We start from the raw sequence: 72089 nt of genomic DNA on the forward strand, positions 1-72089 counted from the left end.
CAAGAGACCAGCATGGCTGAGTTGAGACCTCCTTGTCAAACTAAAGTGCACAAGGAAATGCGCAGGCAGTGGAGGCAGAGACAAGTATAGAGATGCTGCCTGGTTGTGTAGGGATGCGGTCAGAAAGGCCAAGGCATGGCTGGAGCTGAACTTGGCAAGGGATGCAAAGAATAATAAGGGCTTTTACAGGTATGTCAGCCAGAAAAGGAAGGTCAAAGAAAGCTTACCCCCACTTGATGAGCAAGACTGGTAAACTGGTAACAACAGACGAGGAGAAGGCTGAGGTACTCAACAGCTTTTTTGCCTCAGGCTCCACTGGCAACCTCTCGTTCCACACCTATTGAGTGGATGGACTGCAAGATGAGGATGGGGGAACAAAGTCCCTCCCACTGTAAGAGAAGATCAGCTGAGGAACCTGTACATACATAAGTCTATGTGACCTGATGAGATGCATCCCAGAGTCCTGAGGGATGTAGTTGCCAAGCCACTCTCCATGATATTTGAAAAGTCATGGCATTCAGGTGAAGTCCCCAGTGACTGGAAAAAGGGAAACATTGCACCCATTTTTAAAAAGGGTAGAAAGGAGGACCCTGGGAACTACTGACCTGTCAGTCTCACCTCTGTGCCTGGGAAGGTAATGGAACAGATCCTTGTAGAAGCTATGCTAAGGCACATGGAGGACAGGGAGGTGATTTGAGACAGCCAGCACGGCTTCACCAAGGGCAAGTCCTGCCTGACCAGCCTAGTGGCCTTCTATGATGGAGTGACTACATCAGTCAACAAGGGAAGAACTACGGATATCATCTACCCAGAATTCTGTAAGACCTTTGACCTGGTCCCCCACAATATCCTTCTCTCTAAATTGGAGAGATATGGATTTGATGGATGGACTGTTCAGTGGCTGAGGAATTTGTTGGATCGTCACATCCAGAGGGTAGTGGTCAACAGCTTAATGTCCAGATGGAGACTGGTGACAAGTGGTGTCCTTCAGCGGTCCATACTGAGACCAGTACTGTTTAATATCTTCATCAATGACAGAGGCAGCAGGATCGAATGCACCCTCAGCAAGTTTGCAGATAACACCAAGCTGAGTGGTGCAGTTGACATACCTGAGGGACGGGATGTCATACGGAGGGACCTGGACAAGCTTGAGAAGGGGGCCCATGTGAACCTCATGAGGTTCAACAAGGCAAAGTGCAAGGTCCTGCACCGGGGTTGGGGCAAACCCTGGTATCAATACAGGCTGGGAATAAGGGATTGAGAGCAGCCCTGAGGAGAAGGACTTGGGGTACGGGTGGATGAAAAGCTAGACATGAGCCAGCAATGTGTGCTTGCAGCCCAGAAAGCCAACCATAGCCTGGGCTGCATCAAAAGCAGCTGGCCAGCAGGTCACAGGAGGTGATTCTGCCTCTCTACCCTGTTATGATGAGACCTCACCTGGAGTACTGCGTCCAGCTCTGGCACCCTCAGCACAGAAAAGACATGGACGTGTTGGAGCAGGTCCAGAGGAGGGCCACAAAACGATCAGGGGGCTGGAGCAACTCTCCTATGAAGACAGGCTGAGAGAGTTGGGGTTATTGAGGCTGTAGAACAAAATGCTCCAGGGGAGACTTTATCGCAGCCTTTCAGTGCTTAAAGGGGGCTTATAAGAAAGGTGGAGACAAACTTTTGAGTAGGGCGTATAGCGATAGGACAAGGGGTAATGGTTTTAAACTGACAGAGGGTAGATTTACTAGATATAGGAAGAAATTTTTTACAATGAGGGTGGTGAGGCAATGGAACAGGTTGCCCAGAGAGGTGGTAGATGCCCCATCCCTGGAAACATTCAAGGTCAGACTGGATGAGGCACTGAGCAACCTGATCTAGTGGAAGATGTCCTTGCCTATTGCAGGGGGGTTGGACTGGATGACCTTTAAAGGTCCCTCCCAACCCAAACTGCTCTATGATTCTATGATTTTGGGGATTACTGCTACTGCATACCTACCTCCAGGGAAACACCCCACTCCAGGCAGAGACCAAAATATCTAAGACAAGAACCATAAGGAAAGAAACTCTGACACCAGCCCAGATTAGCTCAATAAGAAACACCGTGCCAAAGAGGAGGCAAAAGTGCAAAATCCTCATTTCTGGTAATAAATAAATTTTATTTATTTTTGGGAAACAGACAGGTGAGTGTTTCCAGATTAGAATAGGGAAATACATATTTTTTATTCCTTCAGTAAAGCAGTAGGTTACTAAATATCACCAAAGCAGAAAATTTGGACCATTGGCTGTAGAAGTATTGATTGATGAGATTGTTAAACTGTTGTTTTCAAAGTAGGATAATGGGTAAGTCCTCTGAGATGTGGTGACTGTCCAGAAGATTGAACAGAGAAGACAGGAAACAAATTTTTCAATATTTCCAAAGGAAAATGTGCTGAAAATGTAACTATAGGGCTGTCAATTTAATGCTTACCCAGGGCAAAATCTCAGGAAGGCAAAATAGGAGGCACTTAATAAAGAATTAAGGGTGAACAGCATAATTAATACCAGAGAACATGGTTTCATGAAAGATAAAACTTTAAAGATAAATAAATAGTATTTTTGATGGGATTACTAGTCTGACAAAATGCACATTTGTTGAAATATCGGAGTTATAAAATGCCATATGACTTTCTCATTTAAAAACAAAAGAACTATTCAAACTTCAAAGTCTAGGTAAACAAATCAAAAATTTACTAGAGAGATTTTAAAAGAAAATACTAAATGGGAATGATCTTTCAAAAACAACTTTTCTGGTAGGATTTTCTTATCCAAATGCAGTTTGGGGGAGTGCATGGATTGGGAGGGAAGGCAAGAGCAATTGGTGGTAAAGGCTGTGGTTGGCACTAACTGAATGAAAGATAAAGATAGCTTCCAGAGAGAGGTCCAGACAGCAGGAAAATCTGGGCTTGCCTTCTATTAATTAAAGAGATACATGCAAAGATCAAACAGCTAGGAACAGGGAATGTGGGCTGTAAGTGAAATCAAAAAAGAATTAATGTTAGCAAGAAAAAACCCCCACCCTTTTTTAATGAGAGCAGACTGGAGAGAGTTCAGATGAGATCCTTAGAATGGTTTGGAGTTTGGAAAGCCTTTAATGAGAGACTGAAGAAGCTCAAGTGAATTTTCTCTCATCTTCAAGCTTGCATTTCTACCCAGCCCTAGCCACAGTGAATGATTCCCCTCTACTAACAGTGTCAGCATCTACTGAGTGCCTGCCCATGATTGCTGGGACTGCGGTGACTCCTTTAAGAGCAGGACAAGAGAAAGCATTTATTCCAGATAACATGAGACACTTACAGGTTCCTCCTCCACAGGCAAGGGAGGGAAGTGAGAAGTTCAGACCTCAGATGCACTGAAGGTGGTGTGCAGGGTCCTGCAGAGCTATGCAAAAGAACAAGAACAGAACTGGGGGAAAGCCACCATGGGCAGAGCTCAAGAGGATCAGGACTGGCTGTTGCTAACAAAAAAGGAGAGTGAAGACAAAGGGTCAACTCCAAGATTTAGACAAAAAGAAATAATTTGAGATAGTGATTGAAACTACTTCTTAAAAAAATAATTTTAAAAGTATAAAATTACTGTAAAGCTACAAAATTTTTTTAAAAAGGGGGGGTTGGAAGTAGTTAAAATTAATCGGGGCACAAAAATTTTATGTCTGCAGGGTGAAACAACAACTCTTTCTTGGCTTGTGAGCTGAAAGTGGAAAATGGGGACTGAGGAAAGAAATGAGTATTAACACAAGATGAAAATAGCCATGGACACATTAGGAGATTACCACCGTCAGGTAAGGTTCGCAGGCACCCCTGGAGGTCATGTAGTCCAATCTCCCTGCTCAGAGCAGAGTCCCCTGCAGCAGGTTGTTCAGCACTGTCCAGTTTGGTTTTGAATACCTCCAAGGACGGGGACTCAGCAGCCTCTCTGGGCAACTTGTGCCAGTGCCTGATCACACTCACAGTACAAAAAAAAGGGGGGTTGTGTGTTTAGACAGAATTTTCTGTATTTTAACATGTGCCCATTGCCTCTTGTCCTGTCACTGGGCACCAAGAAGAGCCTGGCTCCATCTCCTTTACTCCCCCTCTTCCAATATTTACCACATGAATTAAGATCCCTCTGAGCCTTACGTTTTCCAGGCTGAACAGTCACAGCTGTCTCAGTCTGTCCTCATATCAAAGATCACAGAATCACAGAATGATTCAGTCCCTTCATCATCTTCTTGGTCCTTTGCTGGACTCACTCCAACATGTCCATGTCTTTCTTGTACTGGAGACCCCAGCACTGGGCTCAGCAATCCAGATGTGTCTCACCAGTGCTGAGTAGAGGGGAAGGATCACCTCCCTTGACCCATTGGCAATATTCTTCCTAATGCAGCACCATACCAAGATGGGAAAGGATGGGATGAGAAGGGGACATAAAGAGGATTCAGGAAAACACATCTGCCTCTCAGAAAGGAGAGGGAGATGATTGCAAAAGAAAGAAGTTAAGGTGAAGCAGGAAATAGCAATAGTATTTTGTTCATTTGTTCTTCTATAAGATATAGCAGAGTCTGCTGATGAAGGAGTCAAGAGTGCTGAAGAAGAATCCGTGGATTATAGGCACCTGATTCAATTCAGCTGGTGAAGTAGAGGGATTTAACAAGAAAGGGGGCATGACTGAAGGGAAAGGAGGAGGAATGCTTAACAGAGGGAGTGAAAGGGATTTCTGTCAGAAAGTCTGTACTCCAGGAGCAGGACTAAAGAAAACAAATATCTGGAAATGTAAAGGAGTGAGTGAACTTGTACTATGTGAGGGAGCCCTTAGGGAAGACTATGATGGGGAGCAGAGTCATAGCATGGGCCACAGCAGGAACATCCAGCTCTTGGGCTAGATAAAGCCACGTGCCTTCTCACTTCACATGAATTTCTATTCTTTTGCATAAAACAGAAGAGCTATCACAGTCTGGGTGCTGAAAACTACCCTAAAGTGCCTGGTGGTTAAGATATTCTCCAAGACAGGAGACAGGGATTTGGATTTCTTGAAGCAGAGGCATGAACTGAACATGGATGACTAACATAAAATGTAAGCTACAGAATAGCTCGCTTTCTAGTAGCTAATAATATTCTGCCGTGGTGTCTAGGTAGTGGGGCACGTACCAAAAAGAAGATACACTTACATTGAATCCTATTGCATCTAAGGCTTTCTGTAAATCGGGGATATTTTTAAGAATAAAAGCTGAACAAGGACTGCAAATTGAATGAAGCTGCCCAAATATGCACATTGAAAAAAATAAGAGTTCCAAGAGCAGAAAACTCTTTCATTTACCAGGCAAGTGGTTAAGAAAATTTGATAACAGATACCTGAAACTTGGCAAGTTTGAACTAGGAGTCAGGCAGATATTTTTAAAAGCAGGGATAGTTAAACCATTGGAACAACTTTTAAGTATATAATGGAGAATCAATCTTGTAAGTCCTTAAATGAACATTGCATTTCTTCATAGGAAGGTAGCTTCTGATTTAGGCAGACCGTAAAATCTAAACATAGGAATCTTGCTGTCAAGTTATATCGGAATTCAAAATAGCTAATCATAATGGTTTAGTCAGTTTGTTAAAATGAATTTGTCTCAGCAATGGAAAAGCAAGGGTGTTTCCTCTTGTATTTTCCAGTCCCATACCACTCTCTGTTGGAAGGTTTGTTTCTGAAAGAAAAAGGAGATCATCAGTGCAGATTATATTGAGACAGCAACAATTTTCAAAACAAAAAAATGAACCTCTATTTACTGTTATACAGTCATAAAATCTGGTTGTATACCACTGCATAATAGATAATTAATTTGGTTGGTGTAAGTTAGAACTGGAGGAACCTTTTTGAGTTTGAAAACCTTTATGAAAGGTTTACTCTAACAGGTAGATAGCAAACACACTCAACTATCAGTTCCTAACTCTAGACAGACATGAAGTCACTTTCCCAGTCTATCGCCAGTTCATTTCATTATAACCCCTTTAAAAAGATGTCATCTCTTTGCTTTCATGCATAAAGTTTTGGCAGGACGTGTGTGTGGGGAGGTGGTAATTCTGAGATACTGGAAGCTTTCCAACAGGATAAGAACAGCATTTTCGAGACATCCTGCTAACATCAATTCATGGATGCATATAACTTCTTATCATCTCCATTGCAGGTCATGGCTCTCAAAGACACTTCCTGGGCCACTGTTCATATAGATTTGTTTATTCTGTTCAGAAAGATAGGAGAGGAAAAATTCAGATACTTCACCATTAAAAAGGGTTGGAATAATTAATGTCTGAAATAGTTTGTAGAGAGCATTTCAAAAAAAGATTGAAATGCTGGATAAGGGAAAGCATTTTGAAGATTGTGATCAAGTTTCATCTTTGAAGACAGCCAAAAGCAAGTAGACAAGCTTAATGGAAGAGGTTACTCAAGGTGATTTGCCATCACTGTTCCTGAATGTGAAAGTAGCAGGTTAATAAAAAGTTCTTCTTCTTTGGATATAGAAACACAGCCACAGAATCACGTGGAATTTTAACTCGGTGACTGTGCTGACTTCCCCTCCCATTCAGCGTTTATCAGTGGGGTCTAGGGGTATCGTATGTCAAGCGCGGAGAGGCTGCAGGTTCACTACTTCAAAAAGACCACCTACAAGTCTTAGACTGATTAGAGTACAATACAAGGATCTGATTAAAGCAAAGACATTTCCTTTAAAATATATGTGCATGCATGTACATATATCCCACTCTGCAAATATCTAGTTCCAGTCCTGATATCTACTAAAGGAGGCTGGGTGAGAAAGTTCTTGGAGGGAGACGTGAATTTAATTTTCAAAGCAGCAGTCCGATAGCACAGCCAAGTACCACTTGCAATACAGTGCCATTGTGTAGGTATGCAAGAGTCTTTGCAAGGAATTTTCCCAGTGTCAGATACTTAAAAAAAGGCTAAACCACAGAGCATTACCAAGATCTCCAGCATTTCCTATTACCATCAGTTAGCTAGAAGTATTAGACATTTGAGTAATTCTTTGAGGCAAAGAGAACCAAGGACAACTGCAGAGAGTCCTGGAAGGGAAAGCAAATGTAGCAACATCCATGGTTCAAAAGAAAACTTCAGGTCATCCATTACGAAGCTTACACATTGCAACGCTGATGGAAAAATATCGTGGCATGCCTGCACACTGAAAGAAACTGCTCAGAAAACCTTTGACTTTGCCTAAGGTGTACTTGTAAATGCCGCAGATATTTTTTCTTGTCTGCATGGTTATCTAACATGTACTGTGGACTTTTCCATTAGAAATATCTTGGTCATGCATCTGACTTTTGGAAAGCATTAAGACGTTGTCTTCTGCAGAAACAGGGAGATATAAATTGAAGTCCATTAGTCTAGAGGGATGAAGAAAAGCAAGAAACTAAAGCTAACCTTGCAGTAGTTTTCCCCACTCATGTAATAGAAGTTGCCAAGTTAGAACAAGTGAAGTTCAAAACTAGTATATCATATCACAAAAGAAGCAGGAGAGATTGAATAAATTTTATTTCTTTCATGTGTTGTATTTTTCTAAGAACATATTTAAAAGATGCTTTCTACAATATGCACATCTGTTTCTTCTTGAGCGTCTGCTGTTAAATACGATAGTAAAACAACTCCACAAAATCCCCACCAAAACAAACCAAAAAAAACCCCCAAATCAGCAACACTTCTCCTTCCTATCCCAAAAGAAACCCCTCTACCAGCTTCTTTAGTTCAAATCTCTGAGACCTTTCTGGCTGGGTACAGAGCAGCAAAAAACCACAGCTTCTGCAGCCATTAATTTCTTCTTTTTCTGAGATCCCAAAGACTGGGATAATTACATTCTGCAAGAGGCAAAACAATTTATGAAAAAAAAAAAATGACACATTCTCTTATTAAAAATTAAATAGGACTTTCATAATCAGATGCTTCAAATATGCGTGAATAATGACAGCTAGAAACCAGTCTCTGCAGATTGCTCATGAAGTGGGTGTGAAGCTGAAGTCAGGGTAGAAAAAAAAAACCAACACAGTGATAAAAGAGTGCTTTCCTGGAGCTTTTACAAGGTCATTTGGCCCAGGCCAGATAAAAGTGAATATTTCTCCAATACCCTGTAACAAGAGGGAGAAAACAGAATTAAAAATTATCTTTTGCAGCAAAAACAAAAATCAAAGTCAACTTCTCTAGGATTAAGTCCACTGGAAAAGAAAGTCTCCCTTTTCTTTTGACAGGTTTTAGCTTTTAATTATGTAAAGCCTTCATGAAGGGATTTCTATCTTTTTGTAAATTTAATTCACAAAATGTCCTAATTATCTGCAGACATATTAATAACTCTTTGAACAATATATTAATGTAGCAAGCTGAAATGTGTTTTCAAAACAACAGTAAAACAAGGCTTAAAAAAGTACACCCATACATCATTCTTGTACCGTTAATATGTAAATATATTACTGGTATTGTAGATATTCTGAAAAACAACACAGAATCCAATGTGTTGAACTCCTTCAGCTGGCCACAGTTTATAAAACCTAATAGAATTGTGGGCTGCAAAAGATGGCCATTTCTTCCCCTGTGGGGAACTGCCTTTATCTACTCATAATTTCTTTAGTGAATTTGAGTTAATTTTTAATAACAATTTTACCTGATAAAACTGAAAAGACAGCTCATGGGAAGCCAAGAATATTATTTAGATACCATTTTCAGAATGCAACCCTGCTGCAAAAATACTAAAATAACTGAATGTTTCGCAAATTATTTTAGCATTTTTGTAAAAATACTAAAATAAGAGAAAATGAGAAAGAAAGCCACAGAAGAATATCTGCATTTGTAGGAGAAGGGTTGAAAGCAAGGGGGTTTTTTAAGTTTGATTTTTTAAAATTCCTCTTTATAAAATCCCGTCTCTCAAAAACCAGAGTTATGTCCAAGCCATCTCCTCAGGCAAGAATAATCTATGTCAGTACCTAAACTTGCTTCAAAAGTCTCCAAGCCTAGAAGTAAAGGCTCTGCACAAATCTTTATATCAGAACTGGGAATTAGGGTAGGAAACCCCTTTCAGAAAAGAACATAGGTGAAATGAGCCTTATGAAAAGGTCATTTGAAAACAGAGGGCCTGATTTCTGTGATTCAGTAGTGGTGTTTTACCAACAGCCTCCACTGCTCCCCTGCTCATGGGAAATAGCAGGAAGAACGCAGCCCACAACAAAGTCATCCTCCTTCAGTTAAGACCACTGAAAGTTTTCAGAGTTGCCTCCTGCATTTCCAGCCACATTCCTCATCTGCCCAGGTTTATCCACTCACTGTCCATGACACAGAGAATGTGGCTGTATTGAGGTTTTAGCTTAAACATCAAGGCACCCCCAGCAGATGTCTTCCATGCCATCAGCACTTCCTCTGATTTTGTTCTGCAGTTTTTTATGAAAGAACATGTTTCAGAATAGGTATGTGCCATTGCATGGCCCCAAACACAGAGCTGGAAGGTATTTAGTTTAAGATCCCCTCTCATATTACTGGAGAATTAAACCACATAAGCTGTCATAATGAAATGTCAAGTATGAAGCTAAATTAACACCAGCATTGGTACTAAAAAGAATGAACAAATTCATTATTTTTACCTTTCTCCTCCTTTATTCTAAGTACTTTGATTCCTGAATTAAAAAAAAAAAAAAAGCATTAGTACAGTTCAATGTACAATGTACAGTACAATCACATATTTATGCAAATAATTATGGTTATGTAGTTATGTGGAACTTTCTTGATTACATAGTGCCCTTTCCTGTCTTTTGAAACTCCACTTAAAATAACAAGTAAACCTTTCTGCAAGATTCTAGTTCTAGCAATAAATATTTCTTCGATTTGAACTCAATATGAATAGCAGGATGTATCAACTCAGGAGATAAACATATCTTGGTTTTGCTGGAAAAAATCAATCTAGAAGTGTTCCAAATGTCTTCAGATGTCTCAATCCTTTCTTGATCTCACACAATTTGAAAGAGTGAAAAGTTTCTTCCATTCCTCCCCAGACTCCCACTATTCTCTTTTAGGATGAGATTTTCAAAGGAAAGAATGATTGAGCTCAAAGTCAAGTCAGGCAGAACACATCTGCATATGCTGTTTGACTGCCTTGTCAGAGGTAAGTCATTAAACTCAGCTACAGCATGCCTGGTTCCTATATTAGTGCTGATACTTCTGCTGAGCAGTTTATTTTCTGCCATCCTTCTGCCAGGAAAGACAAGCACATTACTCTCAATAAACCAACCAACCAACCAACCAACCAACTAGTTTTAGGAAAAAATGTAATAATCTTTCCTACTCAGTTTGTAAATAGACTAATCAGGTTAAAGCTAAGTCAGCAAGTTAAAACAAATGTAAGCATTGTGAATTGCACTTGGAACATTCTTATATAAATATTCTATTCTCAATATTCCCATGTTAAATAAAAGCTTTTTCTTTGTACTAGGAAACCAGCATTTTCAGTGCAACTTTATCCATCTAAAATTTCATGAAAGTCTGCATTAAAGGTTGATTGTGTATAGAAAACTGTGGTATGCCTTGTACTAGCCTTGTACTTCAGGAACCTTTGAGCTATGGTTCTTCTTCACTGTGCAACAGTAAACTTCATGACATGCTCCCTCTCAGATTGGTAGCAAACAGCATAAATCAAATGCTGGTTGAGACTCCAAAGAAACATTCCCATGGATCATGCTGCAAGAATTAAACCAAGTGCTAACCCACAAACCATGTTTATTTAAAATAGTTTTATCCATAAATCGCGTTTTCTCAAAACAGATTTATCCATCATCCATCGAGTTCCTGTTCTGCATATGGGAAAGGAAGAGAATGGGGTTTCCTATTACACTGCACCTGTGTATTCAAGGCATAGTTGCTTCCCACAAGAAATATCTAGAATTATGCAGTCACTGAAAGAGCAAAGTCAGCATCCAAGACAGCGTTTCTTATTCTTGTGCATGATGCTGGGTGTAATGGGGACATGAAACAGGAAGGTGTAATATGTCACGTTGCCTTCTAGAGCCTGGCTTTACTATAGCTAAGAGAGTTTCAACAAGACAACTAGTATTTCATTAAAGAAGGGTAGACATATAAATTTCATACATTCATGATTTGACCTCTCCCCATCAATAAAATAGACAAAAGGGTCCTTGACAGTGCTCTATTTCCATGCAAAAAATAAACAAGCGCTCGGTTACAGGTTTGCCATGCAATAGCACTTGGTGTCTTCAAATCCCTCCATACTTGAACATGGGCAAATCTCGTGAGGGAGTGAATATAAAAATATGCAACTATTTTAAAGTTATTCTTTTGTAAAAATAGAAGTGTTTTAATATTTAAGTAAAACCGATCATTTGTGCCATTAAAATGAACAGATACTGTCTCTGTCAAAGGTCCCAGCTGAGTAAGGACTAAATCTTATTGATTAAACTTTGATGTTGAAATGACAACTGTTAATTTTTACCCTCCTATCCTAAAAGGTTTATCCTTATGTTAGAGTAATGGCAGTGCAAAGAACATGAAAACTTTCTTTATAACATACAACAAGACTTGATGGTCTCTCAAGGGTGCAGTAGCTCACAGACAGAAGTGGAAATTAATTAATTTGTCTTCCTATTCAAAAAGGAAAACCCAACCACCCAGAGAGCACCCTGGCATTTATAACCAAAAAGGGAGAAAAGATTACCTTCATGAAGATCCTCCCTGAAATAACAGCTTATAAATATTCCTTATAAAACACAAGATGTCTGGAGGGCAGATAAATTAATGAAAACTGGTTTCCCATCGATTAGGGGACAATTGGGCAATGCAACTGTTCTTCCCCTGCCCAGACACACACAATAATTTTACCTTGCCCCTCTCCTCTCCATGTTCCCTGTGATATCCATGTCCCCTTTTGTACCCCCTAGCCCCCAGGAAAACAAGGCAGAGCTGCAACTGCCCTGGAGCTGTGCCCATGCTGATCAGCCTGAGAGCTGCAGCCGAATGATGCACAGAGTGCCCAGGTCCGTCCTACCACCCCTCAGAGTGGGGCACTGTTTTGGGGTCTCTCCTCTTCCAGCCGTTGCTTTTCACAAAATGCACAGAATCTTAATTATCTTTGAGATTTATATGGCCTTTCAAATTTAGCTAAGATTGGCCAGCAGGTTGAAAACCTTAGCACATGTAGACAGACAGCACGATCATAGAAACTTAATTTCCTTAGAAAACCAGGCTAATAGAAATAATAGTGAAAAATACAGCAGGTGTATCAACAACATGGTGTAATGTTCAGTTTCTGTTAAGTGTGAAGCCATTGTGACTGTGAAGAATTCAAACAGGAAAAAAAGCAGCAGGAAAGAGAACAAATATTTCTTCTTCACTGCCACTGCACAGATGGAGCAGGCTCAAAAATTACCTGCAGGTCTTAACTTTGGGAACCTTTCTAATTTCTTCTAATCTTAGCATATAGTCTGACCTGCTTCAAGTAGCTCCCTTGTAATGTAAAGCACCACGCTGCAGACTACATGACTTGTAAGCCCCACCTGGAGTTCAATTCTTTTTGCTTAAAATCCCAAGAGAAGGGAGAAGAATCTTGGTATAATCAAAGACACTGAGGTTACAGCCTCCAACCTATCTTTTGAGAGATGTTTTTCTTTCTTGATGTTATTGCCAACACTAATTTTTAGTTCCTTTCCATGATGACATATTCTTTCACAGTTCATTCTTTCCCTGCTTTGTTCAGTCTTCGAAACTCACATCATAGCATAAAGCAAAAATGGATAATCTAGCATTACCCAACAGAAGGCAGGCTCCTTGGGACCCATTAAGTAAACATCAGAGTAGGAAATTTATCATTTTTGCATGTAGGGTTTTATTGCATTTGTGTTGATGCATTCTTTGAATATATATATATATACATAAAATCATAGATTGGCTGTGTACGTCATAGAGTCATCTGTTGTTAAAATTGTGCCTGGGCTGAGTGCACTCGTTTGGTGGTACCAACACCTGCCCCGTGGAAGAGGACATATGGCATCTGGCTAAAGGCAAAAGCCCGCTTCCTCTGCAGACAGTGGCAAGGTTTTCAGTGGTGACAGCAGGCGCGCTGATGGAGATGCTCAAGTTTAGATATTGGGGATATCAGCTCTGTCCCACATTTTCTTTTGAGTTTATCAGAAAACAGTTTACAAATTGGGATAAAGGACACAAAGAGAAATAAAAATAATAATTTCTGCCCTTGCTGCCTTTGATAACCAAGTCACATCCATCGGACTTTACCTTTTGCCCCTTACTAGGTATCAGTCGGCTCTGTCCTCTGAAGTCTCCAATTCTGCTATCTGCAAACATGCCATCCTTCAGGAGATGGTTCAGGCCTGTCATACAGAGTGCTCTCTTACTTGCACCCTTTCACTAGCCTGGACATCTGTAGTTTGGCTTCCAAGAACTCCTGGATTGTCTGGCATGTGACACCGGCCTTGTCAGTAAAGCCTCTAACAACCGGTTCTCCAAGCAGCTGCCCGCAGACCTTATGAGAGGTTGAGATGGCAGGTCCTGCCTCCTCTCAGCAAGACCAAGAGAAGTGCTGTGCACAAAGGTGCCCTCAGTCCAAGGTTCCCGAGTCCTCTGCCACGACCCAGGGCTTGCCCAAAGCTTATAGTAATTAAGACACTCTTTTTCTACTTCTAGTATACAGAAAACTCCAGCAGCAAGAATATCTGCTTCTTAATCATGCCTTGACTTTGTAGATGCTGGAACCTAAGTCTTCCTGGCATTCATCTGCCAACACACACATCCTCACCAGACAGTCCAACTAATCTAATTCAAGCTTTTCTGGTTTCAACTAAACATCTTTCTCTACACTGGCACATTCACTAAATTCTCTTAGACTCTCATATTTTTGCTGCTCAGTCTTTGTAAATCTTCTATTTCTGCCCTTGGGACCTCTCAGCAATGGAATTTCAACCTAATGGAAATTTCCATGATGGGAATTCTACATATTTTTTTTTTTTTTACACTGAAGAGTGCAACTCTAAATAAGTTACATTAATGTCTCATTAGGACAGCTGAAAAAAATAATGGATGCTTAATAGGCTATAGTCAAGATATGTCTTCTTCAAAGATCCTCACAAATACTATGTATTTTAAATCGGATGCAGCCAGGTCTTCTTTGTCATAATTTTATATGGGTGAAAAATGAACAGCTGCACCTTTCATGGGAATTTTTCCCTTCAATTTCAATATCATATTAAAATGTTTAGAGTATTTTCAAATGTTTCATTTAAAGACTTTCAAAAAATCTCTTATGATTTTGCTATCCTTGTTCTGAACTTAAGGAAGTACCTTGGATGCAGTTCCTTGCATGCAAACCCACTGAGTTCTGCTGCAAGAGCAGCTGATTGTCCCTCCTCCCATTTGAACAGCTTATATTTAAGCCAGGGTTTCTTCTTAAAGATATTGTAGGCAGCCAGCCAGGACTGTAAGTTCTGTCAGGCAGGCTAAACACACACAGACACATAATAGTATCTGGGGAAAAAGTTAACTTTTAAACAATATCATTGCTTTCCTGTTCTGTACCCAGAAACTTACCCAGGCATCATTACTGAGGTAGTCCAGACTCTCAGCATGTCCAGGTTGGTCGATGCAATTAGGTTGCATTTTGTTCTGAAGTCGGTCCAGGAAAGCATTATTTACCCTTAAAATACAACAAAAAATGAATAATGATTGAAGGCAACTGAGGAGTTCACAGACTTTTGAAAGTTAACATTCTGTGAGTGGCTTTCCTTATTCTCAGTTCAGTACCCATCTTCCTATGTTTTTCAATCCTGTGCTTCATAACCACGGACAGGCATGAGATAGGGTGGATTTCATTTTCAACTCACTAGGTGCATCCTTATCCTGTGATCACTCCATTGTGATTAAAAGGCATACCTCGGCTGCTGTGAGAAATGCACCAAAATTCCACATAGAAAGATGATCTGCATACCACCGCCTACATTATCAGGGAGATTAGCTACTTTGACAATTCACCTGAGGTAGTCTTTCAGCCTTCTGTACACAAGGAGAGTTTCTAGAAGTACTGATTTCTTAATGGCAATGAAAAAAAACACTTAAGCTTGTTACTAATAGAGACAATTTGTGTAGCTGACAACTTTCCCTACCATCCAGAGTTGAAATCAACTCTAGCATTTTCTTGTACTCATGCACAAATACAAATACACTTTTCCTCAATCTGCTTTAAATATTTGCAAACCTTCTGAAAACTGTTTCTTTTTTCTCCCTATTAATGCTTAGGACTGCCACACATGCTTAGACATGACTGCTGTTTAAATGTTTTACAATGCTGTCGATAAGAATTATGGAAAATGCAAGATACTGGATTATTTCTATCTAGGGACATTAGATGGACTGAATCGAAAATCCTTCATTAACTTCTATGGGTAATTATCTCAATATCTTTGCTAGAGAAAAAAAAGAAATGAAAACAGTATGGAGAATGGTTGCCTACAGAAGCAATTTTTTTAATATTTCCCTAATGATATAAAAAAAGAAACAAATGGTGGTTTTATTTTTGAGCCTGAGCATTCTTTACCAGCAGAAAACAATGTTGAGAATAAAGCTGTGCTTCAAGATAATGGAAAGTCAGTTAAGTGACAGAAGTGCAAGATTAGAACTGCTGAGGACAGAGAGGGCACAGCAGTGGGGCACAGCCTGGGGCATGAAGCAGTGCAGCTGCAGATGGCCTTGCTGCACTGCAGCTTCTATCTGTATCGATATCAAATCCCATGTTGAGCTCTGCCTGTTAACCTCAGTGACAGTCAACCACAAAACGTGGCATGGACAAAGAAACCCATTCTAAAATGAAATTTAAAAAAATAGACAGATAGATAGATAGATAGATAGATACTACTGCACTAGTAGTTACCCATGAAACTACTAATAGTTTCTACCCTATGCTGAATCTTACGCTGATAGGATAAATAAAGTGAAAAAGGCACTCTGGGTCATACTGCATTACAACGAGCAGTTGTAATGATGGATATTAGTGGCTTATTTGAAGGCAAAGTTAAACCAGAGGTGAAGTCAGGGATCTTCATTACAATTGTCTTCTAAAGCATGAACAGCTGCAATTTTGAGACTCTTTCCAGACAGGAATGCAATTAAAGTGTATTCTGCATTTTTGCATCATACCTCCTCTGTGCATTTTGATGTGCTCTTGTTCTGGCTTCCTCTTCCTGCTTTTGTTTAAATTCCATTAATTCAGCCTGGGAATGATAAAAGCAGAAAAAAAAAAAAAAAAAACCACCAGCAAACTTTTAATTAATATACCTATGTTGCAAACCCAATTAATTCCAGATGGTGTTAACTTCAGTTAGAGCCATGTGTCATTCCCAGAAATTCTCTCAACAGCATTTTTTTTAATGTGACAGCACTATGTTAAAAACTGAGCTCATTTTTCTGTACAGCATTGCACTGGATGCATTTTGTTTGTGCCTTAACAAGTGGGATGTTACAGGATTTAGACATTTACAGTCCTGCATTTAAAGGGGTATGCCAGACACCAGTCTGTTTCCCCTTGCCCCAAGCCATGGGTTTGAATTTCCCTGTGGGTCCAAGGGAGAAGACAGCTGAAGTCATCTTGCAGGAGCAGACACAGGGTACAAAGGAGACATGTGCTTTGCCTCCTGCTTCCATGGAGCACGAGGAAAACAGTGGTATGTGGCGTGGTGTGTCACCTCCAGCTTCCTGGGGCTCTCCCAAGGGTGAGGGAAGGGCAAATGGTACCTGCTGGTGTAGTGAAAGCATGTGCAAGCTCCCAGCATTGCAGCAGCCTACCATCCTTACGTTACGTAATATGAAGGTATATAAATGGTATCAAAGGAAATTCTTTTCAGAGGAGAGTGCTTATGAAATTTTAGCCGTGACTGTGAAGGAAACACAGCTTGTATGACTGTTCTGCATGTGTGCTTGTTTGTCAGGCTCTTGCTCTCTGCAATGCACCCAAGAATTGAAGATGCATATTTTTCTGCAAAGAAAATTTGGCTTGCAGGGCGAGGGGGAAGGGATAGGAACAGATCCATCTTTCATATTTTCCATAGCAACTGAGCAGCAGTAGGAATAGGAACTAAAATAAAATGATGCGGTTAGATAAAAGCTTCAATAACTGAATGGAATCACAAAAGTTTTAAAAAAATCAATTTAAATGGAACATTAAATAAAAACTATGCAATAAATGTATGAAGAAAATCAATAACTGCGAATGTGTTGTGTATCAATATTTGTCTAGCCCTAAAAGAAGAAACAGGATTAAGAAATAAAAAAGCCAACCTTAATTTTCACTGTTTTAAATAACTATTCAACCTGAAAATTAAAACTCAGTATCTGACTTTTCAATATGCTGAGTCCTTACTTGGAGTAATGTTCTGAAATATATTGTGTGTATATGATGTGGTGTTCAAAGCGTACTGAAAATTTCTAAATCAAGCAATACATACTAAAACCTATTCTGAAAAAAAAAAGGGAACTGACAATACCTATGCGTTTTATAGCTACACTGTGCTAGGAGGTACGCACAGAACAGAATTCACAATTACTTTAATAAATATTAGTTTGAAGTAGAAATGAGCCAACATATATCTGAGGGACAATTATTGGAGCCTTTAAAATACATATTATTTACGGTAGGTTTGTAAGTAGTGCATTACTCTGCGCAATAGGTAGCAGCAACTGTGAAGGCAAAGAGCACTTGGAACCATGTACCAAGCAAGAGCAGCTTTAGAAGCAGCCAACACCTTCTTAGCAATCTGTGAAAATCAGTCTAAAGCTCTGCATGAGTCCCTTAAACCAAACTCAAAAAGTAGGGGCATGCTAAGTCATATCTGTAGTTATTTTCTCTATTGAAGAATCAATGTAAAGAATACAACAGCTACCAGCCTTGCACCCATCAGGAATGGCTTTCAAATTTTTTTCCTCTCTATAGCTCCTGGGAATAAGCATACATGTCATGGTAAAGCAATTAAAAGCCTCCTTTTTTCCCCACTCTGTTTCCAGCATCCTGGCTGCTAGATTACTATGAAATGAGGACACTTATCCCCAACATTTAAACATATCCATGAGAGGGCCTGAGTCACTTCTCCAGTTCTAGCAGAAACTCACTGCATGGAATTTGTTGCGCTAAGATTCTGCTACAGGGAAAGTAGTTTAACATTAATTTGGATGTTAGTAACAGCAGAGGAATAGTAAGAGGCTCAGTGTTTGCTAATATGTTTTTGAATGATTTGCTAATATGATTTTCAAATGTTGCCCTCCCTATAACTGCACAGTCAGACCTGGAGCCAAGACAGATAACTTAGCACAACACCATCATCCTGTGTGGATGAACTTTACGTGGATATGGTACACAAATCTATGCCAGAGGGACTACAGTGGTTCAGACATACTTCAGGCAATGCATGCCACATATGCAGAATATGGAGTTCAAACTTGTAGTTATGGCATGCCTGCTTTTTAGACAATTCAAAACTCTTCATTTAGGTGGTTAGCAAGGGAACAGAGAAGCATACAGACTTAACAGCAAATATGAGTGCCTCCACATCCCCATTTGGGAAGGCAGGGCACACGGGCCTTGATTCTCTAGAAAGAGATTATTCAGAGTCTGAGATCATCATGAATATCTCAGTAAGATAACTTCTGCTTGAAAGAGAGGATATTGGTTTCCTTAGCCTATGAAATTGGGTGCCATGGTGAAAAAACACTCTGCACAGTTGTTCAAATGGAGTGGTGAACAAGAGCTAGTCATCCAAATGCAAAATCGCCTTGAACCCAGAAGATAACTGTCCAGTCCCTGTCCAAATTTTACATCTTGGCTCATCTCTCTCACAATATTTGAAAACAGTGACTGAATCACTTTTGCTAAAGAGAAACTCTGTGCATAGGCTACAAGTAATCAATGTATTTAATTGGTTTCACAGCATGTAAATATGATACAGTATGGAAACTGTTAATGTATAATTACCTTCCTCCGTTGATCTTGCTTCATTTCCTCTAATCTTCTGTTTTCATCCTCTCGAAGAGCTTGCTTATAAGTATGGCTTCTTGTCTATTGTTCAGCAGAGAATATAAACATATTGGCGGTGGAGGGGGTTAGGGGGACAAAATCCCAGATCTTATTCCCAAATTGTTATACAGGTAATTAACAAAACAGAAACGGTTGAATGATTGCAATTACTTAAAAAACAGATTAGTCTCAAGACTAGAATTTAAACAAGTGGTCTAAAGCCTCTCATTCGGTTTGACTGAATGTCCATCTGAACATCACAACCAGGCAGCCACAGCACATGCTATTCCGTGTCCCAGTGGCAAGCATAAAGATACCCTGAACAGTCAGAAAACACAATCAGGATATATGGTAGTAAGATGGAGTATTTTTGGAAGAAAGAAAAGTACTGAAAGTATTACCAAGATAACAAAGCAGAACAGAGGCCTGCTAACAGAGGGGAACCCAGGATTATCTGTGGAAAAGCATTTGTGGAGGTAGGACAACAGAAGCTGAGAGATCAAATCTGCTATATTATTTGTGGGGCAGCCAAGAGAACTAAAAATCTGAACTACACTTCATGAATAATGTATTCAACCATGTAGTAGGTTTTCATTACAATAACTAGCCCCGGTCTTTCACAACTTGTAGTTGTTAGCAAAGAGCCAGCCTACCATTAGCATCTTACAGGATCCCTAGGATCTTATACATAGCAACTTACACTGTAAAGTCTTTGAGCAGGAACATAGTGTAGCACACTAAAAAATGAGCCAGTATAATTTAATACAAGAGTGTGCAGGTTTGACTTTAGTGTGGAATTTGTTGCAAGTCTACACAATGTTCTTGAAACTTGATATATGCATGCAGAATGATACCATCAAAACAACAGGCACATAATTTGCTAAAAAGACTGAATAGAGAAAGCAATTATTAATAGCTCAATTTTGAGCTGGGAGGAGTTGTTACATGTGTCCAGGGAGACTCATTCTGGGTCCAATATTATTCATTACTCTCTGTAATGGCTTGGAGAATTGTGTGGAGTGTATGTTAATCAAGTTCGAAGACAATAAAAATCTACACAGGATTGGTAACACTTTGAGAGACAAGATTAAATTTAATTATGAGCTTGATTAAATAAGCGGGCCAAAAAAGTCACCAATGACAGAGTCACTTCAAAGAAGTTAAATTTGTTCATGCACATCAAGTAATATTTGACACTGATATTTGAACAAGGTGTGCTAAATTAATATCACTATCAAAGAAATTATGTGAGGGAGAAAATTCGATCAACATTACATTGTATCAAACTTTTTTTAGAACATGAATTTTAAATTTTAAAAAATCATATATATATATATGCCCCCCTCTTAGCATGCATGTCAAGCAGTTCCTAAGCTTATTACACTTCATTATTTCAAATACATTGTTCCTGAATCTTTTAATTACTCCAGACAAAGGACACCAAGTTTATTTAGATAACAACTCATTGGTTATGTGCTTCGGAATCCTCACACAGAGCTCAGAGGCTGTGTGTATGCCTATAGACTGTACCTCATCCAAGTTGATTAGGAAGACATGTTGCTAACTGCATTGCTGCAGTGATGAATCGATTCACAAAGTTACAGAAATGCTGTTATGCAAAAGACATGTATAATATCAGCTAGTATTAAAGAACAGTACAGATAAACTATGTATTTTATCTGCTTGGGTACTAGTGAAGTCAAAGATTAATTATGGTATGTAATTTGGCATAATTTATTAAGAAACCCCTCAAAAACTGGACCAAGAAAGGCACAAAAAGGTAGGTGAAGCAGAAGGCAAAGGCTAGAAGTAGTACCTGTATACCTGAAAGAATTCAGTGTTCCTTCAGGCATCCACCCACTTCTGTATAGATATGAAGACACCACACCAAAATGCTGAAATCCAAGTGAGTCCTGGGGACATGAGCTCACTTGTCTTCTCAGTTCAATGTTCACACCACACAATAAGCTGCAGAGCTGGGTCTTTCCTACCAAAGAATAAGCTCCCCACTGTTTGGAGTGTTGGATGCTTCAAGAGGGATGTAGAAGTGGTTTTAAGACATCTTTTCTCCCTTCCCATAGTCCTTCATCTTGCTTTTCCACCCAGGACTACAAAAGACAGCCTGAAAGCCATTCTCCTGCAATTGAACTGCATTGCTGGGTAGAAGTTGGGTCCTTTAAGCTATATATCTGCCCACATACACTAAAATTTCTTTAGAGTTTTCAGAGACACAAAATGACCTGAGGAATCAAAGGAGAAAGGAACCTATTTTCAATATCACTTTCCCTTTTCATGCAATGAAAACCAGGAAGAGATACTAGAGGCAAGACAGAGCTGTCATATACAGAATGTTTGCAGCAATTTCTATAACGGAAGGGTCTTGCACATTTCTATGGCTTCTGAAGAAATATGGAGGTAAATTGTTCCCTCCATTTACTCAACTGTTGGTGTTCAAGGTTGTATACAACAGAGGGCTGCTCAGATCGGACACTTCCAAATTTCTGCTGACTAAGGACTACTGCTTGTAACAACAGTTTCTGTCCACTTGGTTGCCTGCTGTCTTCCCCCAGTTACAAACCTCCCTAAAGGAGAAATACTTCTGTCTCAGGGTTAATATTCCTCACTGCAAGTTTTTACATCAGTAGGAAAGCTTGGCTTAGACATGAAGAGACTAATCATATGTGAAAAGCCTTTTTGAAGCAATTAGAATAATGAAATTTAAGCAATACTTTATCTATTTCATAATTACATTGATACTTACCAGGCTCATTCAAACTGTGACAAAGTCCACAAGCAGTCTATGGAATCACTTTTAGGATGGAGTGAGATATAAGCTTCTCTTCTGACTAGATTTTCCATGTAGTAAAGCATCCGCCAACATGAACTAGTTGAGATTTCATAAAAGCTTGCCACCAATGGATGCGTACAGAGCACATTTAAGATTCTGATCTGACCTTAGAATATAAATCTGGCTCTCATTTATCAGAGATATCTGTGAGTAATAAAGGCAGTCCCCTACTATGTAGGATATTCTGCCAGTGTGTAAGAGACAATGTAGGCCATCTCATTCACCCAGAAAGACTCCTTGGTACTCACTGAGTTATGTCTTGGCAACTAAGCTCAATTAGAATATTCTAATATTATAGTATTGACAGCACCTGGAAAGCTGACAGAAAATATAGCACATGCCATAGTTTTGCTTACCCATGCCGTAGATTCTGGGCCACCATTAGCAATCTGAGAGGAATCACTCTTTGGCAAACCCAAGTCCAATCTGTTCAATAATTCATTGGTTTTGCTATGAAGAAATCCAATCCAAATAGAATTGTTAGTGCTTCCATAAAAATAAATACAGCTTTTTATTCCACACTTGGATTCTAGCCTAGACATTTTATCATGTGACTGCTGAAAAACATCACAGGTGGAACAAAAGGTTATGGAGACAGACAGAATGAAATGGGACAGAGGATACAGAATCTATACTGTGGATAAGACATTTGCTGGGAGGAATTCTTAAGCACACAATTACTGTCGTTTGCATATTTAGGGTCTACAGTGGCTATGCTTTCTTTCCTCATGTAAAGCTCCTAAAGCACAGACTCACATACTGTTGGACTTCAGCAGGATCCAACTGCTTCACTGAACTGTTGCAAATCCTTCTACCAGGTATATAAATCTCAGATAAGTAATTTAAAAGATTATTTTAAGGAATTTTCTTTCACGATTATAACAATGCAGCCTTAAAACAGATTACTTATTCAAGCAGAAAGGCTTGGAAGCTTTTTGCAGCATTGAAAAAAACCACTTGTCTTCAGCTGAAGCAAAATTGCACAACATTGTCATTCCTTATTCTGGCAAGACTTATTTTGTTTTTCCAATTGCATCCCTTATAAACCAGAAGTAGCATTGCTTTGCTCACAGTTTCAACCAACTACAGTTAAACAAAGTCACAAGCAACAACATAAACAAATGTTAAGAACAGGAGTTTTAGTGTCACAATCACGAATCAGTTTCCTAACCCGCAGTCCCAGGCATATCTATTTAAGTCTTTGCTCACTCAAAGAAACAGAGTGAGAGGAAAGAGGCAATTTTATTTCTGTATACAGCTTTGGAAAGCATGAAAGTACTGAAGTGAGAGCAGAAAGAGTGCTTCGAGAGGCATTCAACACAAAGGTTTAGTCTGCTGACAGGGCAACCAGATAGCTCTATGGGGGAGAAGATGCCACTACCAGAGAAGTGTATTTAACCTTGGAGAAAAAGCCTTGGCTGCCAAAGAGTGATGATGACTAACTGCTGAAACAGACTACCAAGTGTATTTTCATCTTTCACTCCATGATCTGAAATGATGAGTAGATGCATTCTTTGAAAACGTCCTGCTGGTCAGTGGATATATTGAGAAGTGAGGAAAAAGAACAAGAACCCACAAGTTCTCTCTTCTCTGCTACTGTGAACAATACAAACCCATGCTACCACTTCAGGTACAGAGTACTTGCTCAATCTGTAGCAAGCCATGCTTTTAGAGAGTCAGCATTCCCAGTTCATCCCCTTTCTTCCATTACCTGGGCAGTTAACATGGTTCTTAGCCAATACAGAAAGAACCAAATGAAACATAAGATTCCCTGATCTACAAAGCACCTGTATATCAAGGTTAAATAAACTATAGTCTTCTCACCCAAGTGTTAAGCACACACATTTTTTCCATGAAAGATGAGCAGTTGAGCGGTGACATAGCACAGAATAATTTGGGGAATTTGAAGTTTTAAACTGTAGATTTTGTGTTTCTCTACCTATGCTAAAATTGCTGAAATAACAATTTATTTCTACACCAGAAAGACTAAGAACTCCTACAGAAAGACTGGAATGTATTTGAGAAGATTGAAGCTTTGCAAAGAAATATCTGGCAACTTGGGGGTATACCTGGATGTACTAATTCCTTATGGATGGCAAAAGAATGACATGGGGTATGTGGAAGTTCTCATTATTTGCATAAAAATGGGGTGGAGGGTTAAGACACTGCATTGTCTGGATCAGCGCACTGGTAGATGAAAATCTAACTCAGTTTCAGTATTAGAAAATATGATTACAAGAGTGGAAGCAAATAAAGTTTCTCAGCAAGACTGTGTACTGTCTTTGAATACAGAAAACACCCTACTGCACCAAATTAAGTAATAATTAATTAAGTGTCCCTCTCTCAAGAAAGGGACTCAGGTTTCCAAACCTGACTAAAGAAAAACTCAGTCAAGTCAGTCATATATGTTAAATCATTGTGTATCATCTCTATGGAAACTCAGCAATGCATCTGGAGTTGCCAGACTGTCAAAATATTGTCTGAATAGTATTTTTCATAATATTAACCTATAGGCATAACAATGCAGAGCATAGCATAAGCCATGCTGCAGGGAAAGGGGGAAGTCGGAGAGATGACAGTTCAATTAATGTTCCAGAGAGGAAAGCATTATTTCCAGAAGGAAATCAGCATATCAAAGTGTCCATAGGTGTTCCACTTTCAGACAGTTGGAGCAACATCTCACTCACTTGCTAAGATTTCAAGGGCTAATCAAAGGTGCTACTAAAATGTGTTTTTCTAAACTAATTAATATTAAGGAGAGAAGAGCATGAGCTGAGGAAATTCATTTGAATACAGAAGCATCCTGATACCCTTCAAAACTAGCTATGCAAAAGGAGATCCAAAATTTAGATAAAGTAAGATGGCACCCTCCTAACAGGCTGCTAACCTGAGCTCTGACTACCCCTAAGCATCAGGCTGAAGAGAAGAGAGGTGTTGAGAAGCACTGGTTAAGCTGGAGTGATCTTATGAGGGTATTTTGTCTTTCTCAGCAGTGCTGTATCCCATTACACCATTGGGAACAAGCCTTTTGCTCTGCTACTTAAAATAGGCTACTCCCATACTGGTATGTTTAATAGCATCAGGCAATACTCTTAGCATGGGAACTCAATCATTGTGGTAACAGTTCCTGGAATAGTTTTGACCAAATAACACTTTCCCAAATAACTCTTGGCTGCTGTCCGGGAATGAGTATCAACAAGTAGCTCCCAGCAGGCACTTTGCATGCAACCACCCCATTTTGGGAGGTAAAAAAGTTTGCTAGCAATGGAAGCAGGCAGTCTCAGGCCTGTTGGCATCAAAAGTGACAGTGATTGACAGTGTTTAATTTATGACTACAGATGCAGCTGTGGGGGAGTGAAGCACAATACTGGATTCAGGGGCTGAAAAACCCTTAAGAGCTGTCATGGGAAAATACTGACTCTGCTGCCAGAATCATTGAGTAACGTGCTAGGAGGGGACAGTGCGTGACTGTGGACATCAGTCCATGTTGCAGATGCTTTCTGTGGGTCCTCAGATATATGGCTTTACGTTTCACAACCATTCTTCAGGCAGAATCCTTTCTTAAAAGCTGTTACCTAAAACCATATACTTGAAGCTCAACAAGTACATGTAAAAAGCAGAAACATGAATTTGCTAGGTGTTTCACTAAGAATGGTGTAATTTAGGGAATTAGAGTTGGCACCCTGCACTCGCAAACTACTTATAGATCAGGGAATCCACACGCATTTCTTATTGTTTGGGACTAAATGAGTGTGCAACTCATATTCCCACGGGGGTGAGAAAAGGGGGTGGATATAAAAGCCAGAGCGAGCCTAAGTTCCTCTGGCCTAGGTGGCAGTTCTCATGCTCTAACAGGGTCACCAGCCTTGACAGCCAAGAAGCAGAGAGCTCCACAGTTGACCAGCTTACAACTGTGGAAGATCTGAAGACTCGCAACTGATCTTATTGCAGGACCTGAGGTCTAAAATCCTGTGCGGAATAAGGTCTTTAACTTTGTGTGTCATTTGGTCTTAACTCAGACCTACAAGGCAAACAGAAAAGCCAGTCCTGAAAAGGATTCATCCTAAGGGACATGAATAAGGATACAGACTCAGGCCCCAACATCTTCCTCCACCCAAGAGTCACACAGCACTGCTTGCTAAGCTTTTCATATGAGACTGTATTCTTCTCAGAACAAAGATGTAAAGAAAATAATTTTTCTGCCTACACATAAAGTTCTTGGCTTTAAGTCTGTTTTACAGACTAACACTACAAATGCATCAATTAAAAAGGCTTCTTGTAATCTTCATTACTCCTTCCCAATGAAACCAGTGGCAGTTAATTCTTTTGCTTTAATTGATGGATATTTAAATGCCAGGATACAGAAAAATATATTGGCTTTTATGCTGGTGCTTTTGAATAAAAAGCAGCACAATACTTTTGCATATATAATAAATCTATTTATTTCTCTTGACAATTTAAAAAAGATAATGGCCACTCTTATCACTACTGAAAACAAGACAGCTTCTGAACTCCTTGTTTTCTCAAGCTGCGGGATCTCTAGCATTATGATTCTGCTCTAATGAACATCCACAAGTATGCCAAGAGCCATTCAAAAACAGTAATAAAAAATAAAAATAAAGAATCTCAAGCCAGGTGAATCATTATAGCCATTTCAGAGAGGAGACAACATGAATAGTCGTAAGACAACAGAAATAGCATCTAGTGCTGAATGACAGGGACATATCAGCTTCCAGATTCACTGCCAATAAGCAGTGCTAAAGTGCTATTTCACCATTTTCTTCCAACTCAGCTGAAAAACTAAGAACAATGCATAATGCATACATGTTATTTTCACACATCTACCCAGAAGTTTCATGATGGCTTTTAAACAATAGCAGAACTCCCCCTCTCAAAATCAAAACCAAAAAAACAAACTGAATTTCATTCAGGACGCATCTCTTTGCAGCACCAGCAAGCATGTCTATACTTTTCCCCACTTCAAGGTATTTAATTGGCTAAGCATAACAACTTCCTCAACTTTTGCAGAAATTAAGATCAGTTGCTTAATGCTACCAAGGCCTACCCACAAGAAAAGCTGCCCTTCATTTCAGTAATGGTGGGTGTGTTCTTACGGATGTCATTGTTCCTTCCTCAGTGAGGGCTCTGTCTTGAGCAATGCCATATGCATCCTGGTCAGGCACCTGCTAGGACCCATCAGCCAGGCTGGCTGGTACTAGGGACATTGCTGCTCTGCTGTCATGTGGCCTAACAAAATCAAATGCTAAAATAGAAGAAATTCCAAGTTGACACAAAGGTTGATGAGGTTGCTGTCCATTTATGCAGGTTTCCCATAGATTCTATGTTGGGCGATGGAGAAAGAGACTCCAAAGGGAGGTGTAGTTGAGACTTGTACTAACAGAAATCATTTGCTAGAGTGGGAATGAAGCTGGAAGACCAATAATACCATTTGACAAAATAATCCCACCAAAGGTACGTATTTCAAAATTAAACCATTAAGAAAGTTGCAAGTAGCCTGAGTGGGGACTAATGTATACCATCTGTATACCAACTGTATACCAACTATATACCAGCAAAAACCAATGACAGTTATATGTGCCTTCTCTCGCATCCCCTCCTCTTTGCAGAGATTTACCACAGCAAATAGTTTATAAGGTTTAAGTAAGTTCAGAAGGCAACAAGCAACTGCCATGTTTCCCACAGCTGGGCCAAGGCAAGGGGCAAGGTAGTTACAACATTTCCATTTGTCAGCAACAAACACGCCCTCAACTCTACATGGATTCTGGTTCTCCCGTACCTCAACTCTAATCCACACCTGCAGGACAGAGTCCACTTTTGGGTAAGAAGATAAAAACAAACATCATCCATGTGCAAAGTTGTCAACACAAACTAATATCCATTTTTTGGCAGGTGTGTGGGTGGGGGATTCACCTTTTGCTGGAAGCTATAAAGTGAAAGATTACAATGTGAAATAATTAACCCATTAAAATCCTGTACGATGTTGATGGCTCTTTTGCAATGCTCTTTACTGGGAAGAAAGGCCATCCTCTGGGTATTTAGTTCACTTGCTTTCCAGCACAAATCCTTCCAGTAGCCACATACCAAGCTTAATGCAGTATTCACAGACTTCCCTGGGAGTGATGTACAAGCATACTAAGGAGGACTTGGGCAAATCTAATGATAGTGATCAAAACTGTGCTATCTTTGGCTGGTAGGCTTTCTTGTCTGTCAGTTCTTGAGCATGTATTTCTGTTCTTGGGGATAAGAACAAAAAATGTGGCACTAGTTCATTCTAGGTATAAGGCTTCAAGAAAGTATAAAAATAAGGTTTTTTTAAAAAAAGACAACTTTCTCAGCAGAATTATTTTCACCACTTCCCACCCACACCCAAAACTAATCTTTCCATTCAACCCACTTGGTTTTTTTGTTTTCCTGACTGGATGAAATAATACAGCTAGGCTCTTCTTTCCTCCCACCAACTCATCCGATATTCTTGGAAGTTATTTTAGACATCAAGTTTCATTTATTATCTGAAGTAATAAGCATAAATCCAGTTTTAAGGAAAATGCAGTTTTGTATAAGTCTATGGCATAGATCTTCCATTCTGTGTGCTCCATCTGCATGTGCAATCTGCTTCTATATTTTCAGCCAGCTTGCATGGGCAGATTAATGCGTACAATTAGAAAGCAACCTCACAGGCGTTCAATAAACTGCCTTCATTATTACACTCAAGAGAGTCCCTTTGGATGTCTATAAAAGCCTAGTTTTCTGCCTGTTAGCTAAATAATTGACAACGCTTAAAATAATCAGGAACAAATGAACAAAACGAAGACCACTGTGGTGAAAAGAAGCAAACAAAAGATTCTCAAGGCTGCAAACCCTTTTTGTGCGAGCCCTCTTTCATTCTCTCTAGCAACCTATATTAAAAGTCTGGTCAGGTTTACATTTGTACTTCTGCAGGGAAAATTTGTTACCAGCCTGCTGTTTGAACCACACATCATAGGGGACTAAAAACTTGCAAGGACACTAGTATTTATCCTTCAAAAATAGATAAATAAATAAAAATTCTGGGTTTATTCAGGTTTTATTTTCTTGCATTTTATGACTTTTGAGAAAACTGCTTTGGCAGGCAAGTGTATATCAGCTTGGTTTGGTGAACCTCCTGCCTTGTGTTTGGAATATGCACTCAGAGGCACTCTGGCAAATTCTGTTTCCAGCTCCAAATTCTGAGCAGAATATACTGAGTGCACACATGTACCCAAGTGCAGCAGTGCCAGGAATTTTTACAGGAGTACAACCTTCACAAAAACAGAAGCACGAATACGTAACAAAGGGAAGGATGAAGTGATATAGCAGCCATCATGTACTATTAAAAAGTAACCCTATGTTCTAGACTGCTTTTCCCATTACATAAATAGGCAGATGGCTATTAGAAAAGCAGTGGACCACATCCAACACTACAGTTTCTGGAAAGTCGAATCCAAATTAAATAAAAGTACCTTACTAGAGAGCTGGGCTAAAACCATATGGTGAGACACACTACAGTTCAGGCACCGATTCATACAATTTGCACAGCAAGTCATAGAAAAAAGCAAGTCATGAGATAACCATCCCTCATTTCTGTTTAAATGACAATTCTTGTGTCCTAACTAAAGAGGGATGTCCTGAAAAGTCCTGGGCCAGCCATCTAACCTCTTCTTCAATCCCATTTGGAAAGATGGACACTCAGTCCTTTCCTCACAAGGATTAGCAATTGCAAAGTATGGACTATACAAGCATTCATTACCTTTTAATGCAGTCTGACAGAAACACAGTCTCTGCCACAGGTCATGGATGTAAAATGCATCCAAGACATCATTACTCAGAAGGAAGGACTCCATATCACGTGTAAGTAGTTTCTGGTAGAAAAGTGCACATGTACTCCTTATTTTCTCGATCTGGCATCTCCAGAGACAGAACCACAGTGACACTATCACCGATAAATCCCTCAAGTGCTTCTCTCTTACTACAACAGTAGCAATCCTGCTATGCAGGAACTCCCCCAGCCCAAAGTCTGCTCCTGTGTGCTCTTCAGGCTTTTTATACACAGCTACTTTAGGATATACCTTGTGAGTTTTGTACATTTTAGTCACCTAATAGAGCTTGAGTCCACCGGGGTCAGAGGAGCTGCTGATCCTGAAAGAGAGAGGCTTGAAGGCTTTTCCACAGCATTCAGTGTGTGTGTCTAGACCTCATTCTCACAAGACATAAACACATACTGAAGCAACTGTGATAACAGATACAGTTGGCTTTCAAGGGCCTGTTGTACACAGAGAAGTTACCAAGGCTTTCAAAAGATAGGAAATAACTGTATTCTGCAGACTGTGGACAAGGTTGCAGACAATTTTTCCTTTTGGCATTCACTTACTTCACATTACACCCTTTGAAACGGGATTTCAGTTCATGTTTTTAATAGTGACAGGAATTTAATCAGAACAATGAATTTATAGGCAGCATCATACTTTATTGTCAGAATATGTTAGTGACATGAGACTCTTAAGTGCTTTTCCTTATCAAATAGAAGCGGCACTTCATACAGGAGAGGTACTGATTGGGCTCTACCCCATGGAGGCTGATACAGCTAGAGACGGTGATCAATTTTAAAAGGTTTCCCAGCTAATGAGACTGCTGGTAGGCATTGATTTCCTCAGAAAAATTGTGATGTTGCAGCTACAGACGCTTACAGAAGACAGACTAACAAGGCAGCTTATCTTTTGAAATGGCTCCACAGGCCATGGCTTTGCAGAGGTCATTGTTTTATATGCAGTGCATGACCTTCCTTCCCCCCTCTCCCAGCAAGCAGGGAAGGAGATCAAAATACTCTAGCAGAGACAGCGAGGAAAGGGGCACAACCTCATATTTGTCCTCTTCGCCTCTAGACAGGTTCTTAGATGATGGAAGTAATGAGTCACTCATTTTTGCATAGTAAGCAAAAGCACATCTTTAAATACTAAGCACTTTTGTTTGAACATTTCTCTAATAACCGGCAGTACTTCAACGGAGTTACAAGTACCGTATCTTTCCATTATTCCTGGATGTTGTGCTCCATAATGGCAATGTATCTTAGCAATGCATTAGCAATACCCAACCTCAACAACATCCAGTAGTAAAGATCCCTCTTCTTCTGCCCACCAGAGGATTCCTTCAGACCAGGGAAGGCACTAGTGTCACTGTACAGCATGGGAGGTTTTTGCTTAACCAAAACTGCATTCACTGTGGGTAGGTTTTCAGCTCACTTCCTCCAGGTGCAGTATCTACAGGGCCCTCTTGGTGTATGTTCAATACATAGTACATACAAATAATCTTCTGATCGTTGAACATAATCTCCAGCAACGGAGCTCGACCATCCATCTTTACCTTGAGTTGCATCAGTCAGTTTGTTTTTTTAAGATGACACCAGCTGAATACTCACAAAGTTTTCCTAAATCAGTGGAAAGAACATCTGCCAGCCAGTGCCCTTCTTAGTGCCAAGGCAGTCTGAGCTCCTGCACCACCTGAGGACCAACTGACTGCCCACATGAAGGTGTTTCAGATGGTTTGGGTCTGCTTTTGACAGAACCAAGCTTGCTTTTAATGGAAAAAGCGCTGATCAGAAGAATTCATTTCACCCTAAGCAAAAAAAGGAACAGACTGGGAAGGTGAGGGAAAGGAAGAGATATGTCTCTGTTCAAAACTGAATAAGCTTAAGACAAAAAAAACCCAGATTAAATGGGAAGATAAGAACGCTGACAATCCCCTCAGGAAAATGCAAGTCCCTTAACTGAGGACCCTGAACTGAAAAGATCTGATGAAGTTGTTGTTGAGTTAGACTCAAAGAGCCTGAAGGTGTCTAGCCTGTCAGAAACAGGCAGAGATCTAAAGCTGTGCAGTGTCTTCAGAAATCCTGAGGAACCAAGGTGTGTGTGTGGGAAATCCACACTGGGACAAACAGAGGACAAACAGTAGGCAATATACCAATATCTAGAGAGAAATGTTGGCAATGTATTTAAGGAAAGATCTGTATCTAAAGCCAAATGGGAAGAAATAAAAGGAAAAAGACAAGAAAGGCTGAGATCAGTGAGAAAACACTGAAATGTCTATACATTAGAGAACAGAGTCTGGGCAAATGATGAAGGAACTGGAGCTACTAGCATGGGACAAAAGTGACTCCTTTAAAGGTCAAAGAGGTGGAAAGAGCAATCAGTCATGCTAAGAACATAGGTGAGTAATTTCAGGAGCCAAAGATAAAAAAGGTAAAGGTGACTAAACAGCATTGTGTGTTAATTATGTGATAGAATTGGTTTTGATCAGTTAAAAATAAATAAATAGAGTGAACTGGCAAGGCAGGAACTTCACTGCCAATGGAATTAATTATGTCAGGAGTTAAGCCATATCTAAATCTGACATTAGGGAGGTCTTCACAGCAGATCTCTACATTTAAGCTGTAGGACTATGCTAAATATAGGAAATCCTCATTATTTCCATGTGGGTTAGATTTCTTTACTAGTTACTAAAATAAGTAGATGGAGATGTAATCCTGATCATGTTTTGATAATTAGTCTTGGATTGAATGATCACACCAATTCTGTTAGAGAAAGAAAGCACAAAGTCATTCTATAATTCACAGTTTTTATTTCAAAGTGTATGTTTTGAGAAACTAAGAGAAATCTACTGAACCAAATTTCTCACGGAATGAGGTATGGAGGAGGCTTGGAATATTTTGCAGAATCAGAGGGTGGTTGAGGTTGGAAGGTACCTCTGGAGGTCATCTAGTCCAAGCACCTGCTCAAACAGGGCCACCTAGACCCAGTTGCCCAGAACTTTTGAGTATCTCCAAGGATGGAGACTCCACAACCTCCCTGGGCATTCTGTGCCCATGCTCAGCCACCCTCACAGTAAAAAAGTGTTTCCGGATGTTCAGGAAGAACCTCCTGTGTTTTAGTTTGTGTCCATTGCCTCTTTCCCTGAAGTCAAAAGTTTCAAGTTAAAAAGTGAAAAAACAGCAAAGAAGCCAAACCCTTCCTAAGCCCCAAACCAGACAAAAGAAAACAAATTTTTAAAAAAATAATCAACCCCAAAACAGGACAAGCAAATGAGGAATTTTAGGTTGTAAGTTTCAAATTTTACTTACTAATAATGATCTTCAAGGAACATCTGTCTTCTTCGCATTTCTTGTCTTTTTTTAACTTCAAGCCTCTCTGCCTACAGCATTAAAAACAGGAAAACATACTTGGGATTTCCAGTAAGCCAGAAACAAACATTGATTATTTTAATTCAAGTATTTCAATATTCTGTTTTTTAAAACAATTATAGCAGCAGTTGGGTACAGAAGTGACCCAATCTCAAATTTAAAAGTATTCAGATATGACAAAACAGCTCCTAGTGAAGAGACCAGTCTGAAACAGAAAACCTTACTGTGCTCCTGGCAGACCCATATATCCTCACAGAGGGCCTCGTGAGCCTTCACAGTTCTCATGTCATAGAACAGTTGGGACCATCTCTCAGCATAACTGATACAACGTTGGTCCTAGTAAGAAGGTAGAGGATGCGAACCACTGCACTAAAGCAGATTATAGTCTTGTAGCACTGAAAGCACAGTGATACAAGAACATGTAGCTTTGCACACAAACCTATGGCCTTCAGGAGCATTAGGTATTGGGCAGCTGAATACATGCTAAGATGGATGAAAGTGGGCGATGTTTGTACTTAACCAGTGTTATTCGGACTCAGATACCATGCCCAGTGCAAGAGTCAACCAAATCCCTGACACACAAAACTCCCGTGGAAATCTGAATGACACACAACTGACTAAATCTTTTAATTTAAAATTGCTACAGGGAGCTGTAGGTGGTAATGACCCATTTGGTCAGAGCTCCAAATCAAGGAGAAGACATTGTACCTGAGTGGAGGTATTGTGCAGGTAGAACTGGGGGTATAGGGGGTGTGTGTAAGGGGAAAAGGGGTGTTAAGAACAGGGATGTAACCCCTATCCCCATCATTTTCCTCCTGTCTTGCAGTCAATAACATTTCAGAAAAATTACAATTCTGCTGGCAGTTATTCAATTACCTTGCCTTTAGTTATTTCAGGGTGGGTATTTTTTAATTGTATAAAGAACGATTGTCTGAAAGAGATTTGCAAAACAAGCACAAATTCCTCCTCAGCCTGTATTGGATAAAGAAAAAAAAAATCCTGTCAGATGTCTGCAGATAGGAAAAGAGCCACTATGCTGTGTAATGATATAAACTGTTGGAAGGCAAATGACTTAGAAGTTGTTATCTGGAAAATGGCAATGGGAAAATAAACAAAAGGAGAAGACAAATTTCTGAGTAAGAAGTCCCATTGCTCAGTCATTTGGCATGCCGAGACAGTAGTAGAATGTATAAATTACTAATGCAATTAAAAAAAAAATCAAACTAAATTAAGGAATGTCACCCCACGGTATAAGTAAATTTCGATGGTGTTCAAAGGATATCTTGTTTGCTCCTAATCCCTCCACCCAGAGACAGATGATTTTTTAGACAAAATATTTCCACTTATCTGTGCAACTTAACAATTTACAGGGAAAGAAAGAGGAAGAAAGGAAATCTGATGGCATCTATTATTGTCAAAGGTGATGTTGATACCTTCAAAACACCAGTAATAGCTCCCAGGCTTTTGCCCACCACTGCTCAACACTGCAAGCTTATGCCTTCACCTCTGAAAAAGCATTTGACATGGGATCCACCATCATACTGCAAGGCTTCTGAAAGTTCAAATCTGAAGCTCATCAGAGTTGCTGTGGTCTAGCTCCTAGCTAGAGCAACACAGTGATATTGAGTTTGATAAATACAGTCATTCAATATCACACCCATTTCCCACTAAAGAAAAAAAGTGGAAATATCCTACAGCTATTCTACCACCAGAATGGTGCCTGAAGAAATCTCCAGCATATTGAAATAATTTACTTGTGGCTTGTGTGACTATTTTCTATTCTGGAGGTTTACTCTGGGATCTCTGCTTAGGACACGTACAAATGACAGACAACGGGACCAGGACATTCTCTAACTAATGATAATCTATCCATAGACATTGCCAAAGCACTCCACATTTGGCACGGTCTTCAAAAACAAAGCCAAGAGTGGAACAGCTGTGATATTGAAGGTAAACATGTTGAAAAGCATTAGCAGAAGGTCTGTAAAGTGCCTGGTTTTAACAAATTCCCGAAAAAGGCCATTCATGCTGATTAACACAGTCAAATTAAAGTGCACACAATTTGATAAAGAATAAAATGAAATTACAGCTTATTCTAAATAGGACAGTTTCTAAAGATGGCAAGACTGTTACTATATAAGAGCAAAAGAAAGTTGCACACAGTAGAATTACATTGAGCCTTTTCACTTCAAATCTTTTGAATCTGTTAATATTCAGTCAACATTTAGAATATAGAAGGAAAGGCTAAAGGCAGGGTAACAGGAGCAGAGATTGAATGACAGGAAACAGCAGTATCCAGTGCACTGAAGTTATGCTATTTTGTGTCCAGCACAAGTGCAGAAAGCTTAAAAACCAAGAAGACAAATATCAGCCACTTGTTTATTTTCTTGGGAACTCTGACAGTCCTTTCATCCAAAAGACACAAAGAAAGTTATGGTTCAGTCTGGTCAAAATCTGTGATGTGAAAGGCTGCACAAAAGATACCCAACTGCAGATGCCTGCTACTAATAAGCAAATAATAATAATGCTACTTCCCATGTACTCCCACACTTTCTGCAGATCAGACACGGATCTCAGAACTAGGGACAAATACAGCAATAGGGACTCCCCTGATAACGTTACAAAGTCTCTTCAAAATTAATTCAGTGAGCACTCAAGAGATCACTAGAAAAGAATAATATCCAAACTCATGTAGCCCAAGGTTATCCCATGAACAAATTAAAGCAGTCTCAGGACAAGCTGCCTGACATGGAGCACATGGGATCCCAAATCCCATTCACTGCTACACATGGAGACTTGAGTACCAGTTCACACAAACTGGTCCTGTGGAACACAGAATAAGGGGGAAGGATCCACCTTTCTTCTCTCTGGGAGATGAAGAAAGACAAGGTAGATGCTAAGAGCATTGGTATTCCAGCACCTAAACCTCATGTTTAATTAAAGAATGTCAGAGACAGGCAAGTGGACTCCTACAGATGGTAAGGCAGACCTTCCACATTTGGATACTGCTTTGGCAGCACCCAGTTTTCTCTTGGTCACAAAGAAAACGGGAGAGTGGATACTGCTTTTCTCTGCAAAACTGGCATTAAAGAAATAACATAAACAGATCCTATGTTCATAAGCAGCACTGGCTTACAGTACATCATCCTTATAATCAAGGAAGTACTGAGCCAAGCACCAGCACCCGTTCGAGTCATCACATATTAGTCCATAGGGCTTCATCATTCACATTTGTTGACAAAGTAACTCTCCAGCTGTGAAAGTTTCAGGGCCCCTGCTGATAAAGCTGGCTAGCCACTATCTCCTTCAGACTGTCAATTTGATTTTTATTGAATGAATAATAACCTTGAGCAAAAGAAGGACTGGCCAGCAAGAAAAGAAGGCTTGTGAATTTGCAGAAAGATATGCTCTCAGCTGATGCTCTGCAGATGCAGTTATCTACAGATCTATCACTTTAAAGAAAAAGTTCCTCTCCTGCAGTAACTGTGGCCCAATGTTGGTCATACAGTACCAGTTCTTTAGGATCCCTTTCCTGCCATCCGCAGCTCTTGGGACCCTTTCACTTGCAGGCAGGGTGAGATAGCCAAATTGACACCTTTTAGTGGCTTTCCAGCACGCTTTTCTGAAACACGGTTGAATTTTTAATGTATAAACATCTCACAAACAGAAATCTTCATCACCTCAATCACTATTATGGAAGACAACCCAAATAAACATTTCAAATTAAGAGTTCCCTTTTATGCTCCTCCTGTTTTGTTTGTTTGCTTTGTGAGTATAAATTTATTTATTCAAATTAAACAGTCTGTTTGGCAAAGATGTTTGCCATGATGTTGCATTCTCCTTTAGAAGAAGCTGATAGTTACAGTTTTACTATCTACAACATCTATAAAGATTTTATAATCTGTGGGAGTGAAGGTAAGGAAATTAAAGAGCATGAAAACAAAACTGATACATCAATATATTTTCTAGGTGTAACTATAAATTATATCAGTCTTGCAACATTCTTCTTGTCCAATGCTCAAGGCGAAACAACATATATTTAATAGATGAATAAAATATAATTAATCCCCTTTCTACTATTGCTATTATCACTGCTTCTGGAGTTATACATGAGCTGGTAACTGTTAATGACATTTTCACGTGATAATATTTATTGTCCCTGTGAGCTATTCTGCATGGGCTTATCCCCAAAGAGTAATGCTAACCACTGAAAGACCGAGAACACACTAACCCTTACCTAGAGGCAATTATAGCTATTTTTGTTTGTGCATGTCCTTGTACACCATCCAGTAGTGATGGTTTTTTAATTAACTCTCACCATTCAGCTTCTGTGCAGAAGATCATTTTACTGTTGTGGAGACAGAAATCTCCCTTTCTCTCATTATTACTGTGCACATCAGTATCATGCTCCCCCTCTTTTCTATTTCCATTTAAATTCCACGTTACATTCTCAAGCACGTTCTACTTGGTTTCCACCAAGGAGACATGAATGGGCTTTTACAAAGGTTTATGCAGCACACAGGACAAGAAGATGCTTTGTGAGAATAAATAGAAAAAACAAAGAAACACAAAATAAAACTGAAGATTTGAAATGAACTATCATTTGTGTCAATATATGGTTAATATTAGAGAGAAACGTGATCTTCCATATTAACAATACACTTGGGTGTGCAAGCCCCAGAGGGGCTGGAGGGGCATCTGAATTTCAGGGTGCACTCAGCAAAATGCAGATAGACTACACTGACCTTTTCATCATTTGGATGCTTTTTCCATGATGACAGACTGGATTTTCTTGTATTTTCCATGTGTACAGCAGGCAGTTATGGATTTCTAAAAGGTCTTTGTGCCATCTGCCACAATCCAGTCTTGCAGAGAAAGCTCATGCCAAAGTGAACTATATAACCTGCACACACAACTTTAACCCTGACCCTAGTGTTGTCCCTTTCTGGTAACTCTTCAGCATGGATGCCACCAAGAGGCTGGAGTTTCTGAAGAGCCAAAGGAACACTCAAGCCCCAAAGAACACCAGGTTAGGCATCCTTCAGTCAGCCATAAAGACAAGGAGGACTGGATTTCCTAACTCCTTGATGCAATCCAGGGCTACCATTTAATTTAATTAGCCTGTTCCATGTAGTTCATCAAAATCAAGCACAAAGACATGAACTTTGTTATATGGCTCCAATTCTGCGGTAACCATGTTTACCTTTTCTCTCTGAATTGCTTTCTTTTTCAGGATTTCAGCTTCTTCAGCTGCCTTTTTTGCTTTTATATATTCTTCTCTCTTGTGCTGTATGACATAAACATAGAAAATTATTTTACATATGTATGTATACAAAGAATACATAAGGTAACTTGACTTGACTCCTGTACTGCACATCTTTCAGACCTAAAGTGTGTTTGAGGAAAGTTTCCAGAATTTTTTCTTAAAATGAGGCACTGAATAAAGCAGGCTGTGCACCAGCTACTCCAATACTGGCTGTATGAAAGCTGAGAAATCTAGGACTGGTAAATGGGCATCTATGCAAGGAATCACACAGCTGATTGATAACTTACAGGCATTTATACCTTTTATAACAGGAACAACATTTCTACATAAGCACTGGATGGGGTGGTACATTGATCAATTAGTCAAAGCGTAGGCAACATGCTGGAAGATACAGCGAGGCACAGAAGTGTCTTTACAACTGTATTGGTTATCATTTTAGATATGATCTGCGATACAGGCTGCTACATATTTATAGCCAGATTTCTCATTTTCTTTGGTTTGGAACATTTGTTTCTAGTTTTCTGCTGCTTCCTTCAGGTTTCATGACTTTCTTTTGTCAAGCAGCTGTGAGTTCATTTAATAGCCATATGAAACACTGCACGAAAACCTTTTTTTTGAGTTCTTAAAATAAACAAACAAATTTATTCTTCCTGACCTTTTGCTGGTATTTAGATTGCATGAACATCATTTGCTGTTTTTGCCTTGCTTGAGCCTCTGATTCCTTTCCACCTTAAAAAAAAAAAAAAGTATAAATTGCATTTTGCATAAGCATTTTAAGTTCAAATGCCAGTCATTTCAGAACAGAGCAATATAACAGATTGGATGTATGCATATATAGGAAATTTTTCATAATTACAGTAGCTGTCTGACATTAAAGAGAACAGATAGAAGACCTTTTTGATCATTTTATCCATCCGTCAAAAGCACTAGCTTGTTATTTACAGAGCATCCACTGTATCATTCACTCTACCAGCAAATATGTCCTACAGTATATGAACAGTTTACCGAGGAACTATTCCATTTTCACAAAATCAGTCACGGTTTGCAGGTGAATCTTCATTTTCAGATCCAGCTCTCCCCGCCTTTGCTCAGTTTGTCACACACACATACATACAGAGTCAGAAATTTTATTGCCAAAAAGTTTCTCTTTTATCAAATTTAGGAGCTTAGAGTCTGCCAGCTCTAATGGGATGCAATCATTTGAATATCTTCTAAGCAATGTCTTGGGGCTCGAGGAAGAATCGCCTTTCTGAAATGGAAATCAAACCCTTTTCCCACAGACCTCATATTCATATCCAGGTAGCAGAAGGTGCCCTTTCCAAAGGCACAGGCTCTCTTTTGAGAGCATCTAAAGCTCTGGCCATAATGTTCAGCCTTCAATTAAAAAAAAAAAATAACCCTTCACAAAAAAAACCAAACAAAAAAATCAACCACGCAGAGAAAGTGATAATAGGTCTTAAGGGATGGAGGCAGTAGGTTTGATTCTATTATTCTGCTCTACTATTTTCCAAAGTATTTTCTTGCTTTGGGAAAGCCAATAATTCATTCCCTCAGTTATTGCAAAAAAAAAGCAGCCCCCAGCCCATTCTGAAGATGAGGGCTGTATTTTCACCTAGTGTTTTTCTGAGAAGTTCCCCGCTATGTGACTGTTAATTCTACAGAAGCAGCTGGACCGATCTGTGCTACCTGAGGTTCCTGAAATGTAAGAAAGACAACTATACTAGATCTTTCAGGAGGGATCACTCTTCACTAAGTAGCTTTCTCTGCTTACTAATGGAAGGTAACTAATCTTTAGGTGCTTTTGTGAGGTTTAGTGAATGGGAGATCAATTCCCTAAGTGTGGCAACATTTCTATGCACACAAATAACTCCAGAAGATTAAGCTCTCAAGAAAGACTGGCCACACAGTATACAAGCAACAAGCTTACAGTAGCAATAAGCATACAGCTGGCATTGTAGAGTGTCTCCTCTCTAGGAAATAAAATTGCTACTAAACCAGTTTTGAAACCTTCTGGATGCTTGATCTTTCTTTCTTTCTTTCTAGCCTTTCATTGGCAACATTTGACACTTGTGTTCACTGTACTTTTCTGCATGTACTGCTGGACATTGACCCTAAACAAGTATTTTTCTGATCATTATTAGCCATTGCTCATAGCCTTTCAGCCAGGTTTAATTCATTCAAATTGGCTTGGCTGTAATGTGTGAAATGATTCACTGAAGTCAGAGTGTATCATGACTGGCTTTATGTAATATGATCAAAAAGAGGCCATTGCATTTATCAGGCATGATCTGTTGCTCTACTCATTGCTTATGGAAGAGGGTGGAACTTTACATCCTTCACTGTTCTCATACCTCCATGGTACCTGAAAATTTGCCAGTCAAATATTACAGAGTTGAAATCTGGAATACTTCTTTCCCTATGGAAAGCATGAGTTAAGAAACTTCAACTTTAAGAATTCTCTGGGGATTTGGACTAGACGTGTCACTTAAAATCACTCTGAGAAAATAACATAGGATACTTTTTTACCTTAATGAGTACCTACAGTTGTAAAATTAGAGATGCCACTTACATTTTTTTTTCTCTTTCCCTGAGCTTTCTTCTGTTCTAAATTTGTTCCTGTGGGAATTATAAGATCTAATAATTTTTGCACCTTATCTGTTTTCAGAGGCCCTGAACATAGTGCATGTGTCTCAGTCTCCAGGGGTCTTTCTAAGTGGCAGCTAGAGAGTGACTGAAGAGCTCATATAACCTTCTTGAATTCTTTCAGCTTTTTCGTGCTTTATTTTTTTCTTAATTTGCTTCTTTCCCAAGAAAGTTTTTAAATGCAGTGGGATCACAAAAAGTGAAGACTCCCCACACTCAGTCACTGTGAGTTTGCCACCACGTCCCCAGTCATACAGCCAGCCTGCACACATTCTGCATAGACACCACACACCACATTTCTCTTGCCAGCTTTCACTTCCTTCATCAAAAGCTTTGTGGTCCTCTTGGGACAGAAGCATGTCTCCTAGGAACTGCTCACAGGCAAGAAGCAGCTAGTATGTATGAACTCACAAAGAGCATGTCTGGCCACACGACTGCACGCGATGGTGGGAATACAGGGCATTACACCAACTTGAAAAGGTAGGTTCACCACTGCAAACAACTGGGACTTAGGCCCATGTTGGACCAGTATCACCTTGACCACAAAACCAAATGTGTGTTGGAATCAGTTCAAATTCCTCCATCTCCCATCTTGTATCTATTTTTATACACAGTACATCACCCCAAACTTATCTTGTGTAGCATGGCAAGGAAAGAACTTAGTTCCCAGGTCAAGGCAGACAATAGCTTACACTGTGCACCCCAAATTCTCCTCTGACAGTCAAGGGAAGGAAGGGTAGCTCTAGATTACAAAACTAATAAAGGCGTCATTATATCATTATAATCATTCACTTTGTCAGAATTAACTTTGTCCCATTTCTATTAGTGCAGTTCCTCAAGGTCATCCCATTTTTGCTGCGCAGTATCCTCATCATGTTCTGTAGAGATGATGCTTTCAGGTTTTGTCTTGTCAGTAAGTTTCATCAGCTTTCTCCTACCTTTTGTGCCAAAGACATTTTGTGCCAAAGACATTAAAGAAATATACTAGAACAAGATAGGTCTGAAGACTGGTACTTGAAAAGCACTTCTAATAACCTTCCTTTTGCTTCAGTACAACCTGCAGTCCTATTCTCTGTACAAGATTGGGGGTGGGCTAGTTTGGATTTTTTTTTTTTTTTTTTTTAACTTAACTGCCAAATAGCACTAAATTAAATGTTTTATAGTGGTTATAACTGAAGAGATCTCCTATGGTTTCTATCACCTGTCTACAAAAAAAGTTGGTTATCTTATGAAATGCATCAGTTCAGTTCAAGGTGACTTAAGTTCCTGTAGCTTTTTATTCTGTTTTTCATTTACCCATCTCTGTTGTTATTTTTATAAAACTGTTAATACAGAGCCTCATGCACATTTAGCCTGCAAATGCCTGAAGCTGCAGGGATCACTTTTGCCTAATCAAGAGTCAGCAGTCAGGAAAGCACATGTACTGGCCCCTAACGCAGAGGAGTTTTCGTATGGGTAACTGTGCGGTCTCCGACACATGCTGTCCATCTGCATGCTAACCCCAAGTGTGAGCCCCCTCAAAGACATCAACCACAGGCAATGTCACCAGCAGGAGGGATAATCCACCTGTTTTTCCTGAATGTTAGTATAGATTTTCTACACTGATATTAACAGATTTCTTGAGTGACAATCCATGATGTTTTGTCTCAGAAACATCTTTATTGCCATGACCATAAAAAGCACAGACAGTAGGCTCACGTTAGCCCTTATTGACACTGAATCTCTTTAATAAGTAGCATGTGAGAAAAAGTGAAAAATGTCTCATGTCCTGAAAAATAAAATTTTGCAATTCATAATAGCTGATTTATATGTCTTACCCAGTCTCTGTGGAGCCAACTTAATTGGCCCTGGCCTGTGTTCTTCCTTCCACTGCTCCAGGTCATCTAGCTCTTTCTTAGCAACTGAGCAGGTACAAAAAGAAACAAATATATGGAAGTTAGAGGCAATACTAAAAAGCAAGCAGTATCACTAATTGTATGTAACCCTGAAGACCCATCCAGGAACAGACAAACTTGTTCTCAGGGGGTGCAGACACCCCACAGGAGGTTATACAATCACTGCAATGATCAGCTAACAAGGCAAATATTTTGCCTACCATACCAAGATGGTATGGTGAGCAAACCCTAGGACTCAACCCCAAAAGCAAAACAAAAAACGTCTAAAGGACTGCTAATAGACTGCTTTTTAACCCCTGGGAATCTGTAGGCAAATGCCACAATACTTACTCCTACAGGTAAAGCAGAAGTTGTTACAATTAAGATGTTATTGCTGCATGGAGGGAAATGTTTGTGGTGTAACACTTCTGAGTGAGGAAATGAAGAATAAGTAATTTTCTCTCCCAACCACACACTCCCTAAACAAAAACAGGAGGAATGCATGATTCAGCTTCAAATTAAGGCACTTCAACACAGGTGTTCACATGTGAGATGGGTGGCAAGTTCCTGGTGTAGCTGGTGGAGGTCAAAATGCAGCCAGGGGCACAAGCCATATGCTCTAGGATTGCTGATTAAATTGCTCTCTCAAATTGACTGACAGAGGAAAAACCCCAACAATTCCTTTCAACAACAAGGCCCACAAAGCCTATGGAAAGAGGAGCCTTATTTTACAGTAGTATTTCAGTTGCTCCAGCTCATTTCACTCTTACTAAAACCAACATGGACCATATTTTCTAATAGCACGCTATGGCTATCAGATGTTAACACCAGCTCTCCTCTAACAAGGTAAAGCCAGTTCCTGAGCAAGTCTCTAAGGAGGCCCAGGAGAGACACCAGCTTGTTATTTCACCTTTAAAATAAGCACTTAGGTAGAGACTGGATTTGGTGAGGCTCTATTTCTGCCAGTATTCATGGCAGAAATACTTGGCAGGCTTCAGACCTTGGATGCTGGTGGCACAAAGTGAAAACAGATCTTTATTAGAGCAGCAGCACCTTTGCTGTTAGCATCAGAGTCAGCTCTAGGTTGATCTGCTTTTATTCCTCCTTCCAGAAGATTACAGTTTGGTTCAGAACAAGTCCATTTTCTTTCTTGCAACCAAAGGAAACCCAACCCCACACCAATCTGCTGGTGAAGCACTTCAGCTGAATTCACAATGTTTGAGAAGAAAGGATTTAATTGCACTGTTTAGCTGAGGGCTCAAAATGTGCAAGTGCTGACTGACATTCCTTCAGCTTTCATATCTTGCACAATAAACAGCAAAAGAGTGTAGGACTGCAGTGCTTGGTCACTTCTGCATACAGAATTTCTTTCATAACCAACTCTTGCTGTAACTTTGCCAATGAAAGCTTTTAACACATGCCTAATCTTTCTAGTAGAGGTTCAGGGTGTTCCTGCTTAGCTACTTTCACGAGCAAGACTCAAAGTCAAGCAAAAGGGAACTTACATCCACAGAGATTTTCCATCTAAAATGACCCTTCCCAGCTTCGTTAAAAGAGCTACCTACAATCCTTAAATGGAAATTCAAGAACCAACAGTGGTTGCCTTAGTCTCCACACAAGACCGTTTTCAAAAATATTTCTTGCTTATATTTTTCTTCTTCCTCTCCCTAACCCAGAGAGAATTCAAAGTCAGGTTCTCCAATCTGAATTCAATCCTGTGTAAATGGGATTGAGCTAATTCCAGCTGAGTCTTGTAGAGGCCAGGCTGAAGAGCTCCAGCACTGAAATTACCAAAAACCTTTTCCTGAACATGACTTATTCTGCATGAAGTTTAGTCAGGTGAGAAGTTAATCTTAAGAAAAGCCTACATAATGATGGAGAATGTTCATAGCACTGATTTTACTGTCACAGTTGCACATATAAAAGCATTGTAAAAATTAGGATGAAAGTTGCAAGAGCAATAAAGCACACAGACCCCTAAACTTATTCAAGTAGAAATAATGTATTACCATATTAGACAACTCAACTTACTTTGCTTCAACTGGTTTCTTCTGGTTTCATTTGGAGTTATCAAGACATATGGGCCAACACTAAAATGAAAGAAAACACTCTCTTATTTTTATTGTAACTAGAAGGAGATTCCTTCTTCAGCAATTTTCTGCTGTTGTAGCAAATAATTTCATATCAAAACTGGTATTCAGCTCTTCATGAATTTTTGGTAAATATTTTAGAAATACTTGTTATATTTGGAGTTGGCTGCAAGTACCAAGGATAACATTTTCAGAAAATTTTAGCATAGCCTTCACTTTTCTTATTCAAGTCTCACTCTAGACTGCTGACCTAAAATTTCAGCCATTTCAAATCAAATCACCTCCTTGAATCAAAATGTTCCAGGTGGTAGACAACTACTTTCACAGCTTGCTCAAGCACAGAGGAAGACCATTGTCTACTGGGAAGAACACTGGTGCTGGTGCTGGCAGTCCCACCCTGTACCTCAAGGTCACCAAGGACCTCATGGATTTAGGCAGTGTGTCCAAGAGCTGTCCAAGGAACGTGCAAAATCATAGTGTTTGTGATGGACCCAGGTGACTTGTTCTCAGACTGAGCCTCAGTTTCCTTGTCTGTCTTGCGTGTGTCAGGCACCGGGAATTCCTTGGGCATATTTATCTTGCTGCCATGCCTAAGGTGTGACTCACTGAATCAGGACAAAGGCCCTGTTTTGTTAGACTTAATTCAAAATGCCGTTGCTGTCTCAAGTAGCTATCAATCTAATGTGACAAGAAAGAAGCAGGACAGGGTTCAGAGTGTATTAGAGACTCGAGGTGATCAAAAGAGTGATGAAAACATGTCGGTTAGTTACACTTGGAGAAAACAAAGTGTTTTATCTACACAGTGTATTGTGTGAACACGAGTTTACACTGCTCCCATTCAGCGGAAGCTGAGCCACAAGGGTGCAGGTGTACCAGAGATGCACTAAGAGGCAGTTGGCTCCATGTATCAGCATAAGCTCACATGTGTCTGCAGCATTCAACAGGGTTTTATCTGCACGCGTGGGCACAAATATTTCGTCTGACTTCATTGCAGGGAAGGCCCAAGGAGAAAAGCAGAAAACAAAGAATAATGAGGGGTGAAGGCTGAGCCTCTTAAAAGAAGAAAGGCCCACGGGGGTGGCTAGAGGACAAGCTAGGAAGCAGAGAGAGCACAGTTGGTTGTGAAAAAGTAATGAGAAAATGAGGCCCGAGACTAAGGCTAAAAAGGGGAATGAAAATCATGCAAAGAGATCAAAGTGCGAAAAGCTGCCTGCTGCTGTATCACTGTAATTCAAGGTTTGAGAAGGAAAGTATTTATATCCAATTACCTCTTTCTCTTTGAAGACTTATTCTAGGAGGATGTGGATTAATTTATGAGATTAAACTAGTAAAGATAGAGCTGCGAGCTTTAATGGTGCCATTTAATATGATCCTTTCTCTTCCCACCAGCTTACTCTGGTGCCTGTGAGACTGTTCTTCACCTCTCCACTGAATCCCAGGCCTTCAAAGGCTGGAGCTAAGAGAGCAGCAACGCCCCTCTGGTATTCGCAGCACAACTGCAACAGTTACTTAAAAGAAGTTTTGACAACCCATTTTGCTTATGGCATAACATTTCCCATCACTGATGGTTTTTCAGACTTTTCTTTATTTGACTGAGTAGTAGCATTTACAATTTATCCCAAACTGCCTTTGACAAGCTACTGTACAGTTTATCAGTTTCAAGCTATTTTTTTTAGTATTTTTTCTTGGCTGTTTCAGATATTAATATCCTATTTCTCTCAGGTTCATAAACAAAAATTACTAAGTACCTTTTACACTCCCTTCCGTCAGTGAAAAAAATGACTGGAATTGTGAGTTGCAAGACTGCACATTTTTCCTCCCAAAACCAGCAGTGCATCTCAGACATCCCACTTCTTCACAACACTAGAGGGCAGAAGAGTTTTTATGTCATCTGATGTATTTGACAGCTTCAGTTTTTGGTTTTGTTTTAAGTTAGGAATTGAAAACATGGACCACTGCATGTCTGCACATGTATGAGAAATCACAGTATCAAATCTAGCCTTTATGCCATGAACCATTTCCTTTATCTGCTTCTGCTTTTTGACTGAAACGCTCAGAGTCCAGGAGGCCAGGTGGGGGGTCACTCTTCTGACATCTGACCATGGTCATTATCCAGGAGCTCAAAAGGATGGCACTTGAAATATAGCAAGGATCAATCACTTTACAGAAGGGTGACACTACCCTTACTGCCAGGGAAAGTTCTGCTCTGTTTTCCAAAGAGCAGTTTAAGAGTTGTTGTGGCTAAAAGAGTGCTTACTTAAAGGCCAATTTAGTTTCCATGTTACTGAAATAAAGGCAAGGTTAAAATAAAATAAGGATGTCAAGTCTCCAGTGGAGGAGGGAAAGGGACAACAGGATACTTACTGACTTTTGATTGTCTTTTACCTAGTGCTTATACTACATGCTTTGTTTTAGTCCAAGTTAACAAAAAAAACCCAAAAAGGATTAGTGAGTTTGTCTAATTAGCATTCACTTTGATCTCTGGAAAGATAGATATGTAAGAGTGTAGCTTTGGGTACTGGGATCAGGGGTAGGGAAGAACAAGCACATGGTAAACTTCTTATGGGGTGGGTGAACAGGTCCTTGCTTTTCAAGCCTACAGCAGAAGAGGAGTCAGATGAGCTGTTTCCTGAGACTCCACCTGCCCTACCAGTTCCAACGCTAAAAATAAAATCCGCACCTAGTGCCCCTTATTTTCTTGAGACTTTTTTGAAGGAAAGAAAGTTAATCCAAAAACTCACTACCAGCTTTCACCTTGTCTTTTTAGCCAGTTTGCAGGATATTGCATGTCATTTCTCTGTTTAGACAAAAACTCTGATTCAGTAAAGGCTATAAAACCCGCTACAGCCTGTCAAATTAATATTCCAGTCAGTTTCTGAGTTGCCACAGTAGCCATAAGTCTGGAGCAAATTAACCTACTTACCTGGGTAGCAATTAAGGAAATGTGAAGATTTGAAGCTGTATCAGTGGTGTGCAGACTTTTTGTTCTTTATACCAATAAATGAAGTGCTTCAAAATCCACAACCAGAAAAGATGATAAAGAATTTAACTTTACAGGTTCCCTAATAATGACTCTTACTGTTATATGACTTAAGCCTATCTTTGAGGTAGGGTTGTTTTATAAATAAAAATACAGAAGTCACCAGAGGGGGAGGGGAGAACATCTTACCCAGGTTATAGCTCTTCAAAAAAGAGTAATAAATCATCTTCTACCTTTATAGATCGTATTAATCTTGATGAGACTTTTTTTTTGTTTACTTTCTCTGCAGAAAATGGGAATGTATTGACTCATTACACAGACTGAACAGATATTAACAAGAGTAGGAAAGTTATATCTCAATAAGAGAATGTTTCTGTATTGAAATAAAAACTAATAAACAACCTCCTATGATTTTTCAAACAGATAGACATCAAACACCATAGTAGTGGGAAGATAAATACCTATGTAACAACACATATAAATAGATGGATACATTTTAGTCAGGAGAAACATGTGATATAGTCATAGAAAATCTGCAAAGATAGTTTACAGTTTGAATGGTCAGCAACACACGGAACACCATGTCTGCAATCTTAAATTATGAATCCTGTGTGTAACTGCTCATCTAACTAGCACCACTGAAGGACACCTTTTCAATGCTTTCAGGATATAGACCATAGAAAGCTGTGTTCCACTTTCTTTCAGCTTTGTATAAAATAGCTTATTTCTAAAATTGAAAAAAACACATGAGAACTGCAGTTCACCAATAATGTTTTTTGCAGAGCTGTGCCCTTCAGTTTTTCTTCAAGCCCACTTCAGCCATCTACCACTGGGGAGCTTTCCAAATGAAGTGTGAAATAGTTTAAAGAGTTACAAAAGTAATGGCTGTTATAAACTATTTCCAGTTCCACTGTGTTTTATACTGCGGGTGCATCGATACATGAATGCCACAAAGCTGAAAGCTAAATATTTCGCTCTGCTGGGCAATGCACTCTGTGTAAGAGACAGAAACCAAGGAGAGTGTAGTTGGAGAGCAACACAAATAACTAAAGCTTGGGAAAAAGACCTGGGCAGGTTCAATCTGGAGGAAAGGCTCAAGGGAAGATATAGGTGAAATACTGCATTAAATAATATAAGACTGAATTTAAAAGAGAAAAGGGACCAAACTGCCAAAGACAATTGGCAAATCTCCTTCAAAGATATGCTAAGCTGAACTTTGCATTCAACTATCAGGAATTGTTTTAAGAGCAGTCAAGTCCATGCCATCACAATGTATTGTTTTCACCAAGGCTCCCATGCCTGATGGAGCAGCCATGTGCTGCTAAGCACTATGGAAGCTGCCAAATCAGAGGGCTACAAGATGCCAAATCCCAGCGAGCAGACAACTGTCCCCTAGTTATCCCTGTTTTGCAATGCACACACAGCCAGATGCTAACGATAACTGACAGCCACAGTTCTAGACCTCAGTCGAGCAATATGCTCTGTGCCCCAGCAGTGCCATAAGCAGAGCTCTGGGAGGGTGTACAAACCTTGCATGCAGGCTTGGGGATCTGGTTTTCCATCTTTATCAGCAGCAGCATCTTACCAGTTTGCAGCTCAGAGACAGAAGTGAATTACTAGGGCTTAACATTATACACTGTCTGATTCATCCTAGCTACATGTGTACTCTTAACACAAGAAGCAGAAAATAAACTGCATTAGCAGAAAATGTTTATTATCAAACGCCTACATTCATGGATTTTGTCTTGTGTTTGCCACAGGCTAGGAGTGCACTTAATTACCACAGTTCAGCTGATATCTGCAAGCTTATTAATCCAGGGTAACTCACTTCTGTATCTGGTCCCTCTGGTTACCTAAAGCTTTCATTAAAACGGCCAACTTTTTTGCCATAGTGAGGCCTCGGGATAAAACAAAGAGTTAAATTCTGCAAAAGTGAACTTGCAGGGGAAGGAGCAGGAAGGAAAGCAGCAGCAGAGAGAGGCCCAGGAGAAGGTATGAGTCAGAAACAAGCAGGAAGGCAACAGACCTGGACTTCTGCTGTTGGCACCCAAATCTCAATTCTCCAGTACCCACAAGCTTGTAGAGAAAATCCTGAAGTTAAAATTTGGTCCAAAGAATAAAACTGAAACTCAGAACTGAATTTCCAAGAGTTAAGACATGGCTCAGATTCAGCAGCACAGCACAGCAGAAAGAGCAGCAGGTGCTTCAGCCAGCATCCCATTTTGGACGATCGCAACCACCTTCTAAAGCTCCAAGGAAATTGTCACAGTGATGGATCAAATCAAGGAGCCAAGGGGTAGCTCTCAGCCCAAGCTAAGCTCACAGCACAGCTTTCTCTCCTCCCTGAAAACGCTAACATGCCATTAGTCAGCATACGCTCGTGGGCAGACTACACCAACGGGAGACAGTTCGCTGTAGCAGTGTGGTAGACTAACATCAGACCCAACAAAGTCTGTGAAGTCAGATACGGCCATGTTTATGCTGCCCCCAGGTCCCAAAGCAGCTCAGTTACCTCAGCACAGGACAGTGCCAGGATGCAGCGAGCGTGCCAGAGCCAGCTGGAGCACCTGGTAATCAGTAGCCGTGAGGAGCACAGAGCATCCATACACAGGCAGGCCAGGCACTGGGCTTGGCAACACCAGCGCTGAGCTGAGTACCCCCCACAGAGGTGTCCGTGTGTTGCAAGTCAGGCTTGCCAGCATGCCTGGAGAGCTGAGCAGGTCAGACACTGTATCACATGAAGATTAAGACTTAAGCTAGTGGCATGTTCATCTCTGCTTCCCCCACTTTCTTTTCAACAATATATTTCCTCCTCCTCTGCCTCTGTACCACAGTATTTGTTGTCCTTTTATTGCCCCTGTCCAAACACAGGATCCTCCCATATGTTCCTTACCATCTCACCACAGCTCGTCATCAAGCTATGCATCAAGGGAACATGTCAGGGCTTGTGAAAATCAAGCTCTTCCGAGAAAGCCTTCTAATACAGGAGTTAGAAAGACTTCCTCCTCCTCTCCAAGCATTATGAGGAACACAGCAACCCTCACAATCCAGACTAACAGAGATCTTACTACATAGTTTTCCTCTTACATAAACTCTGCCACCAAACACTTGGCTGGAGACAAGGCTGGCTACTGACCACAGTGAAGCTGGGCATCTCTGAATTGCCCCACTGGGCTGTAAAGATTAGTACATCAGCCTGAAAGACAGAGAGTTGGGAGATTCCTCCTGTGCAGAAAATGCAGAGCTAAACTCTAAACAGACAGTCCATAATCCAAATTACCATTCTAGCACTCCCACTAGTGGCAGGGCAGTGAGCAAAACCAGCATTTTGGTAAGTATCCGCCTCCACTCTTTGTAGACTAATTTGGTGTTTTTAAGAAGAAATTTCAAATCGTGAAAGAAAATAAACTTTTCAGAAGAACTGTTAAGTATACTCTATCAGGAAAAGATTGAGAGGTCTTACAACACTGTAGATATATATATTTTTTAAAAAAATTCAGGATGAAGATTGGAAAAGGAAGGAAAGAAAGTCCTGATAGAGTTGGCTCTGACTGTCAAAGAATACAATTTCATAAGTCAAGCATTCTAGTAACGCTGCTCTCCTTCCACACAAAATGATGATGGACTGTTACCAGCTGTGCAACAATATATCTTCATATTTTATTATTTTGAATTTGACTTTTTAAATGGATTTTACCAGAACCAGTATTATTCTTGCCAGCATTAAAGGTGCCAAGGACAGACTGCTGAATGGGGGCAGCATTCTCTTTCAGGCACCTAATTTCCCCACTTCCCTCCACCTTTTCTTCTGCACAGACTTTTGTTTCTGAATAGACATGAACAGGGGCAATTTGGGAATTGACTTTCTACAAGTTAATTTCATGGCACTTAGCAGACAAAGTGAAGTAACTTAAATGTGAGCTTATTATTATAAGCAGTTTCTAGCACTTGTCATCCTGGGGATTTTTTCTCCATGGCCTGAAACCACATCCTATATATAACTGGAGGAGGATGTGCAAAGTTTGATTTCAGTTTTGCATATGAACAAGTATTTTTCTTAACTTAATTAGGACCATTTTATTATCACTTCTGAGCCTCAACATATCATATAAGGGCTTTTCCAAAGCAAGAGAAAAATTACCCTCTGATACCAGTTGCCCACCTTGCACTGTTTAATACTCAAGTTTGAATATTGACTGGTGGATGAGACTACAACATGTCACATCCCACACATATTTCATGTCTCCAGTCCACATGAAATCACCTGATCCCACCCCAAGATGCTGCTAAGGTCTTTTCCGACTCCCAGTTGCTCTGAAGCACAGCCTGAGACTGAGAGTTTGCATGGAAACAACTCACACAAAGGCTTCAAAAGAGACTGCAACTCTTGCTTTGCTGGCAGCAAAACCACACCTTGGCTGTTTCCAAAAAATAACAAGCAGCACACAAGTTGGAATAGAGCCACTCCTTGGCACAGAGGTATCCTACTTGGGTCCCTCATGTTCCCTCTGCTACGCATATTCCAGAAAGCCTTCTAGGTTAAGGCTAGTCTGTGCATTTTTTCTTCTACTGACACCCTGTGACCAGCTCTGCAACTGCTCTGTTCAACCCTTGGTTATCCCAGAGCCTGAAAACCCGGACTTTTTTGAGGGTGTCCTAGTATTTAGTTTTAAAGGTCATGTTCAAAAGGATTGATGGCTAAAAGGCCAAGTCAGCTTTTTCATTGCTGAAATGATATTTTAATCTGAGATCTTTCTTGAAACATAACTTGAAATAACAGAACAAAGATATAACAATGAATGTAACATTTTTGTTTTAAGAATAAAGATCTCCCCTTGACTGATTCAGTATTTCAGAGACCTTCTACCACTTTAATCTGGGTTAGTTAAGGAAATCACAGTTTAAGTGGCTTCATCTCCTTCAAACTGACTGCTAGCATGCCCTACCTTGTCTTGTTCACTTCTTCTTTTGAGTATTTGTTTCCTACTCATATTAACATGGTTTCCATTTGAACCTGCCTTTCCCTCCCTTCTCCCCACTAACTACATACTAAGGCAGACTCTAATTTGTACACTCCACATTTAGGAATGAATTCTTTGTTACAGCTTTATGAAGACACAGAGAGAATCTTTTGTATCACATAGCAAAAACGTTAAGTGCACAGTCTTTGCAGTAAATGCACAACAGCTTTCTCTCTGCAAGCATCATATAAAGATGAAAAGGGGAACAGGGTTTTAAATTATTCTTCCCCCAAAGCTTACTTAGTTTTAGGGGGTATTTAGAGGCTTTGCTCTAGCCTTAAATTCTGCAGGGAGCTCAGGCTAACCAACTGATTAAGTATTTACCTAACCTGTACCAAGTGGGTTGTATCCCAGATCAAATCTGGGCAAAGACAGTTGCACCCATGGGAAAACTCCCACTACCCATGTCTCCCCCCCCCCCCCCCCCCGAAAAAAAAAAAAAAGAAAAAGAAAAAAAAAACCACTAACAAAAAAGTGCGTATAGCACAAATTACATAAGCTAACTAGGGTTGCTCTCGCTCTACTGTTGATATATGCCAGTGTGAGGGCAGGCAAGACAGCGGGTCTTTCTTTCATGTTTGGAAGTGGCAGAAAATAAGCATAGACTGTAACTCAGGAATGGTTGTTTTCTCTCCTGAAAGTCAGTCATTAAAGTGCTGACGGATTTCAAAGCTACCCAGCTCTTAATAGTCCCTGTATCATTATTACCTAGCAGGAAGCATTCATGGGTTACAATGGAAGGCTACTGGCTGCTGCTTGCCATCAGCAGCCTGCCACCTCTGTCATTTCACCACTGTGAAATACTGTGTGGCTCCACCTTCCTCATCCAGAAAGAAGGGAAAGGAAACTGAAACAGCCTTCAGTTTCCATCAGCTGTGCTTTGAATGACAGGGAAAAAAAGCAAGCTAAGCAAACTCAGCACATTATAATAATAATAGCATTACATGCACTGTTACTAACAGCTCAGAAAAAGCACATTTGGGGAAAAAGACTATCAACAATTAGCTTTGGTCAACTAAGTATATACGTGTATCAAGCACACGCAGAAAATACACACACACACTACTGTCAGTTTTTATTCCATATTATATCTGCAGGTTAGAGCTTATACAAGCTATCTAGGAATTGTCACTGGAAAACCAGAGATGGACTGAGCATTTATCCCAATAAAGCTTAAAATGAAATTGAGAGCTTTGGCTTTACTTTTACCAGCATGAAGTTGTTGGAAGCTGTTCTCTGTCCTGGACTGCATTCAGATCAGTGCTGGAACACAGCCTCCATCCATCTCTTAGCCAAAGGAAGTATATTTAGACTTTCCAGGATGAAATATTAGGAAACAGAAAACAGGGAGCTAGAACCAGATTTGAAATTTGACTTTGAAAAAAGATGCCAAGAAACAGACACCACGTACACCAATATCAAACGTACAGAACCATCCACTGCAGTTGCCTGGCGTGTAAGCCATGCCATCAGGAAACCTGCAGAACTGCTTGGGTCCCATGTAGGAAGCGTCATCCATAGGTGGGCTTTAGACTGACCACAGGTGGCTGCGAGAGGATGAGGACATGCTGCTTGTGTGTCCAGTCCCATTCACAGGCTCTTTATAAAGTATTTCCCCCTTTGAAGGTGCACACCTCAAGTAAGGTGGAGAACAGGCACCCGATACACATAACACAATCTCAGGCTCCCTGTTACTTACTACTGCTCTTGCTGTTGTTGTTGGACCGATGCTTGGCCACTTTGCTCCTCTTCAGATGTTGTCAGCTTCTGGGGGTTTTCAGCCTTCTCTGGTTTATTGTTGCTATTCCAGAGGTAACCATGAGAGGAAAACGGGGTACTGGAGGCAGCAGCCGTCCTGTACCTGCTGCCTTCCCTCCATCCTCTGACCCCAGACATTGCTTCAGGAGTACCTTGCCTTATCAGAACGGAGTATTGCCACTAAGGACAGAGAAAGACTCAGAACTTTGTGTTCTCCCTGTTGGTTTCAGTTCCTTGTAAGACCCGCCCCTGCCTGGACTCTGAGCTCTATGGCATGCAAATAGATGCACTGGTTTCTGAGTCAACCTCCAGATGAAGCTCAGTTTGATTATCTCAACCACAGCACCCAGGCAGACTGGAGTCATGGGATGACAGCAAAGCTGTTCTATGCTAACAAAACAGTCAGCAACAGTTTGTGCAGTCTTGGAATAGACTGCTTCAGCATAAGCGTGGTGAAGTCTGGCTGAAAGCAGTATTTCTGACAGTTTTTTACCCCAGCACTTTAAATTTACCTATGACAGAGGGAAATAACTCTAGGGGGTTTGCTGGTTTCTATTTTGCAGGAGTGTACAAAGAAAGATGAAAGTGAAACTAAAAACTAACCCTCAGATAAACCCTAAGGCAATGGTCCTGCACAACTCCAGCTCTGCCTTTCAATTCTGCTCAATCAGAAATTTTTTTTTACTTTGATTTTCCTAATCCTAATTGATGAATAGAGGACAAATCCTCTTGTGAAAATGCAGATCCCTTCAGTGAACACATCTGACCAGTGATACTGTATCTATGGGATCTGCGGGGGCTGGGGAAAGTCAGCAACCTTCTTAATATCATTAGTAAAATAAAGATGTTTGGCAGTTCCTAATCCAAGAAAAAAAAGAACTAGTAATGCTATTCAAGTTTTATGCAGCAGAGCTAAGGAAATCCAGCTCCACACATGTAGGTCCTGTCACTTTTTGGCCAGGTTTCCTGATGGTCCAGACTGTCTAGGTTTCATAGCACACCCCACACATGCTGGGAAAGTAGCAAAATAAAATGCACATGGAGAGGCACAAGCTGCCTGGTGTTCGTGATGCTCCTTTGGGTGCTGTATGGGACCCCATCACTACAGCACACTTCCCAGAGTTGCACACCCAGCAGGACGTATCTCCTAGGGCTGCCCAATGACAGCAGCATCAATGGTGTCTCCCTCCCACCATCCCTCCTAACATGCTGTCACATCCCACTCAGATGAAGGAGACAAGTGACTTAGATTCGTAAATCCCCAAGGGCACAAACAACGGTAAGACAAGTCTCAAAGTCCATGCACAGACATTTATTAATTTCCCAAAATGTACTAACTGGATATATGATAATTGGCTAAGTATGTAACGAGTTATGCGAAGCGATATAGTATGCCTTGTGTTACTTAATAGTAGTGAGGGAAAAGGGGGAAAAGAAAAGAAGAGAGAGAGTAGAGAAACAGAGATCACTGGTCTGGGTTCCTGTGTTGGTCCTATCTGAGTTCATCAGGGATGCATCCGTCTTCTTCACGACTTATTTTTAATTTCTGTATGTCACTCCTCGCCCCCCCTCAATTTATACACACTTTCCTTGGGTCTGTCCCCTAGGTTGACACACATACCTACGTATCCCATGTATGGGGAGGGGTAAGGTGCTTCATGGGATGATGTAATTAGCATGATTGTCCTGGTTTTGGCCAGGATAGAGTTAACTTTCCTTGGGCTGAGAGGGACCACAGCTGAAGGGCCGGGTCCCAATCGATCACTGGCACATTCCATGTCATGGGACGTCATGCTCAGTGTATAGGCGGACACGTGCTCTCTCACACGCGTTATTTTCGGTTTCCGGATCGGCAGGGCAGGATTCCCTGGTGCGGTCGGATCGCTGCTGGGGACGGGCTCTGTACCAGTTGCCGCTTGGTGAGCCACTGCTACATTTTACCCATTTTGGACTACTATTGTTACTGTTGGTTTTGTTAGTATTACTAAATTTTTTTTATTCAACCTACAAATTTCTTTTTTTGTCCCTCCCCTATTTCACCGGGGGGGGGGGGGGGGGGGGGGGGGGGAGAAAACAACTGGCCACGTGGTGATTTGCTACCAGCTGAGTTCAAACCACAACAATGATCTTGTTAATCTTCATTAGCATATTCAGGGGTGTCAACTTTAATATGCATTTTGTGGATAATAAAACAAAGGTCATTCACCAGATAGATAGCCCTTGAAACTTTACAAGATGCACCAAAGCAGAACTGTCCTGTCTCCACAGGGCTCCCTCCTCCAGCCCATCCTGTGTCGTCCAGGCAGCCTTATCAGCTCCAAACCCCACAGTGTCCACCCTGTGACTGTAGTTTTGTTACTTGCAAGTGTTTGAGACATTCCTCGGCTCGCAGGGCCTCCGCTCCCCCACTATCCCTTATCTCTTTCTCAAGCTGTTTTTCTCAGTCCTTGTTTCTTGCAGGCCTGTTTCTCGTGGGCCCTGTTTCAGGGAGTTCAAGTCATGTCTCACACGTGCTCTGTAGCAGGGATGATCTTCTTTGTACATAAATCATTCCGTGGAGAGTCTGGAGCACAATGGCAGTGTGTTGCAAAGGGATGAATTGGTGCATAGTCCCTTGCACCACTCCCACAACTGTTTTGCTTCTGGGCCATAATGGGTCTAGCCTGGTCTATGAACACACAGAAACACTGTGAGAGAGTCCAGTATTGTCACTTCTTGGAGACAGACAGCAGGAGTCGCCCAAAGGCCCTCTGTCTAACTTCTGCCAAGCCCTGATCTCTCTAATCCCAATCTCTTTTAGCTGCCTGTGCCATTAATCAGATTGCTTGCTCAGACAGCCTGTCTTGGTTTGGAAACTGCCCAGGAGGCCAGAGCAGAACATAAACATAAACTGTAACAGCCTTCTTTGCCTCATGTTGTTTAAAGCCGTATGTTGTGGGCAAAGGAGGACATCTAGTCTGTAAGATATTGCTGGGTCATAGCTCCATGTTGATATTGCCAACAGCCAACATAGGCAGATTTCATGTTTAAGGGTGTTCCATATTGGTGTGGGCAAGAGTGTGTCATCTGCCAGATGTCTTCAGCAACTGCTAAAAGACCAAAGGGCATTACAGGCTTGGACTAGGTGTGTGGATTTATTCTTTACCTCTGGTTTCTGTGGGGAACACAAACATTTTGTCCTGGATAATGATTAGGCTCTTACCAGAAATCAAATGCATGGCATTTGACAATCTCAGTCATCCCCTAAGTTGTCCAAGAAGGTGTTTATGTAGGCCAGAAGGTTCGAAGCTTGCTGCCCTCCTTCATGCGAGCTGCCAGGCACAGCTAAAGGCAGGCTCTGGGGAAGATCTCTTAACCAGGTTCCCTCTCCTCTTCACAAATATATATATATATATATATTTTATGTACAAGGTGCTGGCAATTGAAAGCAAGCATCAAGATTAGTCCCTTTTATAGGACTGCGGGGTAAATACAGGAGGTGCAGAGAGACCAGAAACAGCGCAAAATGATGACGAAGTCATGTCTGAGGACTACAAAGATTTGTGGGATAACAGCTGTGCCTACAGGCACCCTATTTTGGTAAAAATCCAGCTTCAACATCTGGATTCTTCTTAGCCCATGCAGACTGATGTCTTAATAACCCAAATTTAATTACAAAAATTGATTATAATTAATGTGGCCACTGCTGCTGTATCTTCAATCCCACATTGTTATGTAAAATTCAGATCTAATATCTGTTTCCTGTTGAAATTTAGAAAGTTCTGGCTGCAAAGAGTAACTGTAGAATTGAAATAGTTTACATCTATATTGCTCAAAAGATGGACCTAAAATGAACTCAAGCACTAGAAGCTCAAGTGCTTACATTACTTCAATGCTCGTTTATTTCTTAGCTCTGTTGTGGACAATCCAAACTAACTCTCTCCAGGACAACATCCCAGCCTGACTCTGAGGATGGTTCATGCCAGACACGACCCCCAGAAAGTCAGTATGAATATGACTGCACCAGATTTAACTTCCTTCACCCTAAACATCCCTCCAACACTGTCCCAGAAATCTCTGCATCTCAAAAACATCCAATGTACCTCTGTGTCATACTCCACAGTATGTCATTCATCAGCCCTTCAGTTTCGTGCTACTAAAGCACAACTTTTGATGGGCTGCAACCCATTCCTCATATTGCTTCAGACACATTGAGATGAAATATCCCCCCAAATAATAATTAAGTTTTAGTCACAGCAGTACCACCTAGGGCTCTCAGAACACTTGGAGCTTAAGTGTATGTAGTAAGGACATGCATATTGCCTCCCCTAGGCTCCTCCTAGCCACTTAGGCTCCTCCTAGCCTAGTGGAGACTAGTCCTAGGCAGCATAGATATAAGCAAGTCTGTGCTAGCTGGATTTAGGACAAAGGATCAGTCTCTGGCCTTATTTTATTTAGTGTTGCAGATGCTAAATAGATGCTAAAGTGTCTGTGCTTCCTAAGTAGCAGAATGCCAGTGTATTCAACCCCCTGAAACATCCAAATCCCACCAAATCTCAGCCCTTCCCAAATTGTTCATAGGAATTTTAATTCAGTACTTATATTTTTCTAGACCCATCAAATATTTGCTGTCTATTCTATCTGACAGTTTATGTTTATAGTTGTCTTACATCCCCAACTGGGTCTGATGCTGTGGTGCACCAGCCCTTGCTAGCAGGCAAGCACCCACACAGCTGGTGGCTCCCTCTCGCCCCGCTAGTGGGACAAGGGAGAAAATAGGAAAAGGAGTGAGAAAATTCATCTGTCAAAATAAAACTTTTTTGTCTGTAAAGCTCTGTTGCCTCCAACTATTAACAACATTTTTTTTTTTTGAGGGAGATGATAGAAAGATAGAAAATGATCTTTCATTTGCTTTGAGAAAATCCTTCCATGGACATGTGAAATATTAAGAATCACCATATTTCCTTCCTCACATGTGTTTTTCATGAAATTGCAATAATAAAACAAAATAACTTCTGTAGAGGAACATGCTATATTGAACTTTTATTTCCAACTCAGCAGCACCATGAACTATACTAAAAATGAGAGATATCAAAGATCCTTTCTCACTATAAAGGATACTCAGAATCCCAGTCAGCCACCTCATTCTTTCTTTGGGAATATCAGATGGGATAAAACTCTCTTCTATGAAAGAAATAGTCCTTTTTTTTTTTTTAAAAAAAAAAAAAGGTATTTAAAACAATGTAAGGTCCCCTACCTTTCCTTCTCTGAAAATACCTGTTCATTCTTCATTATTTCACTGTTGGTTTATGGATTTTAAGGTTTGGCAGTTTTAGGTTTTTTCCACAACCACAGACACTTTTCATTAAAAGCTAAGATTTTCATTTAATCCAAGGAGCCTAAAGCCTGAAGAAAAGCATCAAACTGCAGGAGACTTTTGAGAAAGAGCCAGGACAGGCTAACTTTCCTATAGCCCACTCAGTTTTTCCCAGGAGCCAGCAAGTAGTATCAGCAGCCTCTGACTGCTGGAGAACTGCTTTTTCTTTGCCGTCAGCTAAAATACTTAGTCCTACAGCTGAGTATGATGCTCAAGGGTTCACACACATAGTTTTTTTCCCTGGATATTTTGTCTAAGTAGGTAAGACACACAGCTGAAAACACTACAGAGCATATATGTGTAATTGATCATTGGGAACATCTCCCTGTATTTTAGGGTAATGACAAGGGATGGCAAATATATCTAGAAGCATATCTATAATTAGCACTGCATAGAGTGTTTTTATACCATGATGGCAAATTAAAAACTGAATTTTTAAAGACGCATTTTACTTTACCAAGATTTTTCTGGCTGAGTACTCTAGCTTGCCATACAATTAGTCGTGAACAGAAAACCTTAAACTGGACAAGTATGTTCAGCTCAACTCTTAAAATACTTAATCTGAAACATGCTTACGGCTAGCAAAACATCCAAGCTCACTGCAGACCCAAACCACAAAACAATAATATGAATGAAAGCTGTAGTACCACTTTTAGTTGCATGCACTTCACAGAAAATTGTTCGTTAGGGGCAAGATTACTCTGTTGTGACGACAGTGCGTTCTGCTGGGTTGACAGCACTAATTGTTACAGCTCAGGATGCTGGAGAAGAGAAATTTCTCTCCTGCCTTGAGAGGTAGCCCCAGAAGGAGGGTGAAATGTTAACATTTGGTCAAGATTTATTCTTCTTTAGATTTAGGACTGGAATTTGTCAGGCTCAGCAGAAAGTATGCCATTAGCTTTGACAAGTGCGTGTGGGTTTCTGTGTTGGGTAATCTTCCCATTTTATTGCAAAAAGCTGAAATTGACGGTACCTGTCAAAAACTATCATTTTCCACTCTCTAAAAGAAAATTGACCCTTGCCTTCCCTGCAGTATCCTTCAGCATTAGAGTGGGTCCACCTCTCCTTTAGCTAATACTACTACAGTAAAAGGAAGTGGAGATTGAAAATACAATTGACCTGATATCCAGAGCTACTATGTTGAGGTCCTGAAGTAGTGCCTGAAAATTATTGCTACATTTTAGGAGTATGCCTGGAGAGTACTATGCATATCTATATTGCTACATAAATAATATTAAATAATTAAGCAGGGCTAATTTAAAGATCTGATATTATAAAAGCAACCAGGACTACAAATGAGTGTTTTATACCATTAAAAATACCTGCAACAAATCTATTGGAAAAGGCAAAATTAACTGGGAAACTACACAGGCACTATCAGAAACAAAGAACTCTTACAGCTTTTGCTCCAGCATTGTGACCAGAAAGAAAAAGTCCTTGAGAAGTCTGACAGTATTAAAATAGTATTTGTAAAATTCCTGAATATATCTTTTTCTTAACAGTTTTTAAAGCAGAGGAGAATTACTTGCACATAAATTATTTTAACACTCTTATTCACAAAAGATACCTGAGCCTTTTGCTGTATATACTCTCTTCTTCAAGGAATAATTGTATTCTTGCAATTCCTGAAGGCCATGATTAGTTCCAGTTTAGGATTTTGTATAATATACTACCCTGTGGTACCTAGTTAACCAAAGGTGTCATACAGACAATTATTATAATATCTAGAAAGAACATTACATTCTTTATTGTTTAATGTTTCAGAATACGTTACTTAAAGAAATTAGTAGAAGTCCACAGCTCATGCCTCTTTTTGCTTTTATAGTATATTGTGGTAATTAAAGAAACATACAAATGCTTTTAGGAGCAATGAACTCTTCCAACCTCTAATCCGGGTGCAGTGGCTGGGAAGATTTATTCTTTATTCATTTGTATGCACATGACAATTCAGCAAGGCTCAAGTACTGGCTCTACCAGTTTTATATGATACGCCTTATGATTTCCTTTATAACTCTCAATTATACTCTCTTCTCTGCCTGACCTCAGAAACTTTAATCTTCAGCATGAAACTTCATTTCCTGCCATTCGAATGTCACTGGTCAGGTGCTACACTTAGAGGTACTTTGGAAATTCTCAGTGGTAAAGAGTAAATCCAAAAGCCCTCCCCCTCCCCCTTGTTATTGATTTCACGAGCTTTAATCTGGTATCTGTTTCTAGATTCTCCTTCATTCCTGACAGAGATTCTTGCCAGCGTTGATCCTGACAGCAACATGGAATACTGTAGCACAGACGGTTTAGGAAAGTCATTTACAGGAAAAGTATGCAGACAATTAACTTAAATGGCATAACAAATATGGACAACATTACTACACATTAATAGTGACAATATGCTGGAACATACCAGTGTTTAGGATTAAATTAAAATAGTAATGGACAGATTGTCTCTACCAGCACCATCCTGTGCATAGCATAGCACACAGCTGTGCCATGCTGAGAGGAGCTTCGGGAGAGAACCGTAACCAAAGACCCAGCTGCTTTCATTCCTCCACTTCTTGCTTCCAAGGGAAACAACTCACAGTCTTTCACTCCTAGCAAAAGATGTATTTTCCTTTTATTGATGATCTGGTTTGCTCTACTTAATTTATACGCTTCCTGAGTCTCACTGTCCAGAAAGCAGTAGTAATAGCATAGGAGGTGGTATGAGGAAGACATTCAGAGCACAGTTTTTCATCTCAGAGCTTGCCTAGATGTATTTGGATAGCCCATATTATGACCCAGTGTCTTTAAAGGCCAAATTTTGCTACCCCTTACAATGATAGATGTTTCTCGAGTGCATTGATGATAACTTCCTTGCAAAGGTGATCAAGGAGCTGACAAGGCGAGCTGCTCTTCTGGATCCAATACTTAAAAATGGTGAAGAACTTGGCTGCAGTGACCATGAGACAGTCAAATTAAGGCAAAATAGCAGAATCACAACCCTGGACTTAATGAGAGAAGCCTTTGACCTGTTCAGGGGTCTCAGGGATCTGCTTGGCAGGATCCCATGGGATATAGTACTGAAGAGGAGTGCAGGAGAATTGTTTGATTTTCAAGGATCCCTACCTAAAAACTCAAGAACAGTTCACGCTGGCAGCAGGAAGTCAAACAAGAGTGGCAGGAAGTCTGTGTGGATGAACAAACTGCTCTTGACTAAACTCAAATATAAAAAGAAGTGTACAAGAGGTGGGAGCAGGGGCAGGTGACCTGGGAAGAATATAAAGCCACTGTCTGAATGTACAAGAAAGAGGATCTGGGGAAATACAGGTTGTTCAGTGTCACCTCGATCCCACGGAAGGTGATGAAAGCAAGTAATTCCTGGTGGACAAGTTGTCCATAAGCCAGAAAAACCTTTGGGATTCCTCACCCTCCTGTATTTCACATGGACTTTATGTGGTACCACTTAGGTAGATTTTGTAAATTATGGTTGTATACCTGGATATTAGAGAAAGTCTTCTAAACTACCCTGGTTTTTGGTGGTCCAGAATTGCAAAGCACTGTTAAATTTCAAGTTTTTCAAAGCAATGCAGCTATTCTTGTTTAGAGTCACTCGTGTATTTCCTACAGTTGCCTGGCCAGGCACATATGGTGGCTAAAATTAGTAACTCTCATTCACTTTACTGTCCCATTGGACTCAAAGATGCTCCTTTTATGAGCAGGTACTCTTCAATATGAGTAAATGTTGCAGAAGCTGGAAAAAACAGATATTATTTTCTGCAGTCTTTCACTTCATAGATTTGGCTTTTACTTTCTCCTAGTCTTATTTGCTTGGCTTCTTTTCATTTCCTGCCATTTCAGTTTTCTCCCCAAAACAAATACAATGTTTCTTCTCTTATGACTATCTTTTAAGAAAGAACATTATGTCATCAGGAGAGACCTAGATTTTTTAAAACAAGTCGCAATAAAATGGAGAAGAGGAAAATTAAGGGAAAAACCCCTAAATTCCAATACTTACAATTTATTATTTTTCAAACTGAGTTTGCTAATCAAAAAAGCAGTAAGTGACATGCTATTCTGCATCACTTCTATGCAAATCAATGAACAAAACATGATTAGTTGGGGACATTTTTATTGATTTTAAAATAGGTTTTAGGATTGCAAGAAATTCAATTCCACTGAAGGTTTAAATAATTAATCATGTATGATTGTGTGTTATGTGTTCAGTGAAGAAGTAAAGAGGAATGTATTTCTTCCCAAATGGATCATCATACAACTTCCAATGAATTCTGTGCTGTAGAAAGTTAAATTTATACGTCTGTCTAAGATTAATGAAGTGCTATACATGGTCAACTCACCTTTATGGTTAATAGCAGCTGTACTTTAAAAAGATACTTAGAGATGAATTAAAGCAGTTGCCTTTCGGCATTATAAAATTGATGAGTATCGATCAGATATACAAAACTATGGTATGTGCTCAGAACAATGTCTGAGAAGAACAGTCACTGTTTGAAATAGGACATAAGAAGAGTAATTCTTTTTGTTGATTCACACCGCTCAGCAATCTGCAGATAATCCAATTCCATTGCCAGTACTACCAGGTAGGAGAGAAGGAAAACCAGCATAAGGGCAAAAGAAGAGCTGTTATGCTGCTGTACTGAAGGGATTGAGCATTTTACATTTTGTGATACAGGCCTAATGGTGATTGGCAACTTCTGCATATAAGGTGTCACTTGAAGAAGAATTTCAGGAGGGTGAACTATGATCCTGTCAGCATTTTCAGGAAACCAAAATATAAATATACTGAAACATAGACACATCAACAAAGGTGTAGAAATATAAATATTAAAAACCATTTTTAGTGGTTTTGCTTTTTTTCCTCCCAGACCAATTTTTCTTTATTCTTTCCTTTACCTGTTTTCCCCCTTCTAAAATCCCATATTCTTTCTGCAGATGGACATGAAACATTTGTGTGGCCTCTCCTTCTCACAAGTGTTTTCTCCTTCTTCTTATCTTATTTCTTATGCATAAATTATCTTTCATCCCTTCATCTCCCCCTTCCTTCTTGGTTGTCTGGGGATTTAGCACAAGCAGCTTCCTCCAGTCTTCCCGCTGCTCACACCAGTCAGGAGGACAAAAGAAGGAAACACCAGTCCCCGGTCTCCGACCCAGCGTTAAGCCGGTGGGCGAGAAGGGCCTCCCTCAGAACCGGCTCCTCGCCTGCCGTGAGGGCCCCGCCTCGCCGGTGACAGACTCCGCCCGGCCCCTCACGGCGCCGCGGCCGCTGCCGCTCCCGCCCGCTCCCCGCCCCTCCCCGAGGCCGTGACGCGCGGAGGCGGCAGCGGCGCCGCCGGGCCGTGCTGTGACGCGCCAGGGTTGGCCCCGCCCCACGCGCGGTGGAGCGGCGAGGGGAGGAGCTTCGCTGTCCGTCTCCCAGCTGGTTTGTCCCTCCGGCCGACCTGTAGCGCTTTCCCCTTCCCCCCGCCATCATGGAAGGAGCCGCGGCCTCCTCCGAGGGCCTGCGCTATGCCGAGTACGCCAGGGTCCCTACGGGCGCCGGCAAGGGCCAGGCCGAGCTGGACCGAGGGCTGGTGAGGGGGCTGGGGGGAGGCAGCGCGTCCCGCGAGTAGGCGGCCGAGGAAAGGGGAGGGCAACAGCCGGCTCTGCCCCTCCTCCTCCTTCCCCCCTCCCTAGTCCTCCTTCTCCTCCCTCTACCTGCAGAGCCGGGGCGGGGGTCGCTCCTCCCCCTCGGCCTGGTGCCGCTGGGGGGTGCCCCCGAGGGACCGGGTGGCGATTTCACCCCCCCCCTCCCCGGGCCGTGAGGCCGCCACCTGCCCTGCTTCTGAGCCCAGGGCTTCCACACGCCCGCGGGTTAACGTGTGCGAGCAGCGGGACAGCGGGTCGGGGGATGGGGCTGCGGGGAGCAGGCGTTCCCCCACCCTCCCGGGGGGGGCAGGGCGGTCGGGTGGTGGTGCCCAGGGTGCGAAGGCTTGTGTCCCCTCGCCTCAGGCTGTGCGTGGCGCGGGTGGAGCTGCAGCGTGGGCAGAGGGGGCCACGGGAGCGCCTCAGCCCCCGCGTAAAGCGCTGTGCTGCTTCAGCCTTCACAGGCACGAGCAGACAGGCCTAAAATGTGGCCCCCCTGCCTTAAAGAGATGGTACCTGTGAAATGTTCACGTTCTATGCGAGTTTTATTGCCGCAAATTTGAGCGTTAATGGTTTTGTAGAGCTGTTTTGGAAGAGCCATTCTCACCCGGCATTTTATCATGTGGGAGAGGCTGGATGGGTCGAGTGGAGGGAAAACGCCTCCAAAGTTTCCTGTGCCATCGCGCTCTAATGGGAGGTGTGTTGCAACTATATCACATCCCTTCGTCCTGGGCACTTCAGCTAGTTCTTGGGACTGTGAGCTCCCTTTGGAAAGGAATTGAGCATTCAGGAAAATGCATGGATCAGTGCTTAAAGCGCTGGATGGTGAAGTTTTCACATTTTTAAAATGGCTTTCGGTATGTATTTGCTTTCATTGTGTGCATGTTGTTGCCTCTGTAACCCGAAAAGTGGATTCATGCCCGGCGTGCAATACCCCAATCTTCATGCGCTCAGGAGAGATACTGTATTTATTCAGGCCTGGGTGTTTGGTGAACTTTTTCACAAATCAAACACAGCAACAACAGGTTTTCATGCTCCTTTTATACAAAAAATCAGAGGTTAGTACTTTTCCAAACACGCCTATTAGATACTGATTGATTAGTGATTAACATACAATTATAATATGTCTTACATAATGCTTCTACTACTATGCATGCTCAAGGGAAGGGTCTTAACCTGGACAGGGGTCTCTTTCACCTGTGGGTGTGTTTTTTAGTAATATAATGAAGGTAGTTCAATTTAGGACACTCAAAAGTTAATTTCATTGCCAAGTTAAGTAATCGAATAGTCACTTTGCCACATTGTCAACTGACTCATCCTCAACACAATCCCAGATGTCGTCATTATGGTCCAGGATGTTCTACCTATTTTCTAGGGTTTGGAGATGGAAGCTTGTTCTTCTTCCTTGACCAAGCTTCAAGACCTTGCAATTGTTCCCATATGGTAACTATAGCTACTAGCATAATCATTAACCATGGCTATTAGCAACGTGAAATATACTGTATCACCTCTACAATTTTTTTTAATATAATTTTCTGTATCATAGTTCTCTATAACTTATTTATTCATTGTTACTGCAGTCTAGGACTTTTCTTCCCCAGGAGGGTCTTTCTGTGTATTTAACAGCAGGCTGTGTAATCTTAAGAAGCTGATTCTGAAACTCATTATTGTCACGTCCATGTGCTCTCCCTGTGGAATGCTAGTAGGGAAATTCCTAGTGAACTTTGTGGAGTATTTGAGTCTGCTTACCTATCTGGGATAAAAATTGCATCTGGGGTTAGTATGGCTTGCTTTGTTGGTGTGAATTGTTTTGTTGGGTTCTTACTAAGGTCCAGAGACTGTGGTAAGTTTTTAGAGGACTAAGGTCCGGATTGCTGCAATTTCTATCCAAATTTATTCTTTAGCTAGGCCTTTCAGTGGAGAATGCAGTATTTTTCAGGCATACATACATTGTGAACTGTTAGCATATGGTTGGCAGTACAAGATATTTCAGAGTTTCTTTAGAGGGTGTTAACGTAGATAGTATAAAAAGGGACAGTACCTATGCTTACTGCGTTCCTGGCTAAGGAATTCAGAAGGTCAAGTTGCATGTAACCAAATTCTAAAATTTTGCCACGGAGTAATAGCAAGATCAACTGTAGTGCTGTGCATCTGTTCCCCTGATGTACAGGGTTAGCGAGGCCTTCTTGCCACAGTGGAAGGAAAGAGTGGTAGGAGAAGCGAAGTCTAACAGCAGCATCCATCTCTCAGGGCTGAAAGAGCTCTGTTCAATATCCTACCCTGAGTCTTGGTTGTGAGATGTCCTGGATGCTAGCTGTAGTCACTTGATCTGGGGCCCTGTTGTAGTTGTTCTACAAAAGCACTTGGAGTTTGATGAGACAATGTAGAAGCATAGTGTCTGTTCTCAAAGATACCTGCAAGAGGCCCTTGTTAGTTAATACATACTCAATAAGATTGATTTGAGTGTCTTATGGTAATGCTTCTCTTAGCGAATCTTGCTCAGGTACCATTACCTATGGAAAACTGTCAGAAACTTTGGGTATAGTTTTACACACAAACCAAAAAAGTTGCTGCAAAATAAATGACATAAATTGACATGAGAATTGTGTGAGTAGGGAGAACAGCATCTAGCTGAAATTACTTTCACTACTGGAAAATAAATTAAATTTCATAGGAGGGTAAGACTGGAAGTAAAACATTAGATTATGAAATCAAATCTGTTGCAGATAGTTTATAATATAATCCCCCTTCAAAATGTATCTGGTTCCATATAATTAGGTGGTTTGCTCTGAAACAGTCTTCCAATAAACTGTAGTACCTACTCTTCTGATTAGAAGCCTTATTCTAGCTTCCATACAAAACAGTCATTTAGTTCAGGTCAAGAATTTTTATTTAAGGGAAAAAGTAGTTTCAGAAATATTTTTGTACACTTGATTAATATACTCGTGTATCCTACTTCTTAGTGGCATACAGCACTTAAAAAACCAACAAACCAAATCTTCCTAAAACAAAGTTTTTAATTAAGCAAGCAATTTACACTTGTATGCTTATTTCAATGTAAGTTTATACTTCCTATTTTACTGATCCATGATTAAGCATGGACTAATAACAAAATGCTATCCAACTCATCAGAACAAATTATTATTTTCTCTGTGCTTTTTATTCCATTACACTGTAGCTTTCTGAGGCAAAAGACTGTAGAGCTCTTGCTAAGTGTCTGAAAGCTGGTTGTGAGAAGAACAGAATATTTTCCATTTGACCAAGAATGGTGTTTTCCATGATTGTGTTAAAGAAACTGGTGTATAAAATACAAATCCTATGCAAGCAGGTATGTTTTAACATTCGTAAGGGTGGTTCTTGTAGTCTGTGGTCAGGTGTAATAGCGTTGCACTGGAATTTTAAAATTATGCATTTAAAATTCTTTTAATAACTTTAACTTTTTTTTTAGTTCATAGAAGAACCTGCAATGCTAGGAATTACGGAAGTCGTATTTTTTTTTAGTATGGCTAAGTTAGCAGAGACTGGATTAGAAATTTGCAGAAAGAATATCTCATTCTTCCCTGTTTCTTCTGCTAAAAAAATTAAGGCTACTGGAAAATTACGCATTAAAGGATTAGAACACAGATCTCTGTATGCTAACAGTATATGATGTATACCTCTATACATACTGTATATGCTTTATCCTCTTTTGTTTGCCAGACACTCTGGTAAGTCAGGTCTTGCAGTTGCCTTTCTAATGTGTGTGTTTTCTTATATATGTTTCTGAAAAGAATGTAAAAAAAAAATCAGGTTTTGCAGATATAGCAAACCTTTGTTTTATTGTTTTCTGTTTCTAGGAGGGTTTGTTACTGAAAACTGAACTACATAGTAAAATTAAAATACTGAGATCAGCAGAATAGCATAGGGTTGATGACTGACCTTTGGGAGCTGATTCATTGAATAAAGAAATGGACAGATGTTACATTTTAATCTTTTATTTCTTTATTTTTCCCTCTTGGATCTTAACAGAATGCTTTCATTTAAAACCTACATCTTAGACATTTCTTAATGGCATTTTTTGGAGGGGGGGAAGGTCAGTTCTATCGTAATTGAAAGTCAGTAAGTATTTTATTTTTTTTTTTTAGCCTTTATGAGTCTGAAATAAAAGGCATTCTCAAGGAATGGGGGCCAAAAATGGTTGTGGTGGTAGTTGTATTAGCATGCTATAAATGAACTGATCCCTTCCACAATGCTAGTGAGTTGCTTTCATTTAATATTGATATGAAAGGGGTGCATTTAATTAAAGCTGTACACTGCATACTCTACATCTCAAAGCACCACACTAACCTTGACTTACTCTTCTAAATGATCAATGGAGTTAAGTGAGCGTGGAAAAAGAAACTGAGTCAAGCTGGACTTAAAAGACTTACTGGTTAGTATTGCCACTGATTTATTAGACAGGCTGTGTTAGTAAAAGACAAACCATGCAATCTTACGTACATCGATTAAAATTCAGTTTTTATTGCATGCATTACAGTTAGGATATATTCACACCATGTCATACCAAAGCACCTTAAATGCTTGTTAAGTTTTCACTTCTTTGCTACTATGTGGCAAGTGACTCTAACCTGCTTATGAGGCAAGTAAGGTGACTTACTGTAAACCAATACTTCTCAGTTTTCCTGTGGTTGTACCTCACTTCAGAACACGGACGATCTTTTGTGTGTCTCTGCCTTGAGCTTTCCACCACTTTTACCTAGTTTTCTGGCTTATCTTCATATTCCGGTTGATGCTGCATACTGCTCCTATTCTAGAGCTGCTGCCATGCTTCTTTTTTACCTGCTGTTTTCCAGGAAGCACTAGCTTTTCACTAACTGCTAGTGCTTTCCACTGGGATTGAAATAATGCATCCCAGTGGACATGCCTGACTGTCAAAGGCCCTCAAGGGTTCTTTGCATTGTGTTCCCCGACTACTGTGCAAGAACACTTTAGCTATTTGCACTGAACTGACAGAGTTCAGGTATTATTTATTATCCTGGTCTCTATTCTTGGCCTTAACTGTAATGAGGTGACTGCTGCTAATGCCTTACTAGTGGTAGCATACCTTGTTGTAAACTGGTGACTTAAACCACCTTTTTAGTGGCAAAGCAAGTATAACTTAATTTGGACAACCACAAGCTAATAAATACTTTTTTTTTTTTTTTTTTTTGGCAGTGTGATCTATTTCACACATTGTTGAGCTCTTAATTGACTGTAACCACTTAGTAGAAGATTCTTGCTGTCACTCTGAACAAGTCAAGGAAAGTATCTATTGAATATAAATCCATGGTCACAAAACACAGAACAGAACAATACAGAATTTCTGTAGGGTTATGGTATTTTTCATAAATGTTGTGGCTGTTTCTGGTTACTGTCTAAACAGAGGAATTAGGAGAATTTTTTAGAGGGTTTGAATATTGAAAGCCTGGGAAAACTGATTTGTGAGAAGAAATGAAGAGAATTTTAGTTTAGTGAGGATATGAACTATATGCTTCACTATTTTATATCTTCTACCATTTAAGGCAACGTACTTACATCTTTTCATGGTCTAAAGATGAGGGGAAATTTTGTGGAACTGAAAGGAACAACAGACATAAAACTACTACATTATTTTTACATTCAGAAATGAATGCTAATATCGAGACTGAAGACTACACTGAAATGGAAGAGTTAGGTTACTAAAATGGGATAGACAGCCAGATTTTTAAGGCTGAAACTCCCCAAGTCTTAACTTTGGAACTCCACTTTCAGTATGTTTAGTGAGTTTCTTTTTTCTACTAGAGACCTCCAGGCAATTGCAGTATTATGTTATGCAAATAACTAGAATAGCCCCATCTGGGTAGATGGGAGGTAGGTACTTAGTGAAATTGTATAGGATTCAGAAGCTAGATGTAGAGGAATACAGCTACTTCTAGATGACCTCAGAGCAGGCTACCACTTTTTCCATACTGAGCTCAATAATACAGGCAGCAATCACAGATAGTTGCCTTCAGAGCCAAAGCCATAGGAGTCACTGGGCTTGATGTAGTGCCTACCTACATCTTGTACAGCTGCCTGTTTACTGGGAAAGCCATCGACCTGTGTTCTAGCCCCTACTAAGCCAGCTCTGGAAGGCTTTAGAACCTGTATTTCCTAACTCTCCCTCTCTGTCTAGAAATGAGATTGGGTACAATCAGAGACAGAGAATTTTAGCCCTGGGAATCTTAGTAGCAAAGGCAACTTGGCTCCAAATCGACTTATTAGGGCACTCACATTGAAATTTGGGCTTCAAGTCCAGCTGTCAGGCTTATTGGTAGAAAACGTATAAACCAGTTACTGCATAAATGCAGAAGGAAGTCATATGTAGAAGAGACAGTCTG

General features: G+C 40.4%; 2 protein-coding genes across 4 annotated transcripts in view; one reads left to right on the forward strand and one right to left on the reverse strand.

Annotated features, from left to right (window-relative positions):
- Positions 1-7518: 7518 nt before the first annotated feature.
- Positions 7519-54951, reverse strand: EPSTI1 (epithelial stromal interaction 1). The gene is made up of 12 exons (XM_074816951.1): positions 54682-54951; positions 44923-44981; positions 42835-42918; positions 39030-39103; positions 38312-38395; positions 33049-33119; positions 22256-22349; positions 19010-19093; positions 16186-16259; positions 14584-14689; positions 9621-9653; positions 7519-8120 (listed from the first exon to the last, which is right to left on the reverse strand). The coding sequence occupies exons 1-11, from the start codon at positions 54876-54878 to the stop codon at positions 9633-9635; spliced, it is 948 nt and encodes a 315-aa protein (XP_074673052.1). The 5' UTR covers positions 54879-54951; the 3' UTR covers positions 7519-8120; positions 9621-9632.
- Positions 54952-65473: 10522 nt separating this feature from the next.
- The window catches only part of DNAJC15 (DnaJ heat shock protein family (Hsp40) member C15), a 24569-nt gene continuing 17953 nt past the window's right edge, over positions 65474-72089 (forward strand). Inside the window, exon 1 of one of the 3 annotated variants that reach the window (XM_074815628.1) lies at positions 65474-65602. Coding sequence is in view for 1 of the 3 variants with exons in the window: in XM_074815625.1 (XP_074671726.1) it covers positions 65559-65660 (102 nt within the window). In the remaining 2 variants the exon portion in view is untranslated. Of the gene's footprint in view, positions 65661-65682 lie in introns of those variants that run through there. The other 2 variants (XM_074815625.1, XM_074815626.1) reach the window with 2 other exon arrangements.

This window comes from Strix aluco, chromosome 2 (genome assembly GCF_031877795.1).
Source record: "Strix aluco isolate bStrAlu1 chromosome 2, bStrAlu1.hap1, whole genome shotgun sequence".
In the NCBI taxonomy this organism is placed as follows: domain Eukaryota; kingdom Metazoa; phylum Chordata; class Aves; order Strigiformes; family Strigidae; genus Strix; species Strix aluco.

Coding starts and splice junctions, on each gene's coding strand:
- EPSTI1 (XM_074816951.1), bottom strand. CDS start 54,878: ATGTCTGGGGTCAGAGGATGGAGGGAAGGCAGCAGGTACAGGACGGCT. Junction 19,094..22,255: donor GCCCAGAATCTACGGCATGG/GTAAGCAAAACT, acceptor GCTGAACAATAG/ACAAGAAGCCATACTTATAA. Junction 14,690..16,185: donor CATCAAAATGCACAGAGGAG/GTATGATGCAAA, acceptor TTGTATTTTAAG/GGTAAATAATGCTTTCCTGG.